This window comes from Telmatherina bonti (assembly GCF_933228915.1).
Source record: "Telmatherina bonti genome assembly, chromosome: 3".
In the NCBI taxonomy this organism is placed as follows: domain Eukaryota; kingdom Metazoa; phylum Chordata; class Actinopteri; order Atheriniformes; family Telmatherinidae; genus Telmatherina; species Telmatherina bonti.
The window spans coordinates 44,525,327-44,596,421 of NC_136621.1; the positions used below are offsets into that span (position 1 = coordinate 44,525,327).

General features: G+C 53.9%; 3 protein-coding genes across 4 annotated transcripts in view; 1 reads left to right on the top strand and 2 right to left on the bottom strand.

Annotated features, from left to right (window-relative positions):
* Positions 1 to 23,075: 23,075 nt before the first annotated feature.
* On the top strand, positions 23,076 to 59,916 carry alg13 (ALG13 UDP-N-acetylglucosaminyltransferase subunit; the record flags this gene model as incomplete). Its single annotated transcript, XM_079264293.1, has 26 exons — positions 23,076 to 23,195; positions 23,716 to 23,799; positions 23,979 to 24,029; positions 24,099 to 24,145; positions 24,218 to 24,290; positions 24,360 to 24,441; positions 24,514 to 24,679; positions 24,744 to 24,807; positions 36,970 to 37,087; positions 37,226 to 37,290; positions 37,450 to 37,550; positions 37,637 to 37,722; positions 37,798 to 38,065; positions 38,149 to 38,256; positions 38,462 to 38,612; positions 38,788 to 38,959; positions 40,545 to 40,577; positions 40,652 to 40,707; positions 41,533 to 41,601; positions 42,187 to 42,313; positions 53,343 to 53,453; positions 53,557 to 53,597; positions 53,684 to 53,801; positions 53,875 to 54,001; positions 54,093 to 54,262; positions 59,304 to 59,916. 26 exons carry the CDS (start codon positions 23,076 to 23,078, stop codon positions 59,675 to 59,677), a joined length of 2,982 nt encoding a protein of 993 aa, XP_079120419.1. The 3' UTR covers positions 59,678 to 59,916.
* A 2,082-nt stretch (positions 59,917 to 61,998) lies between these two features.
* Positions 61,999 to 64,418, bottom strand: LOC306774583 (protein EOLA1). Of its 2 annotated transcripts, XM_079264682.1 has the most exons (3): positions 64,337 to 64,418; positions 62,907 to 63,216; positions 61,999 to 62,844 (listed from the first exon to the last, which is right to left on the bottom strand). In XM_079264682.1, the coding sequence occupies exons 2-3, from the start codon at positions 63,163 to 63,165 to the stop codon at positions 62,636 to 62,638; spliced, it is 468 nt and encodes a 155-aa protein (XP_079120808.1). In that variant the 5' UTR covers positions 63,166 to 63,216; positions 64,337 to 64,418; the 3' UTR covers positions 61,999 to 62,635. The 2 variants fall into 2 exon arrangements, with proteins under 2 accessions (XP_079120808.1, XP_079120809.1); XM_079264683.1 differs by lacking the exon at positions 64,337 to 64,418 and having other exon boundaries at positions 62,907 to 63,450.
* A 945-nt stretch (positions 64,419 to 65,363) lies between these two features.
* Positions 65,364 to 71,095, bottom strand: part of LOC306774294 (actin-binding protein WASF3-like) — a gene marked incomplete at both ends in the record, with an annotated part of 120,405 nt that continues 114,673 nt past the window's right edge. The window contains one exon of the mRNA XM_079264294.1: positions 65,364 to 65,527. Coding sequence (XP_079120420.1) covers positions 65,364 to 65,527 — 164 coding nt within the window. The remainder of the gene's footprint in view (positions 65,528 to 71,095) is intronic.

The window sequence follows — 71,095 nt, forward strand, 5'->3', positions numbered from 1 at the left end:
GGCCAGACTTTACCCAGTTCCCAGACTACGACCAAACTTTACCCAGTTCCCAGACTACGACCAGACTTTACCCAGTTCCCAGACTACGACCAGACTTTACCCAGTTCCCAGAATACGACCAGACTTTACCCAGTTCCCAGACTACGACCAGACTTTACCCAGTTCCCAGCCTACGACCAGACTTTACCCAGTTCCCAGACTACGACCAGACTTTACCGCGGTCCCAGACTACGACCAGACTTTACCCAGTTCCCAGACTACGACCAGACTTTACCGCGGTCCCAGACTACGGCCAGACTTTACCGCGGTCCCAGACTACGGCCAGACTTTACCGCGGTCCCAGACTACGACCAGACTTTACCGCGGTCCCAGACTACGGCCAGACTTTACCCAGTTCCCAGACTACGGCCAGACTTTACCCAGTTCCCAGATTACGGCCAGACTTTACCGCGGTCCCAGACTACGACCAGACTTTACCGCGGTCCCAGACTACGGCCAGACTTGACCGCGGTCCCAGACTACGGCCAGACTTTACCCAGTTCCCAGACTACGGCCAGACTTTACCCAGTTCCCACACTACGACCAGACTTTACCGCGGTCCCAGACTACGGCCAGACTTTACCCAGTTCCCAGACTACGGCCAGACTTTACCCAGTTCCCAGATTACGGCCAGACTTTACCGCGGTCCCAGACTATGGCCAGACTTTACCCAGTTCCCAGACTACGGCCAGACTTTACCCAGTTCCCACACTACGACCAGACTTTACCGCGGTCTCAGACTACGGCCAGACTTTACCCAGTTCCCAGACTACGACCAGACTTTACCCAGTTCCCAGACTACGGCCAGACTTTACCCAGTTCCCAGACTACGGCCAGACTTTACCCAGTTCCCAGACTACGGCCAGACTTTACCCAGTTCCCAGACTACGACCAGACTTTACCCAGTTCCCAGACTACGACCAGACTTTACCCAGTTCCCAGACTACGACCAGACTTTACCCAGTTCCCAGACTACGACCAGACTTTACCCAGTTCCCAGACTACGACCAGACTTTACCGCGGTCCCAGACTACGACCAGACTTTACCCAGTTCCCAGACTACGACCAGACTTTACCGCGGTCCCAGACTACGACCAGACTTTACCCAGTTCCCAGACTACGACCAGACTTTACCCAGTTCCCAGACTACGACCAGACTTTACCCAGTTCCCAGACTACGACCAGACTTTACCGCGGTCCCAGACTACGACCAGACTTTACCGCGGTCCCAGACTACGACCAGACTTTACCCAGTTCCCAGACTACGACCAGACTTTACCGCGGTCCCAGACTACGGCCAGATATTACCCAGTTCCCAGACTACGGCCAGACTTTACCCAGTTCCCACACTACGACCAGACTTTACCGCGGTCTCAGACTACGGCCAGACTTTACCCAGTTCCCAGACTACGGCCAGACTTTACCCAGTTCCCAGACTACGGCCAGACTTTACCCAGTTCCCAGACTACGACCAGACTTTACCCAGTTCCCAGACTACGACCAGACTTTACCGCGGTCCCAGACTACGACCAGACTTTACCGCGGTCCCAGACTACGACCAGACTTTACCGCGGTCCCAGACTACGACCAGACTTTACCCAGTTCCCAGACTACGACCAGACTTTACCGCGGTCCCAGACTACGGCCAGACATTACCCAGTTCCCAGACTACGGCCAGACTTTACCCAGTTCCCACACTACGACCAGACTTTACCGCGGTCTCAGACTACGGCCAGACTTTACCCAGTTCCCAGACTACGGCCAGACTTTACCCAGTTCCCAGACTACGACCAGACTTTACCCAGTTCCCAGACTACGACCAGACTTTACCCAGTTCCCAGACTACGACCAGACTTTACCCAGTTCCCAGACTACGACCAGACTTTACCGCGGTCCAAGACTACGACCAGACTTTACCCAGTTCCCAGACTACGACCAGACTTTACCGCGGTCCCAGACTACGGCCAGACTTTACCGCGGTCCCAGACTACGGCCAGACTTTACCGCGGTCCCAGACTACGGCCAGACTTTACCGCGGTCCCAGACTACGGCCAGACTTTACCGCGGTCCCAGACTACGGCCAGACTTGACCGCGGTCCCAGACTACGGCCAGACTTTACCCAGTTCCCAGACTACGGCCAGACTTTACCGCGGTCTCAGACTACGGCCAGACTTTACCCAGTTCCCAGATTACGACCAGACTTTACCCAGTTCCCAGACTACGACCAGACTTTACCCAGTTCCCAGACTACGACCAGACTTTACCCAGTTCCCAGACTACGACCAGACTTTACCGCGGTCCAAGACTACGACCAGACTTTACCCAGTTCCCAGACTACGACCAGACTTTACCGCGGTCCCAGACTACGGCCAGACTTTACCGCGGTCCCAGACTACGGCCAGACTTTACCGCGGTCCCAGACTACGACCAGACTTTACCGCGGTCCCAGACTACGGCCAGACTTGACCGCGGTCCCAGACTACGGCCAGACTTTACCCAGTTCCCAGACTACGGCCAGACTTTACCCAGTTCCCAGACTACGGCCAGACTTTACCCAGTTCCCAGACTACGGCCAGACTTTACCCAGTTCCCAGATTACGGCCAGACTTTACCGCGGTCCCAGACTACGGCCAGACTTTACCCAGTTCCCACACTACGGCCAGACTTTACCCAGTTCCCACACTACGACCAGACTTTACCGCGGTCTCAGACTACGGCCAGACTTTACCCAGTTCCCAGACCACGACCAGACTTTACCCAGTTCCCAGACTACGACCAGACATTACCCAGTTCCCAGACTACGGCCAGACTTTACCCAGTTCCCAGACTACGGCCAGACTTTACCCAGTTCCCAGACTACGACCAGACTTTACCCAGTTCCCAGACTACAACCAGACTTTACCCAGTTCCCAGACTACGACCAGACTTTACCCAGTTCCCAGACTACGACCAGACTTTACCCAGTTCCCAGACTATGACCAGACTTTACCCAGTTCCCAGACTACGACCAGACTTTACCGCGGTCCCAGACTACGACCAGACTTTACCCAGTTCCCAGACTACGACCAGACTTTACCGCGGTCCCAGACTACGACCAGACTTTACCCAGTTCCCAGACTACGGCCAGACTTTACCCAGTTCCCACACTACGACCAGACTTTACCGCGGTCCCAGACTACGGCCAGACTTTACCCAGTTCCCACACTACGACCAGACTTTACCGCGGTCCCAGACTACGGCCAGACTTTACCGCGGTCCCAGACTACGGCCAGACTTTACCGCGGTCCCAGACTACGGCCAGACTTTACCGCGGTCCCAGACTACGGCCAGACTTGACCGCGGTCCCAGACTACGGCCAGACTTTACCCAGTTCCCAGACTACGGCCAGACTTTACCGCGGTCTCAGACTACGGCCAGACTTTACCCAGTTCCCAGATTACGACCAGACTTTACCCAGTTCCCAGACTACGACCAGACTTTACCCAGTTCCCAGACTACGACCAGACTTTACCCAGTTCCCAGACTACGACCAGACTTTACCGCGGTCCAAGACTACGACCAGACTTTACCCAGTTCCCAGACTACGACCAGACTTTACCCAGTTCCCAGACTACGGCCAGACTTTACCCAGTTCCCAGACTACGGCCAGACTTTACCCAGTTCCCAGATTACGGCCAGACTTTACCGCGGTCCCAGACTACGGCCAGACTTTACCCAGTTCCCACACTACGGCCAGACTTTACCCAGTTCCCACACTACGACCAGACTTTACCGCGGTCTCAGACTACGGCCAGACTTTACCCAGTTCCCAGACCACGACCAGACTTTACCCAGTTCCCAGACTACGACCAGACATTACCCAGTTCCCAGACTACGGCCAGACTTTACCCAGTTCCCAGACTACGGCCAGACTTTACCCAGTTCCCAGACTACGACCAGACTTTACCCAGTTCCCAGACTACGACCAGACTTTACCCAGTTCCCAGACTACGACCAGACTTTACCCAGTTCCCAGACTACGACCAGACTTTACCCAGTTCCCAGACTATGACCAGACTTTACCCAGTTCCCAGACTACGACCAGACTTTACCGCGGTCCCAGACTACGACCAGACTTTACCCAGTTCCCAGACTACGACCAGACTTTACCGCGGTCCCAGACTACGACCAGACTTTACCCAGTTCCCAGACTACGGCCAGACTTTACCCAGTTCCCACACTACGACCAGACTTTACCGCGGTCCCAGACTACGGCCAGACTTTACCCAGTTCCCAGACTACGGCCAGACTTTACCCAGTTCCCAGATTACGGCCAGACTTTACCGCGGTCCCAGACTATGGCCAGACTTTACCCAGTTCCCAGACTACGACCAGACTTTACCCAGTTCCCAGACTACGACCAGACTTTACCCAGTTCCCAGACTACGACCAGACTTTACCCAGTTCCCAGACTACGGCCAGACTTTACCCAGTTCCCAGACTACGACCAGACTTTACCGCGGTCCCAGACTACGACCAGACTTTACCCAGTTCCCAGACTACGACCAGACTTTACCGCGGTCCCAGACTACGACCAGACTTTACCCAGTTCCCAGACTACGACCAGACTTTACCCAGTTCCCAGACTACGACCAGACTTTACCCAGTTCCCAGACTACGACCAGACTTTACCGCGGTCCCAGACTACGACCAGACTTTACCGCGGTCCCAGACTACGACCAGACTTTACCCAGTTCCCAGACTACGACCAGACTTTACCGCGGTCCCAGACTACGGCCAGATATTACCCAGTTCCCAGACTACGGCCAGACTTTACCCAGTTCCCACACTACGACCAGACTTTACCGCGGTCTCAGACTACGGCCAGACTTTACCCAGTTCCCAGACTACGGCCAGACTTTACCCAGTTCCCAGACTACGGCCAGACTTTACCCAGTTCCCAGACTACGGCCAGACTTTACCCAGTTCCCAGACTACGACCAGACTTTACCGCGGTCCCAGACTACGACCAGACTTTACCGCGGTCCCAGACTACGACCAGACTTTACCGCGGTCCCAGACTACGACCAGACTTTACCCAGTTCCCAGACTACGACCAGACTTTACCGCGGTCCCAGACTACGGCCAGACATTACCCAGTTCCCAGACTACGGCCAGACTTTACCCAGTTCCCACACTACGACCAGACTTTACCGCGGTCTCAGACTACGGCCAGACTTTACCCAGTTCCCAGACTACGGCCAGACTTTACCCAGTTCCCAGACTACGACCAGACTTTACCCAGTTCCCAGACTACGACCAGACTTTACCCAGTTCCCAGACTACGACCAGACTTTACCCAGTTCCCAGACTACGACCAGACTTTACCGCGGTCCAAGACTACGACCAGACTTTACCCAGTTCCCAGACTACGACCAGACTTTACCGCGGTCCCAGACTACGGCCAGACTTTACCGCGGTCCCAGACTACGGCCAGACTTTACCGCGGTCCCAGACTACGGCCAGACTTTACCGCGGTCCCAGACTACGGCCAGACTTGACCGCGGTCCCAGACTACGGCCAGACTTTACCCAGTTCCCAGACTACGGCCAGACTTTACCGCGGTCTCAGACTACGGCCAGACTTTACCCAGTTCCCAGATTACGACCAGACTTTACCCAGTTCCCAGACTACGACCAGACTTTACCCAGTTCCCAGACTACGACCAGACTTTACCCAGTTCCCAGACTACGACCAGACTTTACCGCGGTCCAAGACTACGACCAGACTTTACCCAGTTCCCAGACTACGACCAGACTTTACCGCGGTCCCAGACTACGACCAGACTTTACCGCGGTCCCAGACTACGACCAGACTTTACCCAGTTCCCAGACTACGACCAGACTTTACCGCGGTCCCAGACTACGACCAGACTTTACCCAGTTCCCAGACTACGACCAGACTTTACCCAGTTCCCAGACTACGACCAGACTTTACCCAGTTCCCAGACTACGACCAGACTTTACCGCGGTCCCAGACTACGACCAGACTTTACCGCGGTCCCAGACTACGACCAGACTTTACCCAGTTCCCAGACTACGACCAGACTTTACCGCGGTCCCAGACTACGGCCAGATATTACCCAGTTCCCAGACTACGGCCAGACTTTACCCAGTTCCCACACTACGACCAGACTTTACCGCGGTCTCAGACTACGGCCAGACTTTACCCAGTTCCCAGACTACGGCCAGACTTTACCCAGTTCCCAGACTACGGCCAGACTTTACCCAGTTCCCAGACTACGACCAGACTTTACCGCGGTCCCAGACTACGACCAGACTTTACCGCGGTCCCAGACTACGACCAGACTTTACCGCGGTCCCAGACTACGACCAGACTTTACCCAGTTCCCAGACTACGACCAGACTTTACCGCGGTCCCAGACTACGGCCAGACATTACCCAGTTCCCAGACTACGGCCAGACTTTACCCAGTTCCCACACTACGACCAGACTTTACCGCGGTCTCAGACTACGGCCAGACTTTACCCAGTTCCCAGACTACGGCCAGACTTTACCCAGTTCCCAGACTACGACCAGACTTTACCCAGTTCCCAGACTACGACCAGACTTTACCCAGTTCCCAGACTACGACCAGACTTTACCCAGTTCCCAGACTACGACCAGACTTTACCGCGGTCCAAGACTACGACCAGACTTTACCCAGTTCCCAGACTACGACCAGACTTTACCCAGTTCCCAGACTACGACCAGACTTTACCGCGGTCCCAGACTACGGCCAGACTTTACCGCGGTCCCAGACTACGGCCAGACTTTACCGCGGTCCCAGACTACGGCCAGACTTTACCGCGGTCCCAGACTACGGCCAGACTTGACCGCGGTCCCAGACTACGGCCAGACTTTACCCAGTTCCCAGACTACGGCCAGACTTTACCGCGGTCTCAGACTACGGCCAGACTTTACCCAGTTCCCAGATTACGACCAGACTTTACCCAGTTCCCAGACTACGACCAGACTTTACCCAGTTCCCAGACTACGACCAGACTTTACCCAGTTCCCAGACTACGACCAGACTTTACCGCGGTCCAAGACTACGACCAGACTTTACCGCGGTCCAAGACTACGGCCAGACTTTACCGCGGTCCCAGACTACGGCCAGACTTTACCGCGGTCCCAGACTACGGCCAGACTTTACCGCGGTCCCAGACTACGGCCAGACTTGACCGCGGTCCCAGACTACGGCCAGACTTGACCGCGGTCCCAGACTACGGCCAGACTTGACCGCGGTCCCAGACTACGGCCAGACTTGACCGCGGTCCCAGACTACGGCCAGACTTTACCCAGTTCCCAGACTACGGCCAGACTTTACCCAGTTCCCAGACTACGGCCAGACTTTACCCAGTTCCCAGATTACGGCCAGACTTTACCGCGGTCCCAGATTACGGCCAGACTTTACCGCGGTCCCAGACTACGGCCAGACTTTACCCAGTTCCCACACTACGGCCAGACTTTACCCAGTTCCCACACTACGGCCAGACTTTACCGCGGTCTCAGACTACGGCCAGACTTTACCCAGTTCCCAGACTACGGCCAGACTTTACCCAGTTCCCAGACTACGGCCAGACTTTACCCAGTTCCCAGACTACGGCCAGACTTTACCCAGTTCCCAGACTACGGCCAGACTTTACCCAGTTCCCAGACTACGGCCAGACTTTACCCAGTTCCCAGACTACGGCCAGACTTTACCCAGTTCCCAGACTACGGCCAGACTTTACCCAGTTCCCAGACTACGACCAGACTTTACCCAGTTCCCAGACTACGACCAGACTTTACCCAGTTCCCAGACTACGACCAGACTTTACCCAGTTCCCAGACTACGACCAGACTTTACCCAGTTCCCAGACTACGACCAGACTTTACCCAGTTCCCAGACTACGACCAGACTTTACCCAGTTCCCAGACTACGACCAGACTTTACCCAGTTCCCAGACTACGACCAGACTTTACCCAGTTCCCAGACTACGACCAGACTTTACCCAGTTCCCAGACTACGACCAGACTTTACCGCGGTCCCAGACTACGGCCAGACTTTACCGCGGTCCCAGACTACGGCCAGACTTTACCGCGGTCCCAGACTACGGCCAGACTTTACCCAGTTCCCAGACTACGACCAGACTTTACCGCGGTCCCAGACTACGACCAGACTTTACCCAGTTCCCAGATTACGGCCAGACTTTACCGCGGTCCCAGACTACGGCCAGACTTTACCGCGGTCCCAGACTACGGCCAGACTTTACCCAGTTCCCACACTACGGCCAGACTTTACCGCGGTCTCAGACTACGACCAGACTTTACCCAGTTCCCAGACTACGGCCAGACTTTACCCAGTTCCCAGACTACGGCCAGACTTTACCCAGTTCCCAGACTACGGCCAGACTTTACCCAGTTCCCAGACTACGGCCAGACTTTACCGCGGCCCCCAGGCTACGGCCAGACTTTACCGCGGCCCCCAGGCTACGGCCAGACTTTACCGCGGCCCCCAGGCTACGGCCAGACTTTACCGCGGCCCCCAGGCTACGGCCAGACTTTACCGCGGCCCCCAGGCTACGGCCAGACTTTACCGCGGCCCCCAGGCTACGGCCAGACTTTACCGCGGCCCCCAGGCTACGGCCAGACTTTACCGCGGCCCCCAGGCTACGGCCAGACTTTACCGCGGCCCCCAGGCTACGGCCAGACTTTACCGCGGCCCCCAGGCTACGGCCAGACTTTACCGCGGCCCCCAGGCTACGGCCAGACTTTACCGCGGCCCCCAGGCTACGGCCAGACTTTACCGCGGTCCCAGACTACGGCCAGACTTTACCCAGTTCGACGAGCTGTTGGAAGAGTTTGGTTCAATGGTTATTTAGCGCATCATACCAATCACGCTGTCGCCAGCTTTTGTTCTCGCCTTTAGTCAAGGATTCAGCTCAGTCGATGAGGAACTCTTAATGATGTTATTTAACAGATTTATTTCAGGACCTGAGCAGGAGCTGAAAAAGCTCTACAAGGTAAGATGGATGAAACCACTGAAGAAGACTTACTTGAGCTTTTTTCAAGAATGGGCGCACACTGCCGGCCCTCCAAAGACCATTTACAGGCTTCCCTTTTAACAACAGCACAGACAGTTTTTCTTCAAGAGCCAAAGTTTGTGATAAACTGTTTCAACTACACTATTCCAAATGCTGTGCCATCACTCCCAAACAAAGATCGTATCATGAAACTTTATGACTCCAAGAGGCCGACAAACAAGAAAGTGGCCCAAATGATAAAGCCAACAAGTGAAAGTAAATCCACAAGAGCAGTCAACTCTTATGCATCTGCTTCGGTACGTGAGAAGCACTGACAGGAGAAAGCTGGAGAGTCCACAAGTCGAAGGTTAGTGGCGCACACATGTGGAGCAGTCCTTGGGTTGCCATGAGGTTCATACACAGAGTTTCGTACAGAACTGGACATCATCCTGTCAGACGACTGCTTTACAGTGGATGTTTTGTAATATCCAGGTAGGATCTTGGATATTTTTCTTCTGTTACATATTTGGTTTTACATTATGTGTGAGGCACACCCAAGTTTATTTGTTTAGCATAAAAATGCTTTAATTGCTTTTATTTTCTTTAAAAAAGTTTTATTTCATCTCAGATTGCTCACAATGAGACTACAGCAATGCTGATTTATTTTTTTAATTTAGCCATTTTATTCAAAAGTCTGTTCTCTGTATTCTGGTTTCATTATGTACACTAAAATTACAAAACTTGGACAATCCTTCTTTATTCTTGGTATATGCAGACAGTGATAAACAAACTAAATGTGGCTTTAGAAAAGACAACTGAAATGTTCATATCAAAAGAACTGAGTGATCAGTGATCTAGGGTTTTGTTTTTTCTTGCTAATTTGTGAGAAAATTAAAAACTTTTTAACAGCTTGAGCCCCAAAGTAAGGTTTAGGTTAACTATTCCTATCAACAATCTGTTCTACCTCTTTCTAAGTATTCCCTGATAATGTTGTGGAAATGATGTGAAGGAGCCGTCATTCAGCCCACTGCGGCCGACATGCAATAACTTCCAATAGCCTCTGCTTCTCGGACACTCTGGGCGGCAGAGAAAAATTACTTGCAGATTGAAAAAGAAGTGCTGCCTGGTGTATGGGGTAAAAAAGTTCAATCAGTATCTGTGGATGCAGAAATTCAGCTTGATCACCGACCACAAGCCACTGGAGAGCATAAAGGGCTTCCAAGAATGGCAGCAGCAAGCATCCAGAGGTGGGTCATCATTCTGTCTGCATACGATTACTGCATAACTTACCGCCAGTCAGAGGACCACAGCAATGCAGATGGGCTGTCTCGCGTCCCACTGCCTGAGACTACAGACCAGGGTACAGGATCAGTAACAGCTTGTATAAATGTGCCGTTACGGGAACACCTTGGAGAGGCGCTACTGAGTGCAAAACAAGTTACTGAAGAAACCTGAAAAGATGACGAGCTCTTGTGGTGGCGCGGCACATCACGGAGGGATGGCCAAGAGTCATACCTGAAGAACTACCACATAAAGACAGAGGAGCTGTCTGTTGAACAGGGGTGTGTTCTGTGAGGAACTAGGGTTCATTCATTCATTATCCAAACCGCTTAGTCCAATGAAGGGTTGCGGGAGGCTGGAGCCTATCCCAGCAGTCTTTTGGCGAAAGGCAGGGTACACCCTGGACAGCTCACCAGTCCATCACAGGGGAAACTGGGGTAGTTATACCGACAAAGCTTACAGGATCAGTGCTAAAGGAGATCCACAGCAGACACCCTGGCATTGTCAAGATGAAAACAGTCACACGGAAATATGTCTGGTGGCCAAATGTGGACATGGACGTAGAGACGGTCTGCAAGCAGTGCGCCACATGCCAGCTGGAGCAGCGCATGCCACGCCAGGTCCCCCTACACCCATGGGGATTTCCTGGAAAGGTGTGGAGAAGGCTTCACACTGACTTTGCAGGGCCGTTTATGGGTGTTTGTGATGCATACTCAAAGTGGCTGGAGGTTTTCGAGATGTCACACATAACATCCTCCATGACCATTTCAAAGCTTAAAAAGCTTTTTGCGACAAATGGAATACCAGAGCAAATTCTAGGGACAATGCAACAACGTTCACGTCAAGTGTGATAAGAAATGGCATCCTACACACAGCGGGGCACCAAGGCATCCGGCTACGAATGTCTGGGCTGAGAGGTGTGTTGCCATGTTCAAAGCCGGCATGAAAAAGTTTGCTGGAGAGGAAATGAGTGTAGAGGACACAATCTCACACTTCCTTCTGCAATGTTGCACATGTCCCAGCAGTGCAACTGGAGAGTCACCAGCAGATTTGCACCTGAAGAGGCATGTGCGTACCGGCTGGACTTCCTGAAGCCAAGCATCGCTGGGAGAGTACGGCGGCGGCAGCATCAGCAGAAGGAGGAGCATGACAGGCGGGCTGCTGAGAGACAGTTCGATGTAGATGACTCTGTGTACTTTCGCAACACGGCGGGAGAAACCCAGATGGATTCCTGGGGTGGTAACACACCGGGCTGGTTCTGTCTCATATCAAGTGCAAGGAGAGACAACAGACCAGGTGTACAGGTGTCACGGAGACCAGCTGAGACCTCGCTACGCTCAGGGCATTTCAGATCCAGAACCTGAATGTGGAACACCACCAGCTGAGCAGGAGAGTGACTTTTGTGAGCCAGGGTCTGCAGCACCTGCTGAGCTAGACCAGTCTGAGCCGTCAACCCTGAATCTGTGACTAAGGTTGCACACAGGAAGGCTGCAGTTGCGTTACAGGGAATAAATGTGATACTGAGTAGTTTTCTTGTTAAAAAGCGAATTGAGTTAATTGTTTCAGCGATTTCAGTCATTATGAGGCAGGTGAAAGTAGTTCCGTTGGACAGAGTTTCATTTCTTGAAGAAAAGCCACATCAACATCAGGGAGGCTATTTCTGATTAGACTGTGTCTGCAGGGACCTTGTTCAGTTGCAAAAGTCTGCAGGTCTGCAGAACTTTGTATGCATGTTCATGTGTGTGGTACGAAGCTAGGCAGAAATAGTGAGAAAATGTTTGGTCTTTGGTCTAAATGTGTGGCCTGGTCATGTGGATATAAGGCCAGGAATATATGGAGGTGTGTATAATCATTCAGCTCGGACCACTCGGTCTGCTCAGGAATCAGATCCACTACAGTCACCACACCCCCCCCACCAATCAGCATACAAGCAGAAATTTATGCCAGGAAGTGCCCAACACATGTCTATTAAAGCTTCCTGGTTGATAAATCAGGTTCATATGTGTAATTAATAAAGACTGACATGTAAAGGATCAGAGAGGGGGGCCAAAGGTTCAAGGAAGCAGATCCAGGTTTTCCACAGAGAACAGTGAACACAACAGTCTTTCTGACAGAATCAGGGTGCAGCTTATTCCAGAAAACATCCTCTGACTCTGTAGTCGGGGTGGGACTCGTGCTGCCTGCCGGCCACATCCGTTAGTCTCTTACTTCCAGAAAATCCCACAACCAGTCTGAGGACAAGGAGGATCCATCACCTCCAGAGGTCTAAGGTGAAAACCGTGCATATATGTCCACCATAAAATCCATATCCACACTGTTCAGTCACAACCAGCAGGGCTCTGCCAGACCCTCTGGTTCTGGGATCCCCGGGCCCATCAGCAGCGGCCGGGTCCATGCAGTCACATCTGCATATCAGGTCCTGCTCCAGGACTCAGAGCTGACACAGGAGGAAGGTGGAGTGTTGCATGTTGTAGGGACCGTTTCTGCGCCAGTGTCCTGACAGCATGTGTGACAAACAGAACTCTGCAGTGGTCCAGACCAAAACTTTCCCTTCCCCAGTCCACCCCCTGAATCCCCCTCGGGCATGTTAACACGTTGGGGTCCCTGTGGAGACCATGGTGCATGCTGACAAGGGTTAAAGGAGCGGTGAGCTGCCGTGGTCGACGCCGTGCAGCAGACGAGCCTCTGCTGCATCTGAATCATTTAGTCATGGGATTATAGTCTCATAATTATAATATTCTTCTGTTGAATACTGTTAAACATATCATGTGGACCATGTTCTGTGCTGTGAAAATCATGGACTTTGGATCATAACTGTATCTGTGTGAGACTATAGTGGCAGTGGATCCATAAGTCAGTGTTTCCCTGGGAAAGCTGAACATGACCTCGCCAAGAAGATAACGCAGCTTTAACACATGATGATGTTGGTGTGCCGTTCCTGTTTTAAAGCTTGAAATAAATAAATCAACTGTTTTCTGTTCAATTTATTGGGGATGTACAGATGTTGTGGGCGAGAGGTCTCGACAGCTCTGCCCCTGCTCAGAGTGCTACAGTGTTCTTTAGGCAGACACAAACAACCTTTGCCTGACAGCACTAGTCAGAACAACTGCTAGCTTGGAGACAACAGTCGAAGCGGAAACAGGCCTTGAACAGAACACTTAGTTTTATGCATGAACCTACTAAAGCAAGCTTACTGAACTACTCTGTGTGGCGAGTGTAGAGAGGATGACAAGTAAGATGACGCCAGCTAGGGGTGACTCCGTAGCAATTGGCCAGCATGGCCACAAGTTTGATAAAAGCCTGGACAGTGATTGTGGGTTTCACAATAAAAGCAAAGTTTTGTGAATCCACAGCCTGGAGATGAGCACAGGAGTGGGCCTGCAGAAGAGAGCAACCTGCCAACTGAAATAAACATGCAGAACAGCAAAACAAAAATCAAAATCAAATATGAAAACTTAATACAAAATGATGGCAGGTTGCGTCCGTACTGATGAGTCCCAGCCGTGCCCAACAACACTCAGATATGGGAGGGCCGAAATGGTTCGTCTTCAGAAACCACAGCCGCTAGGAGAGGTCTCTCCCCAGGGTGAAGCAGGTCCACTCCAATGGTTGTGAGCCAGACAAGACAGTGTCCAAGGGACCTGGAGCAATGGCATGTGGTGCACACCTCCCCAGTATGCCTAAAGAGAAGGTTTACTTTCTGTATTGAGCAAAACCCTGTGGACGTGTAGATACCCTACCTGTAAGGCAAGTGCAGCCTACCCACAGACAGAGTTATGGCCAACTGATGCTGGAGAAGTAGATGGTTCAGCTCACCCGGCAGCCACAGCTGGCAAACTCCCACGCTACAGGGAATCACAGTGAGTAACCCAGAGACAGAATCACCAAACAGTCATGAACAGATTTTACTTACAATTTGTCAATGGGTAGCACTGACCACGCTCGCTGCTATGCTGTAGCAGTATAGAACCAGGAGACAGACTGATGAGCTGCACACCTGCCCACCTATAAAGGCCCCCTGATTGGCCTCAATGGCTTGCACCTGAGCAGTGCAGATTGGTGTGGGAAGGGGAAGCCTTCCTCACCACATATGCATAATTTATATTTTGTACTACTTAGAAGAAACTTAATAAAGGAGTAACATATTGAAACTGCACTATATGCATAAATTCCACCACATAGGGTGAGGAGCTCGGTCATCCGGGAGGAGATCAGAGTAGAGCCGCTGCTCCTCCGCATCGAGAGGAACCAGTTGAGGTGGCTCGGGCATCTGGTCAGGATGCCTCCTGGACCTCCCTGGTGAGGTGTTCCAGGCACGTCCCTCTGGGAGGAGACCCCGGGGAAGACCCAGGACACGCTGGAGGGATTATATCTCTCAGCTGGCCTGGGAACGCCTCGGGATCCCCCCCGCAGAGTTGGCAAATGTGGCTGGGGAGAGGGAAGTCTGGCAGCCATCTGCCTCGACTGGTTGGGGTGGAGACGACAGGAAAGACAGATCAACATGTACAACTGCACTTATTCAGGAAGACCTGCGGAAAAAAGGAGAAATAAGTTTGAGACGGCAATAATGGCATATATTTATACATTAATATATTAGAGAAATAGAGCGAGGTACTTCTCAGTGCATCAGGTAACATCCCCATTGCTACATAAGTAATGGATGGCTAGACTACCCATAACTATAAGAGCAATGAGCAGAACCTGGACAGTTGGGTCCCGTACATGCAGACTCCAACTCAGGAGATGCTCATATCCTAACTATAAGAATCATGGAAAAGGAAGGTTTTCAGCTCCATCTTAAAGGTGTGGAGGGAGTCTGCCTCCTGAACCCACGGTTGGAGCTGGTTCCATAAGAGAGGAGCCTGATAGCTAAAGGCCCTTCCTCCCATAGTACTCTTTGAGACTCTGGGAACCACCAGTAAACCTGCAGTCTGAGAGCCAAGTGCTCTATTTGGAATATATGGAACTATAAGATCTTTTATGTACAATGGAGCTTGGTCATGGAGAGCTTTATATGTGAGGAGAAGAATTTTAAACTTGATCCTGGATTTAACAGGGAGCCAGTGTAGAGAGGCTAAAACTGGTGAAACATGATCTCTCCTGCTAGTCCTCATCAGAACCCTCGCTGCAGCATTTTGGATCAGATGGAGACTTTTCAGGGCATATTTGGGACAATCCATAAATAAGGAATTGCAGTAATCCAGTCTGGAAGTAATAAAGCCATGGACTCATTTTACTGCATCTTTCTGAGACAAGATGCTCCTAATTTTTACAATATTACGCAGGTGGAAGAAGGCGGTTCTAGAAACCTGTTTTACATGCGAGCTAAAAGACAAGTCCTGATCAATAATGACTCCAAGATTTCTCACAGTGGTACTGGAGGCCAGATTAATGCCATCCAGATTAATTACATAACTGGATGATTTTGTTCTAAGTTTTTCAGCCTGAAGATAACGACCTCTGTCTTGTCTGAGTTTAAAAGGAGAAAATTCAGAGTCATCCAGATCTTGATGTCTGTAAGACGTCTTTGTAATCTAAGAAACTGATTGGTTTCATCTGGCTTCATGGAAAGGTAGATCTGAGTGTCATCCGCATGGCAATGAACATTTATACCATGCTGCCTGATGATATTTCCTAAGGGAAGCATGTATAATGTGAAAAGTATTGGTCCAAGTACAGAACCCTGAGGAACTCCATGACTTACCCTGGTGTGTGAGGAAGACTCATCATTTACATTTACAAACTGAAATCTATCAGATAAATATGACTGGAACCAGTCTAATGCGGTCCCTTTAATCCCAATAACATGTTCCAGCCTCTATAGCAGAATATTGTGATCAATAGTGTCGAATGCAGAACTGAGATCTAAAAGAATGAGTCCAGACAGAAGTCCTTTATCTGAGGCCATGAGAAGATCATTAGACTTTCACCAGTGCTGTCTCTGTGCTATGATGAGCTCTAAATCCTGACTGGAACTCTTCAGATTGTTTCTGCTCAGATAGGAACATAGTTGGGTTGAAACTGTTTTCTCCAGAATTTTTTATTTTATTTTTAAAATAAGTTACTGAGGTTGAAAGGAATAGATGGCTCAACGGCACTATGGCTCTTAGTCAGTCTGGTTCCAGTGCTGAAGAGAAACCTGGGGTTGTTCTTCTTCTCCTCTATCAATGATGAATAATAAGCTGTTCTAGCCACACGCAAGGCTTTTTATACACTATTAAACTTTCTTTCCAGACTATGCGACACTCTTCTAAGCCAGATGAACGCCATTTTCTTTCCAAACGTCTTGATGTCTGTTTTAAAGCTTGAAGCTGGGAATTAAACCACCGGGCCGCTTCTTCTGACTGGTCCTCTTCTTCTTTAGAGGAGCAACATTATCTAGTGTTATACGCATTAAAGCTGTCATTCTAGCCACACATTCATGGACCTGTGTTGGAGTAAAGCTCGGATGGGTGTTTCCTGTCAGGTTAACACATGGTGTTGGAGGAAATACTGCTGAAATAGACTTCTTACATTTGTTAACAACACTATCTGACAAACATCGACTGTGTAGCAATGAGAATTGCATGTTTGTTTATTGTTCCTACCCGGACGGAATTAAGGGATGCACACAGATGAATAATGTGCGTGCCGTGTTGTGAAGACAGTCTGTTAATAAAAGTTCCCCGTGAGCAGGGGTAATGCTCAACCGTACAGTTTGTAGAGTCATTGAGAGACAGAACGAACTGAAACATGGTGGCAGCGGTTTGTTTTGGAGCGATCTGAACGGCGCAGGTACCGCAAAGCGAATGAATGAAGCTACAAGAAGCTAAGCGCTGCTAGCATAACATTGCTCCACCGGCATGAGCACTGAGCAAGAGGACAGTACGAGCATTAGAGGTACAAGAATGTTTGGGCTAAAACCGCCTCAACAGTGGTGTATGGACTCAGTTAATCTTGCCAAGTCATGGAAAACCTGGAAGGAAGAATTTCAGCTGTACATCGAGCTAGCAATGCCGGATGCGGAGGAAAAGGCGCGTGTAAAACTTTTCTACTACCTCATCGGCGAGCGGGGCAGAGAGCTCTGTGGGACGTTAATAGGCTCAGAAGCAAGAGTGACTATTAACAGTTTGGTGTCCAAGCTTGATCAACATTGTAACCCGAAGGTGAATAAAACAGTCGAAAGATACAGATTTTTTGCACGCAATCAAGCACTTGGAGAATCTATCGCCAAGTACGTGACCGACTTGAGGATGCTGGCAACCACCTGTAATTTTGGGCAGCTGAAAGATTCGCTGATAAGAGACAGGATTATTTGTGGTGCATACAGTTCAAGTTGGAGAGAAAGACTTCTCAGAGAAGACAATCTTGACCTGGACAAATGTTTACAAATCTGTAGGTCAATGGAGATTTCACGTGAGTACAGCAAAACAATAGAAGGACATGGCGCAGAGGACGTTCATGCATTTAAACATACAACAAGGAAATACAAGAGCAATGAGATATCTTGAAAATACTAGGGAAAAACACATGAAAGATTCAAGCAAAAGTGCCCAGCTTTTGGAAAAAGTGGCATGCAGAAGCAAAACAGCAGTGAAAGAGCATAAGAAAACAGTCCATACAGTGGCAGAGACAGAATCAGATTCATGTGAGGAGATAATGATAGTTACAGCAGTCACAACAACAGCGGCAGAAGTAAACCAGATCGGAGAGAAACAAAAAGGTAAAACTGAACAACTGTTTGCTGGGATGATGATAAATGAGAACGTTGTGAACTTTCAGATTGACTGCGATGCAACCTGCAGTGTCATCCCAATCAACCTGCTGAATCCAGATGTGAAATTGGAGCACACAGACAAGGTACTTGTGATGTACAATAAGTCAAAGTTGTGTCCATTAGGCAAATGCAAAGTTAAGATGAAAAATCCAAGAAATCAGAAAAAGTACAGAGTTGAGTTTCAAGTTGTTGGAGAAGAATGTAAAACACCTCTACTTGGCCGCAGCGCAAGTGAAGCGATGAAACTCATTCAGGTCCAATACGACAACATCTATGCACTCGACAGTATTGTGACAAAAGAACCAGTGACTAAAGACATTTGGCAGTTAGAAGAAATAAAGACTGAGTTTCAGGACGTGTTTATTGGTGACGGCTGCTTGCAAGGTGAATATAAACTGGAAATAGACACAACAGTGCAGCCTGTCAAACTTCCTAAACGTAGAGTCCCTGTGTCAATGATGAAACCACTCAAAGAGGAACTCGCAAGTCTTGTGGAGACAGAGATAATAGCGCCTGTAGAAAGCAGCACCGAGTGGATCAGTGCCATGGTGTCTGTACAGAAACCCAGTGGCAGACCAAGAATTTGTATTGACCCGAGACCACTCAACAAAGCTTTAAAGAGAAGCCACTTTCCACTTCCGACAATAGACGACATTCTACCAGACCTGGCAGAGGCAAAAGTCTTCACTGTGTGTGACGTAAAGCATGGCTTCTGGCATGTGAAACTAGATGATGAGTCGACCTACCTCACAACATTCGCAACTCCCTTTGGTTGATTTCGGTGGCTGAGAATGCCAATGGGCATCAGTCCAGCGCCTGAAGTTTTTCAACGGAAACTAACACAGGCCCTAGAGAACTTGCCAGGCACCTACATTATTGCGGATGACATCCTGATCACAGGAGAAGGTGACACAAAAGAGGATGCAATCAGAGATCATGACAAGAACTTGAGATTTTTTCTGAAAAGATGCAGAGAAAGAAACATTAAGCTAAACGCAGACAAACTAAAGCTCAGGAAACAAGAGTTCCCATACATTGGCCATTTACTCACTGCAGAAGGTCTTAAAGTTGACCCAGAGAAAGTGCGTGCAGTCACTGAAATGCCTGCACCTACAAACGTGAAAGGTGTTCAAAGACTAGTAGGACTGGTGAACTATTTGTCCAAGTTTTACGAGCACCTGTCAGATGATTGTGAGACACTAAGACAGCTCACACACAAAGAGAGTCTCTGGGAATGGACAGATGTGCAAGAAAAAGCATTCCAAAGAATCAAAGACAAAATAACACAAGTGCCAGTATTGAGATACTACAGCCCAGAACAAGAGTTGACATTACAGTGTGATGCAAGTGAAACGGGGCTAGGAGCAGCTCTGACACAAGAAGGCAAACCAGTAGCATATGCCAGTCGAGCTTTGACAATGACAGAAAGAGGCTATGCACAAATCGAAAAAGAATGTTTGGCTATAGTCTTTGGCATGGAAAAGTTTCACCAATATACCTATGGCCGACCAGTCAGAGTTCAGTCAGACCACAAGCCTTTGGAGAACATCATCAAGAAACCACTGATAAATGCTCCTAAGAGGCTTCAACGCATGTTACTGAGATTACAGAAGTATGATTTAAACATCATTTATGTTCCTGGACGTGACATGCTACTCGCGGATACGTTGAGTAGAGCCTACCTACAAAACGCCAACAAAAGTCAGACTGAGTTGGAGACTGAATGTGTCAACATGGTGGACTATGTACCCATCTCGGCTGAAAGAATGGACAATATCTGTAGAGCAACAAAAGCAGACCCAAAACTACAGACTCTGATCAAAACTATCCAACAAGGGTGGCCAAAAGATAAAAAAGATATACCTGTTGAAATAACGAACTTTTTCTCTTTACAGGATGAACTGAGTACCCAAAATGGACTGGTCTTCAGAGGCGAGAGAGTTGTGATCCCAGACTCACTCCAAAAGGATATAACACAGCGGATTCACTCTTCTCACCTAGGCTGCTACAGAGGGATGCCTCAGGAGGGCCAGAGACTGTGTTTATTGGCACGGGATGAACGACCATATCAAAAAGCATGTTGCTAAATGTGACACCTGTCGTTCTGTGGACACAAAACAACAAAAAGAGACACTACAACCACATGAGATCACTACGAGACCGTGGGCTAAAGTCGGAACAGACTTGTTCACGTTTGACAACAAAGAGTACTTAGTGACGGTGGATTACTACTCCAATTTCTGGGAGGTGGACTACTTGTCAGATACAAGGTCAGTCACAGTTATTCGGAAATTAAAAGCTCACTTTGCACGCCAGGGTATTCCGGACATTGTCATTTCAGACAACGGACCCCAGTTCAGTTCTGCTGAATTTTCAAATTTCAGTCGCAAATGGGAATTCAAGCACAAAACTTCCTCGCCTGGCTATCCGCAAAGTAATGGCAAGGCGGAATCAGCTGTTAAGACTGCCAAACGGCTGATGAGGAAGGCAAAACTGGCTGGAGAGGACCCATATCTAGCCATTCTGGATCATCGCAACACCCCAACTCAAGGTTTGGACACAAGTCCTGCACAAAGACTCTTAAGCAGGAGAACAAGGACCCTTCTACCAGTCAGAGACAGTCTACTTGAGCCCAAAGTGACCAACAATAGGTCAGGACTCATAAAGAACCGAGAGAGACAATCTAAATACTACAACCAAACAGCAAAGGACATGGACTCACTACAGCCAGGTGATGATGTGTGTGTGCAGCCTTTTGGTACAAACACCTTATGGAGTAAGGTTACAGTGAGTACTCCACTTGGTAACAGATCCTATGCTGTTGAGCTGGACTCAGGCAGTGTTCTCAGACGGAATCGCCGCCATCTGAGAAAAGCCGTGGGAACTCAACCGGACATGTCAGAACAATCCAAAACAGAGACAAAGCGCAATCCAGTGTCCCAAAACACTGAGAGCCCAGTAACTACAACGAGGTCGGGACGTGTGGTACAGCGTCCAAAACACTTGAATGACTTTGTTTGTACTTAGCTTCAGAAGGAGAAAAAAATAAAAAGAAAAGAGAGAGAGAAAAGTGGACTGAAGTTTAAGTAACATTTATTTTTGACAAAGGATAATATGGTTATGTTCAGAAAAATAAGCTAAAGCTATATTTGTGTTTACATTGTTTAGAAAAAAAATGCATTGTGAAAATGTATTGAATCTTTGTTTGCACTAGGAGCTATAGAAGCAGCTTTTGGGAAAAAAAAGAAAAAAAAAGTACTGTTTTAAAAGAAAATGTTAATTTGAAATTTTGATTTAGTATAACAAAGAATACTTTTTGTTTAAAAGAAAAGGGATGTAGCAATGAGAATTGCATGTTTGTTTATTGTTCCTACCCGGACGGAATTAAGGGATGCACACAGATGAATAATGTGCGTGCCGTGTTGTGAAGACAGCCTGTTAATAAAAGTTCCCCGTGAGCAGGGGTAATGCTCAACCGTACAGTTTGTAGAGTCATTGAGAGACAGAACGAACTGAAACAGACTGTAATGAATTTTCTTCTCAGCCCTTGTGTAGTCAAGTAAAATAACTCAAAAGTTATTAAATGATCAGACAGAACAGGGTTATGAGGAAAAACTGTTAGTTGATCACTTCTGATGCCACATGTCAGAAGAAGATGAAGAAGATGAGGATGAGTCGGTCTGTAGACATTTTGTGAAAATCTATAGAGTTACAATCCATGTTTAAGCTGTCATGTTCTTCATATGGGCGGCACGGAGGCATAGTGGTTGGTCTCACAGCAAGAAGGTCGCTGGTTCGATCCTTGAGGGCGGGGCTTGGACAGTGGCCTTTCTGTGTGGAGTTTGCATGTTCTCCCTGTGTATGCTGGGTTCTCTCCAGGTTCCTCCCACCATCCAAAGACATGATGTTGGGTTAACTGGTTACTGGTGGTGTGTCTCTGTGATGGACTGGCAGGATGTCCAGGGTGTACCCCGCCTTTCACCCTGGGCTCCAGCCTACCTTCATCAGACTAAGTGGTTAGGATGATGAATGAATGATCATTATGGGTGGTGGTGGGGGGCATGATTGTTATGGGTGTAGGGGGGGCAGGTATAATATTCAGGCGGGGGGCAGATACAATCATTGTGGTTTGGAGGGAGCGACAGGGTGAGACAAAATAAATTAATTCATGTTCCGAGAAATGAAAATGAAACAATCATTAAAAATCAGCGGCTGAACTCATCCATAGTTGTTTCAGGACTTGCTTCGGGGTTTGAGCTCCTGCCCACAATGCATTGCGGTCTGGTCGGGCGTCCCTCCCCGTGTTTCTGTACAGGTGCAGCTGATGTCTTCCTGCCTCCACTTTGTCTGTTTTCCTTTTCCTTTCTGTTATCTTCACATCCTTTTATATCTGTAAATCTCCTCTTGACAAAACCAATTTGCTCAAAACAACCAGCAGCCTGACCGTCATTTTCTAATGCTGAGCAAGAGAAGTTGAAGAATAAGAAAAATAAATGAATAAATAAATAAATAAAACCAGGTAATGAACCATTGAGTGCAGCTGCCACTGCGCTTTAATCGCGTTGCTATGACAACCCTGTCTGACATGTTCCACGTCTTGTCAGTCGAGTCAGGTTTCGGCGTCTCTGGTCCTGCTTGGAGAAAATAAAACCTAAATCACATATTTTTCAGGCAGCAACAAGGTTGTCATGACAACATCACCGCTTGAACTTGATCAATAGACCTGATCAGGTCTCAGTGATCAGGTTTTATAGGTTTGGACTCTAAAGTTCCGAAAAAACGCGGTGACTATTAATGAACATGTGACTTAGATATTTCCGAGCCTCGATGGGTCAGTGAACGCCGCAGCCGCGGTTCGAGGCCTCGCGCCCTTCAGGCCTGATTAGTTTCAGCTGGTGGCTCGCGCTGCTTCTGACTGAGGGGGCACGTGGCGCGGAGCTCGTGGCGGGATGATGCAGAAAGGGCTGAAGAAGTACTTCGTCAACATGGACGAGTTCCTGTCCAGTCTGGGTCTGTACCGCAAGATGGTCGCGCGCGACGCGTCCAGTCTGTTCCGAGCCGTGTCTGAGCAGGTGAGCCGGGGTCAGGTGTGCAAGTCTGCAGTCCTGCGGGTTCTAGGAGCGTCCTGGTCCAGCTGGATGGACCGGGCCGCTGGAGTTCTGGACCACCTGCAGGACCGCGAACTCCCTGAACCGAGTTTGAAAAGCCAGGAAGGTACTGGTCGTGTTCGCCAGTTCAGACGGACCTGTGCAGGTGTGGAGGAGGATCCATCATGGATTGGTTCGGGTTAGAATGGGCCTTAACAGCTCAGAACCAGTAAAGTTAGTTTGGGTTGTGAACCCATCCAGAACCTCCGAAATAAACCAAAAAAAAAAACCTTTTGGGTAAAAAAAAGACTGCTGGGTTTTTTGGGTTTTTTTTGGTTCGGGAAGTCGGAACCGAAGTCACGTTTTTGGACCACCAGAGCCTGTTCTCACTCTCCTGACCAAATTAATAGGTCGTTACTGGGCCGACTGGATCAATAGGAATCCCAGAACTACATGTGGTGGACCCAATCCGATGGGTCCGGTTCTGACTGTGTTGTGTGTTCAGCTCTATTTCTCTCAGAACTTCCACCAGAAGATCCGACAGGAATGCGCCGACTTCATGAGAGCCAACAGGGGGGCCTTCGAGCCGGTGAGTGGGGGGCGGGGTGGGCGGGGCATATCTTCCTTTGACGTGTTGTAGCGATGTTGTGGTGGGCGTGTCTTGGGGGGGGGGGGGGGGGGTGTGAAGGCTTGGTGGGCGTGTCTTGGGGGGGGGGGTGAAGGCTTGGTGGGCGTGTCCTCCTCTGATGTGTGCTCTGGTTGTCTCAGTTTGTCGAAGGGTCCTTTGAGAAGTACCTGGAGCGTCTGGAAGATCCCAAGGTGAGCAGCAGTAACCTTTGACCTGAGTGGTCCTCAGGTCAGGTGACGTCATGCTGTGTTGTGTTTCAGGAGACGGTGGGCCAGGTGGAGATCAAGGCTCTGTCTCAGCTCTACAGGTGATTCCGCACACCTGATTTTAACCGGTTCCGTCTGCCTATTGCCATGGTAACCACCCTTCCTGTCGGCAGACGCTGTTTCCTGATCTATCGCTACCCCGGGAAACCAGCCACTGTCATCTCAGAAGACGACTTTGTGGACAAGGTGTGTGTGTCAGCAGGTCACATGACTCTGATGTGATTGGTGTTCCTGTCAGCTTTCTTTGTTGCCTAGGTAACGCTTTGTTGCTCCATCAACGGGCACTATGACATCGTTTATCCGAGGAGTTACCCTGTCTCCGCCGCCCTCTGCCAGTGTGAGTGACAGATACATGCTACCTTCTGATTGGTTCTGGTTCCAGTACCTGCTCAGGTGTGTGTGTTTGTAGCTCTGCTATACGAGCTACTCTACACGCAGGTGTTTGGTCTGGAGGAGGCGGAGCTTTGTCATGCCATGGAGGCCTTCAGGGTGGGAGGCCGTCGTTATAGAAACAGTCCATCAGTCTGCAGCGATGTTGACGTCGGCTATGACACACCTGAGGACCGCGGACACAGGTAAGCATGCATACAAGCACACTCCTATCAGTCTCGCGCACTGGGTCACCTGATGTTCATTAACCTGCAGAGAGGAGGTGGAGGTGGGCGGAGCCACTAAAGACAAGCCTCGAACCGATGATATTAAGGTAAGAATTCTTCCTCTGAGGCTCCGCCTACATGGTCACATGATCAGAGTAAAAAGGCAGCCATCTGGTCCGCCCGTCCCTGACGGGGGGGGGGACCTGGGTCGGTCCGCCCGTCCCTGACGGGGGGGGGGACCTGGGTCGGTCCGCCCGTCCCTGACGGGGGGCCCTGACGGGGGGGAGGTGCCATGGTGCTGGTGGAGGACAGGTGGAGGTGCCATAGTGCTGGTGGAGGACAGGTGGAGGTGCCATAGTGCTGGTGGAGGACAGGTGGAGGTGCCATGGTGCTGGTGGAGGACAGGTGGAGGTGCCATAGTGCTGGTGGAGGACAGGTGGAGGTGCCATAGTGCTGGTGGAGGACATGTGGAGGTGCCATGGTGCTGGTGGAGGACAGGTGGAGGTGCCATAGTGCTGGTGGAGGACAGGTGGAGGTGCCATAGTGCTGGTGGAGGACAGGTGGAGGTGCCATAGTGCTGGTGGAGGACAGGTGGAGGTGCCATAGTGCTGGTGGAGGACAGGTGGAGGTGCTGGTGGTGGACAGGTGGAGGTGCCATGGTGCTGGTGGAGGACAGGTGGAGGTGCCATGGTGCTGGTGGAGGACAGGTGGAGGTGCCATAGTGCTGGTGGTGGACAGGTGGAGGTGCTGGTGGAGGACAGGTGGAGGTGCTGGTGGAGGACAGGTGGAGGTGCCATAGTGCTGGTGGTGGACAGGTGGAGGTGCTGGTGGAGGACAGGTGGAGGTGCTGGTGGTGGACAGGTGGAGGTGCCATGGTGCTGGTGGAGGTGCTGGTGGAGGTGCTGGTGGAGGACAGGTGGAGGACAGGTGGAGGACAGGTGGAGGTGCTGGTGTAGGACAGGTGGAGGTGCCATAGTGCTGGTGGAGGACAGGTGGAGGTGCCATGGTGTTGGTGGTGGACAGGTGGAGGTGCCATGGTGCTGGTGGAGGACAGGTGGAGGTGCCATGGTGCTGGTGGTGGACAGGTGGAGGTGCTGGTGGAGGACAGGTGGAGGTGCCATAGTGCTGGTGGAGGACAGGTGGAGGTGCTGGTGGAGGACAGGTGGAGGTGCTGGTGGAGGACAGGTGGAGGTGCTGGTGGAGGACGTGGAGGTGCTGGTGTAGGACAGGTGGAGGTGCTGGTGGAGGTGCTGGTGGAGGACAGGTGGACAGGTGGAGGTGCCATAGTGCTGGTGGAGGACAGGTGGAGGTGCCATGGTGCTGGTGGAGGACAGGTGGAGGTGCCATGGTGCTGGTGGAGGACAGGTGGAGGTGCTGGTGGTGGACAGGTGGAGGTGCCATAGTGCTGGTGTAGGACAGGTGGAGGTGCCATGGTGCTGGTGGAGGACAGGTGGAGGTGCCATGGTGCTGGTGGAGGACAGGTGGAGGTGCCATGGTGCTGGTGGAGGACAGGTGGAGGTGCTGGTGGAGGACAGGTGGAGGTGCCATGGTGCTGGTGGTGGACAGGTGGAGGTGCTGGTGGAGGACAGGTGGAGGTGCTGGTGGTGGACAGGTGGAGGTGCTGGTGGAGGACAGGTGGAGGACAGGTGGAGGTGCTGGTGGTGGACAGGTGGAGGTGCCATGGTGCTGGTGGTGGACAGGTGGAGGTGCCATGGTGCTGGTGGAGGACAGGTGGAGGTGCCATGGTGCTGGTGGACAGGTGGAGGTGCTGGTGGAGGACAGGTGGAGGTGCCATAGTGCTGGTGTAGGACAGGTGGAGGTGCCATGGTGCTGGTGGACAGGTGGAGGTGCCATGGTGCTGGTGGAGGACAGGTGGAGGTGCCATGGTGCTGGTGGACAGGTGGAGGTGCCATGGTGCTGGTGGACAGGTGGAGGTGCTGGTGGAGGACAGGTGGAGGTGTTGGTGGAGGACAGGTGGAGGTGCCATGGTGCTGGTGGAGGACAGGTGGAGGTGCCATGGTGCTGGTGGAGGACAGGTGGAGGTGCCATGGTGCTGGTGGAGGACGGGTGGAGGTGCCATGGTGCTGGTGGAGGACGGGTGGAGGTGCCATAGTGCTGGTGGAGGACGGGTGGAGGTGCCATAGTGCTGGTGGACAGGTGGAGGTGCCATGGTGGTGGAGGACAGGTGGAGGTGCCATGGTGCTGGTGGAGGACAGGTGGAGGTGCCATGGTGCTGGTGGAGGACAGGTGGAGGTGCCATGGTGCTGGTGGAGGACAGGTGGAGGTGCCATGGTGCTGGTGGAGGACAGGTGGAGGTGCCATGGTGCTGGTGGAGGACAGGTGGAGGTGCCATGGTGCTGGTGGAGGACAGGTGGAGGTGCCATAGTGCTGGTGGAGGACAGGTGGAGGTGCTGGTGGAGGACAGGTGGAGGAGCTGGTGGAGGACAGGTGGAGGAGCTGGTGGAGGACAGGTGGAGGTGCTGGTGGAGGACAGGTGGAGGTGTTGTTGGAGGACAGGTGGAGGTGCCATAGTGCTGGTGGAGGACAGGTGGAGGTGCCATGGTGCTGGTGGAGGACAGGTGGAGGTGCTGGTGGAGGACAGGTGGAGGTGCCATGGTGCTGGTGGAGGACAGGTGGAGGTGCTGGTGGAGGACGGGTGGAGGTGCCATGGTGCTGGTGGACAGGTGGAGGTGCTGGTGGACAGGTGGAGGTGCCATGGTGCTGGTGGAGGACAGGTGGAGGTGCCATAGTGCTGGTGGAGGACAGGTGGAGGTGCCATAGTGCTGGTGGACAGGTGGAGGTGCCATAGTGCTGGTGTAGGACAGGTGGAGGACAGGTGGAGGTGCTGGTGGACAGGTGGAGGTGCTGGTGGAGGACAGGTGGAGGTGCCATAGTGCTGGTGTAGGACAGGTGGAGGTGCCATAGTGCTGGTGGACAGGTGGAGGTGCTGGTGGAGGACATGTGGAGGTGCCATAGTGCTGGTGTAGGACAGGTGGAGGTGCCATAGTGCTGGTGTAGGACAGGTGGAGGTGCCATAGTGCTGGTGGAGGACATGTGGAGGTACCATAGTGCTGGTGTAGGACAGGTGGAGGTGCCATAGTGCTGGTGGAGGACATGTGGAGGTGCCATAGTGCTGGTGTAGGACATGTGGAGGTGCCATAGTGCTGGTGGAGGACATGTGGAGGTGCCATAGTGCTGGTGGAGGACATGTGGAGGTACCATAGTGCTGGTGGAGGACATGTGGAGGTACCATAGTGCTGGTGGAGGACATGTGGAGGTACCATAGTGCTGGTGGAGGACAGGTGGAGGTGCCATAGTGCTGGTGGAGGACAGGTGGAGGTGCCATAGTGCTGGTGTAGGACATGTGGAGGTGCCATAGTGCTGGTGGAGGACAGGTGGAGGTGCCATAGTGCTGGTGGAGGACAGGTGGAGGTGCCATAGTGCTGGTGGAGGACATGTGGAGGTACCATAGTGCTGGTGGAGGACATGTGGAGGTACCATAGTGCTGGTGGAGGACAGGTGGAGGTGCCATAGTGCTGGTGGAGGACAGGTGGAGGTGCCATAGTGCTGGTGGAGGACATGTGGAGGTGCCATCGTGCTGGTGGAGGACATATGGAGGTGCCATGGTGCTGGTGGAGGACATGTGGAGGTGCCATAGTGCTGGTGTAGGACAGGTGGAGGTGCCATAGTGCTGGTGGAGGACAGGTGGAGGTGCCATAGTGCTGGTGGAGGACAGGTGGAGGTGCCATAGTGCTGGTGGAGGACAGGTGGAGGTGCCATAGTGCTGGTGGAGGACAGGTGGAGGTGCCATGGTGCTGGTGGAGGACAGGTGGAGGTGCCATGGTGCTGGTGGAGGACAGGTGGAGGTGCCATGGTGCTGGTGGAGGACAGGTGGAGGTGCCATAGTGCTGGTGGAGGACAGGTGGAGGTGCCATAGTGCTGGTGTAGGACAGGTGGAGGTGCCATAGTGCTGGTGGAGGACAGGTGGAGGTGCCATAGTGCTGGTGGAGGACAGGTGGAGGTGCCATGGTGCTGGTGGAGGACAGGTGGAGGTGCCATGGTGCTGGTGTAGGACATGTGGAGGTGCCATGGTGCTGGTGGAGGACAGGTGGAGGTGCCATGGTGCTGGTGGAGGACAGGTGGAGGTGCCATGGTGCTGGTGTAGGACAGGTGGAGGTGCCATGGTGCTGGTGTAGGACAGGTGGAGGTGCCATGGTGCTGGTGTAGGACAGGTGGAGGTGCCATGGTGCTGGTGGAGGACAGGTGGAGGTGCCATGGTGCTGGTGGAGGACAGGTGGAGGTGCCATAGTGCTGGTGGAGGACAGGTGGAGGTGCTGGTGGAGGACAGGTGGAGGTGCCATGGTGCTGGTGGACAGGTGGAGGTGCCATAGTGCTGGTGTAGGACAGGTGGAGGTGCTGGTGGAGGACAGGTGGAGGTGCTGGTGGAGGACAGGTGGAGGTGCCATAGTGCTGGTGGACAGGTGGAGGTGCTGGTGTAGGACAGGTGGAGGTGCTGGTGTAGGACAGGTGGAGGTGCCATAGTGCTGGTGTAGGACAGGTGGAGGTGCCATAGTGCTGGTGGAGGACAGGTGGAGGTGCTGGTGTAGGACAGGTGGAGGTGCCATAGTGCTGGTGTAGGACAGGTGGAGGTGCCATAGTGCTGGTGGAGGACAGGTGGAGGTGCTGGTGTAGGACAGGTGGAGGTGCCATAGTGCTGGTGTAGGACAGGTGGAGGTGCTGGTGGAGGACAGGTGGAGGTGCCATAGTGCTGGTGGAGGACAGGTGGAGGTGCTGGTGGAGGACAGGTGGAGGTGCTGGTGGAGGACAGGTGGAGGTGCTGGTGGAGGACATGTGGAGGTGCCATAGTGCTGGTGGAGGACAGGTGGAGGTGCCATAGTGCTGGTGGAGGACAGATGGAGGTGCTGGTGGAGGACAGGTGGAGGTGCTGGTGGAGGACAGGTGGAGGTGCTGGTGGACAGGTGGAGGTGCCATAGTGCTGGTGGAGGACAGGTGGAGGTGCCATAGTGCTGGTGGAGGACAGGTGGAGGTGCTGGTGGAGGACAGGTGGAGGTGCTGGTGGAGGACAGGTGGAGGTGCTGGTGGAGGACAGGTGGAGGTGCCATAGTGCTGGTGGAGGACAGGTGGAGGTGCCATAGTGCTGGTGGAGGACAGGTGGAGGTGCCATAGTGCTGGTGGAGGACAGGTGGAGGTGCCATAGTGCTGGTGGAGGACAGGTGGAGGTGCTGGTGGAGGACAGGTGGAGGTGCTGGTGGAGGACAGGTGGAGGTGCCATAGTGCTGGTGGAGGACAGATGGAGGTGCTGGTGGACAGGTGGAGGTGCCATAGTGCTGGTGGACAGGTGGAGGTGCCATAGTGCTGGTGGAGGACAGGTGGAGGTGCCATAGTGCTGGTGGAGGACAGGTGGAGGTGCCATAGTGCTGGTGGACATGTGGAGGTGCCATAGTGCTGGTGGACAGGTGGAGGTGCTGGTGGAGGACAGGTGGAGGTGCCATAGTGCTGGTGGTGGACAGGTGGAGGTGCCATAGTGCTGGTGGAGGACAGGTGGAGGTGCTGGTGGAGGACAGGTGGAGGTGCCATAGTGCTGGTGGAGGACAGGTGGAGGTGCTGGTGGAGGACAGGTGGAGGTGCCATAGTGCTGGTGGAGGACAGGTGGAGGTGCCATAGTGCTGGTGGAGGACAGGTGGAGGTGCCATAGTGCTGGTGGAGGACATGTGGAGGTGCCATAGTGCTGGTGGAGGACATGTGGAGGTGCCATAGTGCTGGTGTAGGACAGGTGGAGGACAGGTGGAGGTGCCATAGTGCTGGTGGAGGACATGTGGAGGTGCCATAGTGCTGGTGGAGGACAGGTGGAGGTGCCATAGTGCTGGTGTAGGACAGGTGGAGGTGCCATAGTGCTGGTGGAGGACAGGTGGAGGTGCCATGGTGCTGGTGGAGGACAGGTGGAGGTGCCATAGTGCTGGTGGAGGACAGGTGGAGGTGCCATAGTGCTGGTGGAGGACAGGTGGAGGTGCCATAGTGCTGGTGGAGGACAGGTGGAGGTGCTGGTGGTGGACAGGTGGAGGTGCCATGGTGCTGGTGGAGGACAGGTGGAGGTGCCATAGTGCTGGTGGTGGACAGGTGGAGGTGCTGGTGGAGGACAGGTGGAGGTGCTGGTGGTGGACAGGTGGAGGTGCCATGGTGCTGGTGGAGGTGCTGGTGGAGGTGCTGGTGGAGGACAGGTGGAGGACAGGTGGAGGACAGGTGGAGGTGCTGGTGTAGGACAGGTGGAGGTGCCATAGTGCTGGTGGAGGACAGGTGGAGGTGCCATGGTGTTGGTGGTGGACAGGTGGAGGTGCCATGGTGCTGGTGGACAGGTGGAGGTGCCATGGTGCTGGTGGTGGACAGGTGGAGGTGCTGGTGGAGGACAGGTGGAGGTGCTGGTGGAGGACAGGTGGAGGTGCCATAGTGCTGGTGGACAGGTGGAGGTGCTGGTGGAGGACAGGTGGAGGTGCTGGTGGAGGACAGGTGGAGGTGCTGGTGGAGGACAGGTGGAGGTGCTGGTGGAGGTGCTGGTGGAGGACAGGTGGACAGGTGGAGGTGCCATAGTGCTGGTGTAGGACAGGTGGAGGTGCCATAGTGCTGGTGGAGGACAGGTGGAGGTGCCATGGTGCTGGTGGAGGACAGGTGGAGGTGCCATGGTGCTGGTGGAGGACAGGTGGAGGTGCTGGTGGTGGACAGGTGGAGGTGCCATAGTGCTGGTGTAGGACAGGTGGAGGTGCCATGGTGCTGGTGGAGGACAGGTGGAGGTGCCATGGTGCTGGTGGAGGACAGGTGGAGGTGCCATGGTGCTGGTGGAGGACAGGTGGAGGTGCTGGTGGAGGACAGGTGGAGGTGCCATGGTGCTGGTGGTGGACAGGTGGAGGTGCTGGTGGAGGACAGGTGGAGGTGCTGGTGGTGGACAGGTGGAGGTGCCATGGTGCTGGTGGTGGACAGGTGGAGGTGCCATGGTGCTGGTGGAGGACAGGTGGAGGTGCCATGGTGCTGGTGGAGGACAGGTGGAGGTGCTGGTGGAGGACAGGTGGAGGTGCCATAGTGCTGGTGTAGGACAGGTGGAGGTGCCATGGTGCTGGTGGAGGACAGGTGGAGGTGCCATGGTGCTGGTGGAGGACAGGTGGAGGTGCCATGGTGCTGGTGGACAGGTGGAGGTGCCATGGTGCTGGTGGACAGGTGGAGGTGCTGGTGGAGGACAGGTGGAGGTGTTGGTGGAGGACAGGTGGAGGTGCCATGGTGCTGGTGGAGGACAGGTGGAGGTGCCATGGTGCTGGTGGAGGACAGGTGGAGGTGCCATGGTGCTGGTGGAGGACAGGTGGAGGTGCCATGGTGCTGGTGGAGGACGGGTGGAGGTGCCATGGTGCTGGTGGAGGACGGGTGGAGGTGCCATAGTGCTGGTGGAGGACGGGTGGAGGTGCCATAGTGCTGGTGGAGGACGGGTGGAGGTGCCATAGTGCTGGTGGACAGGTGGAGGTGCCATGTTGGTGGAGGACAGGTGGAGGTGCCATGGTGCTGGTGGAGGACAGGTGGAGGTGCCATGGTGCTGGTGGAGGACAGGTGGAGGTGCCATGGTGCTGGTGGAGGACAGGTGGAGGTGCTGGTGGAGGACGTGGAGGTGCCATGGTGCTGGTGGAGGACAGGTGGAGGTGCCATGGTGCTGGTGGAGGACATGTGGAGGTGCCATGGTGCTGGTGGAGGACAGGTGGAGGTTCCATGGTGCTGGTGGAGGACAGGTGGAGGTGCCATGGTGCTGGTGGAGGACGTGGAGGTGCCATGGTGCTGGTGGAGGACAGGTGGAGGTGCCATGGTGCTGGTGGAGGACAGGTGGAGGTGCCATGGTGCTGGTGGAGGACAGGTGGAGGTGCCATAGTGCTGGTGGAGGACAGGTGGAGGTGCTGGTGGAGGACGTGGAGGTGCCATGGTGCTGTTGGAGGACAGGTGGAGGAGCTGGTGGAGGACAGGTGGAGGTGCTGGTGGAGGACAGGTGGAGGTGTTGTTGGAGGACAGGTGGAGGTGCCATAGTGCTGGTGGAGGACAGGTGGAGGTGCCATGGTGCTGGTGGAGGACAGGTGGAGTTGCCATGGTGCTGGTGGAGGAGAGGTGGAGGTGCCATGGTGCTGGTGGAGGACAGGTGGAGGTGCTGGTGGAGGACGGGTGGAGGTGCCATGGTGCTGGTGGACAGGTGGAGGTGCTGGTGGACAGGTGGAGGTGCCATGGTGCTGGTGGAGGACAGGTGGAGGTGCCATAGTGCTGGTGGAGGACAGGTGGAGGTGCCATAGTGCTGGTGGACAGGTGGAGGTGCCATAGTGCTGGTGTAGGACAGGTGGAGGACAGGTGGAGGTGCTGGTGGACAGGTGGAGGTGCTGGTGGAGGACAGGTGGAGGTGCCATAGTGCTGGTGTAGGACAGGTGGAGGTGCCATAGTGCTGGTGGACAGGTGGAGGTGCTGGTGGAGGACATGTGGAGGTGCCATAGTGCTGGTGTAGGACAGGTGGAGGTGCCATAGTGCTGGTGTAGGACAGGTGGAGGTGCCATAGTGCTGGTGGAGGACATGTGGAGGTGCCATAGTGCTGGTGTAGGACAGGTGGAGGTGCCATAGTGCTGGTGGAGGACATGTGGAGGTACCATAGTGCTGGTGGAGGACATGTGGAGGTACCATAGTGCTGGTGGAGGACATGTGGAGGTGCCATAGTGCTGGTGGAGGACATGTGGAGGTGCCATAGTGCTGGTGGAGGACATGTGGAGGTACCATAGTGCTGGTGGAGGACATGTGGAGGTACCATAGTGCTGGTGGAGGACAGGTGGAGGTGCCATAGTGCTGGTGGAGGACAGGTGGAGGTGCCATAGTGCTGGTGTAGGACATGTGGAGGTGCCATAGTGCTGGTGGAGGACAGGTGGAGGTGCCATAGTGCTGGTGGAGGACAGGTGGAGGTGCCATAGTGCTGGTGGAGGACATGTGGAGGTACCATAGTGCTGGTGGAGGACATGTGGAGGTACCATAGTGCTGGTGGAGGACAGGTGGAGGTGCCATAGTGCTGGTGGAGGACAGGTGGAGGTGCCATAGTGCTGGTGGAGGACATGTGGAGGTGCCATCGTGCTGGTGGAGGACATGTGGAGGTGCCATAGTGCTGGTGGAGGACATATGGAGGTGCCATGGTGCTGGTGGAGGACATGTGGAGGTGCCATAGTGCTGGTGGAGGACAGGTGGAGGTGCCATAGTGCTGGTGGAGGACAGGTGGAGGTGCCATAGTGCTGGTGGAGGACAGGTGGAGGTGCCATGGTGCTGGTGGAGGACAGGTGGAGGTGCCATGGTGCTGGTGGAGGACAGGTGGAGGTGCCATGGTGCTGGTGGACAGGTCGAGGTGCCATGGTGCTGGTGTAGGACAGGTGGAGGTGCCATGGTGCTGGTGTAGGACAGGTGGAGGTGCCATGGTGCTGGTGGACAGGTGGAGGTGCCATGGTGCTGGTGGAGGACAGGTGGAGGTGCCATGGTGCTGGTGGAGGACAGGTGGAGGTGCCATAGTGCTGGTGGAGGACAGGTGGAGGTGCCATAGTGCTGGTGGAGGACAGGTGGAGGTGCTGGTGGAGGACAGGTGGAGGTGCCATGGTGCTGGTGGACAGGTGGAGGTGCCATAGTGCTGGTGTAGGACAGGTGGAGGTGCTGGTGGAGGACAGGTGGAGGTGCTGGTGGAGGACAGGTGGAGGTGCCATAGTGCTGGTGGACAGGTGGAGGTGCTGGTGTAGGACAGGTGGAGGTGCCATGGTGCTGGTGGAGGACAGGTGGAGGTGCTGGTGTAGGACAGGTGGAGGTGCCATAGTGCTGGTGTAGGACAGGTGGAGGTGCCATAGTGCTGGTGGAGGACAGGTGGAGGTGCTGGTGTAGGACAGGTGGAGGTGCCATAGTGCTGGTGTAGGACAGGTGGAGGTGCTGGTGGAGGACAGGTGGAGGTGCTGGTGGAGGACAGGTGGAGGTGCTGGTGGAGGACATGTGGAGGTGCCATAGTGCTGGTGGAGGACAGGTGGAGGTGCCATAGTGTTGGTGGAGGACAGGTGGAGGTGCCATAGTGCTGGTGGAGGACAGATGGAGGTGCTGGTGGAGGACAGGTGGAGGTGCTGGTGGAGGACAGGTGGAGGTGCTGGTGGACAGGTGGAGGTGCCATAGTGCTGGTGGAGGACAGGTGGAGGTGCCATAGTGCTGGTGGAGGACAGGTGGAGGTGCTGGTGGAGGACAGGTGGAGGTGCTGGTGGAGGACAGGTGGAGGTGCCATAGTGCTGGTGGAGGACAGGTGGAGGTGCCATAGTGCTGGTGGAGGACAGGTGGAGGTGCCATAGTGCTGGTGGAGGACAGGTGGAGGTGCCATAGTGCTGGTGGACAGGTGGAGGTGCCATAGTGCTGGTGGAGGACAGGTGGAGGTGCCATAGTGCTGGTGGAGGACAGGTGGAGGTGCCATAGTGCTGGTGGAGGACAGGTGGAGGTGCCATAGTGCTGGTGGAGGACATGTGGAGGTGCCATAGTGCTGGTGGAGGACAGGTGGAGGTGCCATAGTGCTGGTGGAGGACAGGTGGAGGTGCTGGTGGAGGACAGGTGGAGGTGCCATAGTGCTGGTGGAGGACAGATGGAGGTGCTGGTGGACAGGTGGAGGTGCCATAGTGCTGGTGGACAGGTGGAGGTGCCATAGTGCTGGTGGAGGACAGGTGGAGGTGCCATAGTGCTGGTGGACATGTGGAGGTGCCATAGTGCTGGTGGAGGACAGGTGGAGGTGCTGGTGGAGGACAGGTGGAGGTGCCATAGTGCTGGTGGTGGACAGGTGGAGGTGCCATAGTGCTGGTGGACAGGTGGAGGTGCCATAGTGCTGGTGGAGGACAGGTGGAGGTGCTGGTGGAGGACAGGTGGAGGTGCCATAGTGCTGGTGGAGGACAGGTGGAGGTGCTGGTGGAGGACAGGTGGAGGTGCCATAGTGCTGGTGGAGGACATGTGGAGGTGCCATAGTGCTGGTGGAGGACAGGTGGAGGTGCCATAGTGCTGGTGGAGGACAGGTGAAGGTGCCATAGTGCTGGTGGAGGACATGTGGAGGTGCCATAGTGCTGGTGGAGGACATGTGGAGGTGCCATAGTGCTGGTGGAGGACATGTGGAGGTGCCATAGTGCTGGTGGAGGACAGGTGGAGGTGCCATAGTGCTGGTGGAGGACATGTGGAGGTGCCATAGTGCTGGTGGAGGACAGGTGGAGGTGCCATAGTGCTGGTGGAGGACAGGTGGAGGTGCCATAGTGCTGGTGGAGGACAGGTGGAGGTGCCATAGTGCTGGTGGAGGACAGGTGGAGGTGCCATAGTGTTGGTGGAGGACAGGTGGAGGTGCCATAGTGCTGGTGGAGGACAGGTGGAGGTGCCATAGTGCTGGTGGAGGACAGGTGGAGGTGCCATAGTGCTGGTGGAGGACATGTGGAGGTGCCATAGTGCTGGTGGAGGACAGGTGGAGGTGCCATAGTGCTGGTGGAGGACATGTGGAGGTGCCATAGTGCTGGTGGAGGACAGGTGGAGGTGCCATAGTGCTGGTGGAGGACAGGTGGAGGTGCCATAGTGCTGGTGGAGGACATGTGGAGGTGCCATAGTGCTGGTGGAGGACATGTGGAGGTGCCATAGTGCTGGTGGAGGACATGTGGAGGTGCCATAGTGCTGGTGGAGGACAGGTGGAGGTGCCATAGTGCTGGTGGAGGACAGGTGGAGGTGCCATAGTGCTGGTGGAGGACAGGTGGAGGTGCCATAGTGCTGGTGGAGGACATGTGGAGGTGCCATAGTGCTGGTGGAGGACATGTGGAGGTGCCATAGTGCTGGTGGAGGACAGGTGGAGGTGCCATAGTGCTGGTGGAGGACAGGTGGAGGTGCCATAGTGCTGGTGGAGGACAGGTGGAGGTGCCATAGTGCTGGTGGAGGACAGGTGGAGGTGCCATAGTGCTGGTGGAGGACATGTGGAGGTGCCATAGTGCTGGTGGAGGACAGGTGGAGGTGCCATAGTGCTGGTGGAGGACATGTGGAGGTGCCATAGTGCTGGTGGAGGACAGGTGGAGGTGCCATAGTGCTGGTGGAGGACAGGTGGAGGTGCCATAGTGCTGGTGGAGGACAGGTGGAGGTGCCATAGTGGACCCTTCATTGGACAAGCCTATGGACTTAATGATGATTGACAGGTTGTTTCGCTCTACATTGATGATGTCATTGTTTAGCTCCTAGCAGAAGCCCCGCCCACCTCTAAGCTGTCTCTGCCTTACAAAGTCATGAAGTCTTTGGATGGAGATGTCTACAGGAACCTGGAGTTTGACGTCTGGCAGGACACCTGCAAAGGTAACAGAGTCCTCCGGACTCGTGGCTCTGGATCAGTCTGCTGTGATGCTGGGCTTGTTTACTGATTCTCCTTCCAGTTTGTCACCTGAGCACAGGTAAAAACAAACACCTGACTGTTGGTCGTCTGATCACTGACAGAGATGCAGAAGATGGACTACATGGTGTTTGCAGGGAGACAATACTTCCTGGGGGACAAGTGTCAGGTAATGTTGTCCTTCCTCTGGAGGCGGCGGCCTCCTTCCTCTTTACGAGGTATTTTTTTGTCGGTCGGAAGCGGTTTTCCGAGGGACAAACGGTCCTTGCTCATGTCGGACTCCTTTAGGAACCCGTGAACCGGTGCAAATCCAGCATTATGCTTTCAGGTGCGCCTGGAGCCGAAGGGAAAGTTCTACAACGCCTTCATCCAGGAAGTGGGAACACATTCGGCCGCCGTAACGGTCTTCATCGAGGAGCTTGGAGAGAAGTAACACAAACCAGAACCAGGCCATGTGCTCTGTAGACCCTGTCCTGGACCAGAATTTGGAACAAGTCTGTGTTACTGTCCCTCAGACACCTGGTACCTCTTACCGACCTGAAACCTGTGAACCCAGTTCCGGCATGGAATGTGGCGGCTCCCACCAGGAAAGGAGATCTAGGTAGGTTCAGGTTTTCTGTGTATCTGAGGTTCTGTTCTAGCTTTGCCCACTAAAGTCTGAGTTTGTCCTTTTCAGACCCAGACCCTCGCAGTCAGCGCCATCACCGCCATCGCTACTTCAGGAAGTCCCGCGGCAGCAATGGGGTGAAGGGGGCGGAGCTACTGATACCACAGCCTTCATCTTATGGAGGCCCTGCCCCCTCGGCTTTGCCTCCTCGTTTCCAGCCAGCAGGTCATCCCCGTCCCCCCACATCTCCATCACCTGGACCCATGACCTATGACCCTTACGCCCCTCACCACCATCACCCCCCCACAGCCAGACCTCCACGTTATGGAGCTTCAAGGTGAGGATATCTTGACCCCCCTTTAAACTGACAGAGAAGACACTGGTAATGGCGTGTGTCTGTGATGTGTATGTTCTTGTCAGAAGCTCTGCCCGGTTCCTGAACCGTCACCTGATTGGTCCTCAGCTGACCTATTACCACACAGGGAGGCGGTATTACCACGACTACGAAAACTACGCCTTCAGGTCACGGTAAGATACACAGACTGACCCGGTTCTGATGTAGGAAACAGGATAAAGAACCAGTTGTAGATATCAAACAGAACATGGTGAACGAAATATTCCCATTTTCTGGTACATCAGGAATCTTGCTATGCTTGTACTGCTGAAGGGTGGAACTTGATCCGTGGATTCATCAGGTCACAAGATGCGGCTATTTTTGGTTTCTTGTGTTCAGTCGCAGTCGGCGGCAGCTGGTGGCGGCTCTGAATAAAGACTGTCAGTTCGGCTTTGCAGCGGAGGCCGTGGATGATCCTGCTGATCTGGAAGCAGGACTTGCCTTCTACCAGCTGGATGATGGCAATGAAGCAGTCTTCCCCCCACTACCGGTAAGAGAACTGTACTGGCTTCCTGGTCCTCAACTGGGTTTAAATTTTATGACAGCGCCACATCCAAGTGCTGGACGATAATCATCATCAGTTACCATAGCAATGCTGACTTGTTCGTTTACATGAGTGGACCAGAACCATGGTTGGTTCTGCTGAGATCTGGTTTTGCCCACAGAGCGCAGCGGGAGCTCCTCCCCCCACCATAGGAGCACCACCTGCTCCTTCTGGCTCCACCTACCGGTCTCAGAGGGCCTCTGGGACCCTTCCTACTGCACCTCCTCCAGGAAACACCCCCGTCTGCTCCTCAGAGGAGGAGCAGGAGGACACGAGCACCATAGAGGACCAGGGTGAGACCATGTTTAGCTGTGGAATGTGGCGTGCGTTGCGTCCGGAGCGTGGCGCGCGTGGCGTCCGGAGCGTGGCGTCCGGAGCGTGGCGTCCGGAGCGTGGCGTCCGGAGCGTGGCGTCCCGAGCGTGGCGTCCGGAGCGTGGCGTCCGGAGCGTGGCGTCCGGAGCGTGGCGTCCGGAGCGTGGCGTCCGGAGCGTGGCGTCCGGAGCGTGGCGTCCGGAGCGTGGCGTCCGGAGCGTGGCGTCCCGAGCGTGGCGTCCGGAGCGTGGCGTGCGTTGCGTCCGGAGCGTGGCGTGCGTTGCGTCCGGAGAGTGGCGTGCGTTGCGTCCGGAGAGTGGCGTGCGTTGCGTCCGGAGCGTGGCGTGCGTTACGACCGGAGCGTGGCGTGCGTTGCGTCCGGAGCGTGGCGTGCGTTGCGTCCGGAGCGTGGCGTGCGTTGCGTCCGGAGCGTGGCGTGCGTTGCGTCCGGAGCGTGGCGTGCGTTGCGTCCGGAGCGTGGCGTGCGTTGCGTCCGGAGCGTGTCGCGCGTTACGTGTCGCGCGTTACGTGTCGTGCGTTATTACTGGAACGTGTCGCGCGTTATTACTGGAACGTGTTTTGATTTGTTTGGAACGTGTCGTGCGTTACGACCGGAGCGTGTCGCGCGTTGCGACCGGAGCGTGTCGCGCGTTGCGACCGGAGCGTGTCGCGCGTTGCGACCGGAGCGTGTCGTGCGTTGCGTCCGGAGCGTGTCGCGCGTTACGTGTCGCGCGTTACGTGTCGCGCGTTACGTGTCGTGCGTTATTACTGGAACGTGTCGCGCGTTATTACTGGAACGTGTTTTGATTTGTTTGGAGCGTGTCGTGCGTTACGTGTCGCGCGTTACGACCGGAACGTGTTTTGATTTGTTTGGAACGTGTCGCGCGTTACCGGAACGTGTTTTGATTTGTTTGGAACGTGTCGCGCGTTGCGTCCGGAGCGTGTCGCGCGTTGCGTCCGGAGCGTGTTTTGATTTGTTTGGAACGTGGCGTGCGTTACGACCGGAGCGTGGCGTGCGTTGCGTCCGGAGCGTGGCGTGCGTTGCGTCCGGAGCGTGGCGTGCGTTGCGTCCGGAGCGTGTCGCGCGTTGCGACCGGAACGTGTTTTGATTTGTTTGGAACGTGGCGTGCGTTACGACCGGAGCGTGGCGTGCGTTGCGTCCGGAGCGTGGCGTGCGTTGCGTCCGGAGCGTGGCGTGCGTTGCGTCCGGAGCGTGTCGCGCGTTACGACCGGAACGTGTTTTGATTTGTTTGGAACGTGTCGCGCGTTACCGGAACGTGTTTTGATTTGTTTGGAACGTGTCGCGCGTTGCGTCCGGAGCGTGTCGCGCGTTGCGTCCGGAGCGTGTCGCGCGTTGCGTCCGGAGCGTGTCGCGCGTTGCGTCCGGAGCGTGTCGCGCGTTGCGACCGGAACGTGTTTTGATTTGTTTGGAACGTGTCGCGCGTTACCGGAACGTGTTTTGATTTGTTTGGAACGTGTCGCACGTTACGACCGGAACTTGTCGCACGTTACGACTGGAACGTGTTTTGATTTGTTTGGAATGTGTCGTGTGATCTTTCTGTCAGCTGACTACTCGGAGTTCATATTCGGATCCCAGGGTGAGTACTCTGCTCAACCATCGTCGCAGCAACCAGGTCGAAGCAGGAAGTGATGTCCTGTTCAACCATTTCAGATGAGGGTTTCCAGGCAACAGGGGTGTTTTCTGCTGCTGACGCTCCGCCCACTCAGGTAATTATCCCACGCATGGCCCCTCCCTTTTTCTAAAGTCACCCAGAGCAACGCAGCTCTGCGTCATGTCGCTGGACCATCCCAGTCGACGCATTGCTTTGTCTGTTGTCATGGAAAACCTGTGTTCCACAGTGGATGGGTGCTTTCTTCCTCTTCGCAACAAAGGTTTTTTGAAACAGGTTTTATTTGGTCAGGTCCAGTTTTACCATGTAAAAGGAATAGAACCTTCCTGATCTGCACAGAAGACCACTTTCCCACCGGCTCGTTCTGGATCAATCAGAATCTTTCTTTTTAGGTCTACTACTTGGTATACCTACTTATTTCCCTTTTCCTGCTTACAGTATGCTTGTACTATAGCTGCTACTTTTAGGTTGGACTGTGGTTTCCCTCCATGCCAACGTCTGTTCATTTGTCTGCATCGTTTTTAACTCATTGGCTGCCAAACTCGTCTTTTGACACCTTTCTGAATCCAAACGTTCACTCCCAAAGATGTGAAGAGACATCATGCATGGTTTCTGTGTAGGAGCGTTAATTTGGCCAAAACCTACTTTAGTGTGTCCCCTAAAGACGCCCTGACGTCAACACCCAGCCAAATGGTCCCCCCAGCATCTGCTGTCCCAGAACTCAACATTATCCAGTCCTGCAAGATGAGCCAATATGCTCCAAATCGCCAGGGCCTTCTGCTACAGCGAGGGTTGGCAGCCAATGAGTTAACGTTCATGTGACATGGATCAGTTGGTCAGCCTCCTGTTGTCCTCCACAGTCCCTGGGTTGGTTACCCTGGTGATACGAGCGGCAGTGTTTGTGCTTCTCTCATTGTGGTAGGATGAGCAGGAAGGAGTCGTGGCCGAGTCTCCTGGCAGAGCCGACATGAACTACAGCTACACGCCCCAGGTGCATGCAAACACAAACATGGAACAAAGACAGGCGGACATGAAAACTGACGCCACAATGTCCGGACAGATGTTACAACATGAAACTAGAGCGTAAACCACAGTTCTAAAAAGTTCCTGGACCCAAACGGTGATCTGGATCAGCACCAAAATGAAGTCAGTTTCCAACAAGTCCTGGAAATTTCATGGAAATCCGTCCAGAACTTTGAGTTATGTTGAAGACGGGTAATAAGGTAACGTCCGTGGCGAGGTAGACGGAGTCTCACCAACCGGTCCTCAGGTCTGTTTTCATTTAGAAATTCTCCTTTAACTAGCCTGGACACAGCTTAGTTAACTAGTTAACCAGCCGGTCTGGAGGTGGACAACCGGTATAAAATGGGTAAAAGGAGCAGATGTGATTCTGGATGAACTAACCCTGAAAATGGATCGCAGCCCCAGATCTCAGCTGGCGGTCCAGGTCTCAGTCCAGATGGCGGACGGTAGGACAGGATGGAGTCAGATCGGATAAAAACAGAGCTTAAGAACTTGATGAGATTCTTGCAGAAGCTGATGAGTTCTGATCCGAAGCACTCCTCGTGTCTTTCAGGTGGTGAAATCGATGGCTGTCATCTGCTCATCACCTTCTTCCTCGTCCTCTTCGCCTTCCTCCCCCTCATCACGGGTACCTGCAGCTGCTCACCTGCCGCCACCTGCACATGCTCAGACACGCTCAGGTAAAAAAAACACGCAGGTATTGGAGCATTGGCCTTCAGACAGACCTTTAAAACATGAACACCAACTTCTGTTTTGTCCGTCGAAGCAGCTGGGATGTTCCGGCTCAGCGGTCTCATCCATAAAACGCTGCGTAGCAGCAACACAACTGTTTGTTCCAGATGTATAAAACCATGCACGGCCCTCCTACAATCACACCTGCGCCTCCTTTGCTGCAAAGCTCCGCCTCCTGTTCCGCCCTGGACACGCCCACATTCAGCCGTAAATGGTCGATGCAAAGCAGCTCATGAATAGTAATGTGTATGTAAATGAGCAGCTGGTAGATCTTATTTCATGTTTATGATGACAGAGAAACGAGCAAAGAAACGCAGTTTGACCAAGGCGACAAGTTGATAAATATTTACAGATTATTATGAAAAAGTTCAATATTTTTCATCCCTCATTTCGGAATGTGAAACCTGGATATGATATAGATTTATTACACATAGAGTGCAATATTTTAAACATTAATTCCTTGAAATTGTGATAATTTCAGCTTGAAAACTCAACATGTCTCAGAAAATTAGAATATTGTGAAGAACTTCAATCTTAGAAAGTCATGGTGTCATCCTGATGCACTGACCACAAGGTCTCCTGGACCTTTAAATGGTCTCAGTCTGGGTCAGACGGCGACACAACCATGGGGACGACTGCTGAGCTGACAGAAGACCATCATTGACCCTCCACAAGGAGGGAAAGCCAGAAAGGTCATTTCTAAAGAAGCTGCTTGTCCACAGAGAGCTGGATCCCAGCATGTTAATGGAAACCTGAGAGGAAGGAAAAGCTGCACCAGCAGAAGGCAGAACCGCCTGGAGAGGATCGGTAGGAATCTGGGGACTTCACAAGGAGTGGACTGAAGCTGGACTCATCAAGAGCCGCTCCGGATCCTAGACATGGACTACAGACGTCCCATTCCTCGTGTCGCGCCTCTCCTGGACCAGAGACACCGACAGAAGCGTCTCACCTGGGCTACGGAGGAACAGGACTGGATCTCAGATGGAAGCAGATTCTGTATTTCATGAGGAAACCAAGGTCCCAGAGTCTGGAGGAAGAGTGGAGAGGCCCAGAATCCATGTTGCTGGAAGTCCAGAGTGAAGTTTCCACAGTCAGGGATGGTTTGGGAGCCATGTCATCTGCTGGTGTTGCTCCACGGTGTTTTCTGAAGGTCACAGTCATCACAGCATCTAGCAGGACATTTTAGAGACATTCCTTCTGCTGACAAGCTTTATGGAGATGCAGATTTCATTTCCCAGCAGGACTTGGTTCCTGCCTACACTGCCAAAGGTACCAAAAGCTGCTCCAATGACCACGGTGTTACTGTGCTGGATCTGAACCTGATCTGAACCCCGTAGAGGATCTGAGGGGTCAGGAGGAAGATGAGACACCAGACCCGACCATGTAGACGACCTGAAGGCTGCTATCAGGGCAACCTGGGTTTCCATTAGACCTGAACAGCGCCGCACGCTGGTGGTTTCCATTAGACCTGAACAGCGCCTCACGCTGGTGGTTTCCATTAGACCTGAACAGCGCCACACGCTGGTGGTTTCCATTAGACCTGAACAGCGCCGCACGCTGGTGGTTTCCATTAGACCTGAACAGCGCCACACGCTGGTGGTTTCCATTAGACCTGAACAGCGCCTCACGCTGGTGGTTTCCATTAGACCTGAACAGCGCCACACGCTGGTGGCTTCCATTAGACCTGAACAGCGCCGCACGCTGGTGGTTTCCATTAGACCTGAACAGCGCCTCACGCTGGTGGCTTCCATTAGACCTGAACAGCGCCGCACGCTGGTGGTTTCCATTAGACCTGAACAGCGCCTCACGCTGGTGGTTTCCATTAGACCTGAACAGCGCCTCACGCTGGTGGCTTCCATTAGACCTGAACAGCGCCACACGCTGGTGGTTTCCATTAGACCTGAACAGCGCCTCACGCTGGTGGTTTCCATTAGACCTGAACAGCGCCTCACGCTGGTGGTTTCCATTAGACCTGAACAGCGCCTCACGCTGGTGGTTTCCATTAGACCTGAACAGCGCCTCACGCTGGTGGTTTCCATTAGACCTGAACAGCGCCTCACGCTGGTGGCTTCCATTAGACCTGAACAGCGCCGCACGCTGGTGGTTTCCATTAGACCTGAACAGCGCCACACGCTGGTGGTTTCCATTAGACCTGAACAGCGCCACACGCTGGTGGTTTCCATTAGACCTGAACAGCGCCTCACGCTGGTGGCTTCCATTAGACCTGAACAGCGCCACACGCTGGTGGTTTCCATTAGACCTGAACAGCGCCGCACGCTGGTGGTTTCCATTAGACCTGAACAGCGCCACACGCTGGTGGCTTCCATTAGACCTGAACAGCGCCTCACGCTGGTGGTTTCCATTAGACCTGAACAGCGCCACACACTGGTGGCTTCTATTAGACCTGAACAGCGCCACACGCTGGTGGTTTCCATTAGACCTGAACAGCGCCACACGCTGGTGGTTTCCATTAGACCTGAACAGCGCCTCACGCTGGTGGCTTCCATTAGACCTGAACAGCGCCACACGCTGGTGGTTTCCATTAGACCTGAACAGCGCCTCACGCTGGTGGCTTCCATTAGACCTGAACAGCGCCGCACGCTGGTGGTTTCCATTAGACCTGAACAGCGCCTCACGCTGGTGGCTTCCATTAGACCTGAACAGCGCCTCACGCTGGTGGTTTCCATTAGACCTGAACAGCGCCACACGCTGGTGGTTTCCATTAGACCTGAACAGCGCCGCACGCTGGTGGTTTCCATTAGACCTGAACAGCGCCACACGCTGGTGGCTTCCATTAGACCTGAACAGCGCCGCACGCTGGTGGTTTCCATTAGACCTGAACAGCGCCTCACGCTGGTGGCTTCCATTAGACCTGAACAGCGCCGCACGCTGGTGGTTTCCATTAGACCTGAACAGCGCCACACGCTGGTGGCTTCCATTAGACCTGAACAGCGCCTCACGCTGGTGGTTTCCATTAGACCTGAACAGCGCCACACGCTGGTGGTTTCCATTAGACCTGAACAGCGCCACACGCTGGTGGTTTCCATTAGACCTGAACAGCGCCTCACGCTGGTGGCTTCCATTAGACCTGAACAGCGCCGCACGCTGGTGGTTTCCATTAGACCTGAACAGCGCCACACGCTGGTGGCTTCCATTAGACCTGAACAGCGCCTCACGCTGGTGGTTTCCATTAGACCTGAACAGCGCCACACGCTGGTGGTTTCCATTAGACCTGAACAGCGCCGCACGCTGGTGGTTTCCATTAGACCTGAACAGCGCCTCACGCTGGTGGCTTCCATTAGACCTGAACAGCGCCGCACGCTGGTGGTTTCCATTAGACCTGAACAGCGCCACACGCTGGTGGTTTCCATTAGACCTGAACAGCGCCGCACGCTGGTGGTTTCCATTAGACCTGAACAGCGCCACACGCTGGTGGCTTCCATTAGACCTGAACAGCGCCACACGCTGGTGGTTTCCATTAGACCTGAACAGCGCCACACGCTGGTGGCTTCCATTAGACCTGAACAGCGCCACACGCTGGTGGCTTCCATTAGACCTGAACAGCGCCTCACGCTGGTGGTTTCCATTAGACCTGAACAGCGCCACACGCTGGTGGCTTCCATTAGACCTGAACAGCGCCTCACGCTGGTGGTTTCCATTAGACCTGAACAGCGCCGCACGCTGGTGGTTTCCATTAGACCTGAACAGCGCCGCACGCTGGTGGTTTCCATTAGACCTGAACAGCGCCTCACGCTGGTGGCTTCCATTAGACCTGAACAGCGCCGCACGCTGGTGGTTTCCATTAGACCTGAACAGCGCCGCACGCTGGTGGTTTCCATTAGACCTGAACAGCGCCGCACGCTGGTGGCTTCCATTAGACCTGAACAGCGCCACACGCTGGTGGTTTCCATTAGACCTGAACAGCGCCGCACGCTGGTGGTTTCCATTAGACCTGAACAGCGCCTCACGCTGGTGGTTTCCATTAGACCTGAACAGCGCCACACGCTGGTGGTTTCCATTAGACCTGAACAGCGCCACACGCTGGTGGTTTCCATTAGACCTGAACAGCGCCACACGCTGGTGGTTTCCATTAGACCTGAACAGCGCCTCACGCTGGTGGTTTCCATTAGACCTGAACAGCGCCACACGCTGGTGGTTTCCATTAGACCTGAACAGCGCCACACGCTGGTGGTTTCCATTAGACCTGAACAGCGCCGCACGCTGGTGGTTTCCATTAGACCTGAACAGCGCCACACGCTGGTGGTTTCCATTAGACCTGAACAGCGCCGCACGCTGGTGGTTTCCATTAGACCTGAACAGCGCCACACGCTGGTGGTTTCCATTAGACCTGAACAGCGCCTCACGCTGGTGGTTTCCATTAGACCTGAACAGCGCCACACGCTGGTGGCTTCCATTAGACCTGAACAGCGCCTCACGCTGGTGGTTTCCATTAGACCTGAACAGCGCCGCACGCTGGTGGTTTCCATTAGACCTGAACAGCGCCACACGCTGGTGGTTTCCATTAGACCTGAACAGCGCCGCACGCTGGTGGTTTCCATTAGACCTGAACAGCGCCACACGCTGGTGGTTTCCATTAGACCTGAACAGCGCCTCACGCTGGTGGTTTCCATTAGACCTGAACAGCGCCACACGCTGGTGGCTTCCATTAGACCTGAACAGCGCCACACGCTGGTGGCTTCCATTAGACCTGAACAGCGCCACACGCTGGTGGCTTCCATTAGACCTGAACAGCGCCTCACGCTGGTGGTTTCCATTAGACCTGAACAGCGCCACACGCTGGTGGCTTCCATTAGACCTGAACAGCGCCACACGCTGGTGGTTTCCATTAGACCTGAACAGCGCCACACGCTGGTGGTTTCCATTAGACCTGAACAGCGCCGCACGCTGGTGGTTTCCATTAGACCTGAACAGCGCCACACGCTGGTGGTTTACATTAGACCTGAACAGCGCCGCACGCTGGTGGTTTCCATTAGACCTGAACAGCGCCTCACGCTGGTGGTTTCCATTAGACCTGAACAGCGCCACACGCTGGTGGTTTCCATTAGACCTGAACAGCGCCGCACGCTGGTGGCTTCCATTAGACCTGAACAGCGCCACACGCTGGTGGTTTCCATTAGACCTGAACAGCGCCACACGCTGGTGGTTTCCATTAGACCTGAACAGCGCCACACGCTGGTGGTTTCCATTAGACCTGAACAGCGCCACACGCTGGTGGTTTCCATTAGACCTGAACAGCGCCACACGCTGGTGGTTTCCATTAGACCTGAACAGCGCCGCACGCTGGTGGTTTCCATTAGACCTGAACAGCGCCACACGCTGGTGGTTTCCATTAGACCTGAACAGCGCCACACGCTGGTGGTTTCCATTAGACCTGAACAGCGCCACACGCTGGTGGTTTCCATTAGACCTGAACAGCGCCTCACGCTGGTGGTTTCCACTAGACCTGAACAGCGCCACACGCTGGTGGTTTCCATTAGACCTGAACAGCGCCTCACGCTGGTGGTTTCCATTAGACCTGAACAGCGCCTCACGCTGGTGGTTTCCATTAGACCTGAACAGCGCCTCACGCTGGTGGTTTCCATTAGACCTGAACAGCGCCGCACGCTGGTGGCTTCCATTAGACCTGAACAGCGCCGCACGCTGGTGGCTTCCATTAGACCTGAACAGCGCCACACGCTGGTGGTTTCCATTAGACCTGAACAGCGCCACACGCTGGTGGTTTCCATTAGACCTGAACAGCGCCTCACGCTGGTGGTTTCCATTAGACCTGAACAGCGCCACACGCTGGTGGTTTCCATTAGACCTGAACAGCGCCACACGCTGGTGGTTTCCATTAGACCTGAACAGCGCCACACGCTGGTGGTTTCCATTAGACCTGAACAGCGCCGCACGCTGGTGGCTTCCATTAGACCTGAACAGCGCCACACGCTGGTGGTTTCCATTAGACCTGAACAGCGCCTCACGCTGGTGGTTTCCATTAGACCTGAACAGCGCCACACGCTGGTGGTTTCCATTAGACCTGAACAGCGCCGCACGCTGGTGGTTTCCATTAGACCTGAACAGCGCCTCACGCTGGTGGCTTCCATTAGACCTGAACAGCGCCGCACGCTGGTGGTTTCCATTAGACCTGAACAGCGCCACACGCTGGTGGTTTCCATTAGACCTGAACAGCGCCTCACGCTGGTGGCTTCCATTAGACCTGAACAGCGCCTCACGCTGGTGGTTTCCATTAGACCTGAACAGCGCCACACGCTGGTGGTTTCCATTAGACCTGAACAGCGCCACACGCTGGTGGTTTCCATTAGACCTGAACAGCGCCACACGCTGGTGGTTTCCATTAGACCTGAACAGCGCCACACGCTGGTGGTTTCCATTAGACCTGAACAGCGCCACACGCTGGTGGTTTCCATTAGACCTGAACAGCGCCACACGCTGGTGGTTTCCATTAGACCTGAACAGCGCCTCACGCTGGTGGCTTCCATTAGACCTGAACAGCGCCGCACGCTGGTGGTTTCCATTAGACCTGAACAGCGCCACACGCTGGTGGTTTCCATTAGACCTGAACAGCGCCACACGCTGGTGGTTTCCATTAGACCTGAACAGCGCCTCACGCTGGTGGTTTCCATTAGACCTGAACAGCGCCGCACGCTGGTGGTTTCCATTAGACCTGAACAGCGCCGCACGCTGGTGGTTTCCATTAGACCTGAACAGCGCCGCACGCTGGTGGCTTCCATTAGACCTGAACAGCGCCACACGCTGGTGGTTTCCATTAGACCTGAACAGCGCCGCACGCTGGTGGTTTCCATTAGACCTGAACAGCGCCGCACGCTGGTGGTTTCCATTAGACCTGAACAGCGCCACACGCTGGTGGTTTCCATTAGACCTGAACAGCGCCTCACGCTGGTGGCTTCCATTAGACCTGAACAGCGCCTCACGCTGGTGGTTTCCATTAGACCTGAACAGCGCCGCACGCTGGTGGCTTCCATTAGACCTGAACAGCGCCTCACGCTGGTGGTTTCCATTAGACCTGAACAGCGCCACACGCTGGTGGTTTCCATTAGACCTGAACAGCGCCTCACGCTGGTGGCTTCCATTAGACCTGAACAGCGCCGCACGCTGGTGGTTTCCATTAGACCTGAACAGCGCCACACGCTGGTGGTTTCCATTAGACCTGAACAGCGCCGCACGCTGGTGGTTTCCATTAGACCTGAACAGCGCCACACGCTGGTGGCTTCCATTAGACCTGAACAGCGCCTCACGCTGGTGGTTTCCATTAGACCTGAACAGCGCCGCACGCTGGTGGTTTCCATTAGACCTGAACAGCGCCGCACGCTGGTGGTTTCCATTAGACCTGAACAGCGCCTCACGCTGGTGGTTTCCATTAGACCTGAACAGCGCCGCACGCTGGTGGTTTCCATTAGACCTGAACAGCGCCACACGCTGGTGGCTTCCATTAGACCTGAACAGCGCCTCACGCTGGTGGTTTCCATTAGACCTGAACAGCGCCGCACGCTGGTGGTTTCCATTAGACCTGAACAGCGCCACACACTGGTGGCTTCCATTAGACCTGAACAGCGCCACACGCTGGTGGCTTCCATTAGACCTGAACAGCGCCACACGCTGGTGGTTTCCATTAGACCTGAACAGCGCCACACGCTGGTGGTTTCCATTAGACCTGAACAGCGCCGCACGCTGGTGGCTTCCATTAGACCTGAACAGCGCCACACGCTGGTGGTTTCCATTAGACCTGAACAGCGCCGCACGCTGGTGGTTTCCATTAGACCTGAACAGCGCCGCACGCTGGTGGTTTCCATTAGACCTGAACAGCGCCACACGCTGGTGGTTTCCACTAGACCTGAACAGCGCCTCACGCTGGTGGTTTCCATTAGACCTGAACAGCGCCGCACGCTGGTGGCTTCCATTAGACCTGAACAGCGCCACACGCTGGTGGCTTCCATTAGACCTGAACAGCGCCACACGCTGGTGGTTTCCATTAGACCTGAACAGCGCCACACGCTGGTGGTTTCCATTAGACCTGAACAGCGCCGCACGCTGGTGGTTTCCATTAGACCTGAACAGCGCCACACGCTGGTGGTTTCCATTAGACCTGAACAGCGCCACACGCTGGTGGTTTCCATTAGACCTGAACAGCGCCTCACGCTGGTGGTTTCCATTAGACCTGAACAGCGCCGCACGCTGGTGGTTTCCACTAGACCTGAACAGCGCCACACGCTGGTGGTTTCCATTAGACCTGAACAGCGCCTCACGCTGGTGGTTTCCATTAGACCTGAACAGCGCCTCACGCTGGTGGTTTCCATTAGACCTGAACAGCGCCTCACGCTGGTGGTTTCCATTAGACCTGAACAGCGCCACACGCTGGTGGTTTCCATTAGACCTGAACAGCGCCTCACGCTGGTGGTTTCCATTAGACCTGAACAGCGCCACACGCTGGTGGTTTCCATTAGACCTGAACAGCGCCACACGCTGGTGGTTTCCATTAGACCTGAACAGCGCCACACGCTGGTGGTTTCCATTAGACCTGAACAGCGCCACACGCTGGTGGTTTCCATTAGACCTGAACAGCGCCACACGCTGGTGGTTTCCATTAGACCTGAACAGCGCCTCACGCTGGTGGTTTCCATTAGACCTGAACAGCGCCACACGCTGGTGGTTTCCACTAGACCTGAACAGCGCCACACGCTGGTGGTTTCCATTAGACCTGAACAGCGCCACACGCTGGTGGTTTCCATTAGACCTGAACAGCGCCGCACGCTGGTGGTTTCCATTAGACCTGAACAGCGCCGCACGCTGGTGGTTTCCATTAGACCTGAACAGCGCCACACGCTGGTGGTTTCCATTAGACCTGAACAGCGCCACACGCTGGTGGTTTCCATTAGACCTGAACAGCGCCTCACGCTGGTGGTTTCCATTAGACCTGAACAGCGCCGCACGCTGGTGGTTTCCATTAGACCTGAACAGCGCCGCACGCTGGTGGTTTCCATTAGACCTGAACAGCGCCGCACGCTGGTGGCTTCCATTAGACCTGAACAGCGCCACACGCTGGTGGTTTCCATTAGACCTGAACAGCGCCACACGCTGGTGGCTTCCATTAGACCTGAACAGCGCCACACGCTGGTGGTTTCCATTAGACCTGAACAGCGCCTCACGCTGGTGGTTTCCATTAGACCTGAACAGCGCCTCACGCTGGTGGTTTCCATTAGACCTGAACAGCGCCTCACGCTGGTGGTTTCCATTAGACCTGAACAGCGCCTCACGCTGGTGGTTTCCATTAGACCTGAACAGCGCCACACGCTGGTGGTTTCCATTAGACCTGAACAGCGCCTCACGCTGGTGGCTTCCATTAGACCTGAACAGCGCCTCACGCTGGTGGTTTCCATTAGACCTGAACAGCGCCACACGCTGGTGGTTTCCATTAGACCTGAACAGCGCCGCACGCTGGTGGTTTCCATTAGACCTGAACAGCGCCTCACGCTGGTGGTTTCCATTAGACCTGAACAGCGCCGCACGCTGGTGGTTTCCATTAGACCTGAACAGCGCCTCACGCTGGTGGTTTCCATTAGACCTGAACAGCGCCTCACGCTGGTGGTTTCCATTAGACCTGAACAGCGCCTCACGCTGGTGGTTTCCACTAGACCTGAACAGCGCCACACGCTGGTGGTTTCCATTAGACCTGAACAGCGCCTCACGCTGGTGGTTTCCATTAGACCTGAACAGCGCCACACGCTGGTGGTTTCCATTAGACCTGAACAGCGCCGCACGCTGGTGGTTTCCATTAGACCTGAACAGCGCCGCACGCTGGTGGTTTCCACTAGACCTGAACAGCGCCGCACGCTGGTGGTTTCCATTAGACCTGAACAGCGCCTCACGCTGGTGGTTTCCATTAGACCTGAACAGCGCCACACGCTGGTGGTTTCCATTAGACCTGAACAGCGCCGCACGCTGGTGGCTTCCATTAGACCTGAACAGCGCCTCACGCTGGTGGTTTCCATTAGACCTGAACAGCGCCACACGCTGGTGGCTTCCATTAGACCTGAACAGCGCCTCACGCTGGTGGTTTCCATTAGACCTGAACAGCGCCACACGCTGGTGGTTTCCATTAGACCTGAACAGCGCCGCACGCTGGTGGTTTCCATTAGACCTGAACAGCGCCACACGCTGGTGGTTTCCATTAGACCTGAACAGCGCCACACGCTGGTGGTTTCCATTAGACCTGAACAGCGCCTCACGCTGGTGGTTTCCATTAGACCTGAACAGCGCCACACGCTGGTGGCTTCCATTAGACCTGAACAGCGCCACACGCTGGTGGTTTCCATTAGACCTGAACAGCGCCACACGCTGGTGGTTTCCATTAGACCTGAACAGCGCCTCACGCTGGTGGTTTCCATTAGACCTGAACAGCGCCTCACGCTGGTGGTTTCCATTAGACCTGAACAGCGCCTCACGCTGGTGGTTTCCATTAGACCTGAACAGCGCCACACGCTGGTGGCTTCCATTAGACCTGAACAGCGCCTCACGCTGGTGGTTTCCATTAGACCTGAACAGCGCCACACGCTGGTGGTTTCCATTGCCACGCCGTGTTGATGCAGTAATTCATGCAGGAGACCAACCAGGTACTGAGTGCACAAGATTCATTCTATCATATGTAATATTCTAATTTCCTGAGACATTTAGGCTTTTTATTATCTACAAGCCACAGTCATCATGTCACTCTGTGTAATAAATCTATAACATATAGCTTTCACACTCTGACATGAGCGACTATAAATACAGAACTTTTTCATAATAATCATTTTCTGAGCCTTACCTGTAGGGAACGGGGTTCTCCGGCTCAGGTTTAGTTACAGCTCGGTTCTGGTTCAGGTCCGGTTCAGGTTTAGTAACACCTCGGTTCTGGTTCCTTCCGGAATGTAGAAAAAAAATCTTTTCTGTCCTCAGTTACCATGGCGATGCCAGCTTCTGCTCCCTGGTTGGTTAACGAGCTCGGCGAGCCTCTTTGCTCGGCGCCGCCGTACTCCTACGACCCCAACGGCAGCGATCTCCCCAGAGGTCAGAGGTCACTGCACTTTGTTTCAGTGTGACGCCACGCAGGTGGCCCAGGTGACTGTGTGTGTGTGTGTGTGTGTGTGTGTGTGTGTGTGTGTGTGTGTAGACTGCAGAATGCTCCAGTACTACTACAACCTTGGTGTTCAGGTAAGAGCTGATGTTTTAGGCTGAGGTTTCCATGGCAACAGCAGGTACATCCCGTCGCCATGGAAACTGCTTTTGTCTCATTGCAGTGGTACCATCAGAGCTGCTGGCAGCAGCAGCAGGTGTTGCCCCCCCCTGCCTCGACGGACCCCCCCTACACCTACCAGCACTACCACGCCTATGTGAGCCAGGAACTCCCCCTGCACGGTAAGCCCCTCCCCCATGGCGTTACAGATCAGCTGCTGGTTGGTTAATCCATGTTGGCGTCTTGTTCCCCCAGCTGGACCCCCCTCCTTTTCTGAGACCGGCCGCGGCGCCCACCCCCCCTCTTACCCAGAATCCTCCAGGACAGCAGATGGACAGACGGACGGACTAGGTACTGATCACACTATGATGGGGGCGGGGAGGTATGTTGTTCAGGTGTTCACCTCGGCCAGTTCCACCTGGTTCTAACTGGTTCCCACCACAAAGCGGTTCCATACCACTGGTTCCCGTTAGAACTCTTATGGTTCCCAACGTCCGTCTAAACGCTGCGTGTGCCGAGCAGGGAGACACCTGTGGGGCGGCTCGTTTTCCTACACGGTGTCGGTTGGAGCCTTGTCTGCAGCCAGGTGATGGCGACGGCCTGCGGGAGCTGGACGGGTCTCTGGGTCGGGGCGGGTCTCTGGGTCTGGGCGGGTCTCTGGGTCTGGACGGGTCTCTGGGTCGGGGCGGGTCTCTGGGTCGGGGCGGGTCTCTGGGTCTGGACGGGTCTCTGGGTCTGGACGGGTCTCTGGGTCGGGGCGGGTCTCTGGGTCTGGACGGGTCTCTGGGTCGGGGCGGGTCTCTGGGTCGGGGCGGGTCTCTGGGTCGGGGCGGGTCTCTGGGTCGGGACGGGTCTCTGGGTCTGGGCGGGTCTCTGGGTCTGGACGGGTCTCTGGGTCTGGACGGGTCTCTGGGTCTGGACGGGTCTCTGGGTCTGGACGGGTCTCTGGGTCTGGACGGGTCTCTGGGTCTGGGCGGGTCTCTGGGTCGGGGCGGGTCTCTGGGTCGGGGCGGGTCTCTGGGTCTGGGCGGGTCTCTGGGTCGGGGCGGGTCTCTGGGTCGGGGCGGGTCTCTGGGTCGGGGCGGGTCTCTGGGTCGGGGCGGGTCTCTGGGTCGGGGCGGGTCTCTGGGTCTGGGCGGGTCTCTGGGTCTGGACGGGTCTCTGGGTCGGGACGGGTCTCTGGGTCGGGGCGGGTCTCTGGGTCTGGACGGGTCTCTGGGTCGGGGCGGGTCTCTGGGTCGGGGCGGGTCTCTGGGTCGGGGCGGGTCTCTGGGTCGGGGCGGGTCTCTGGGTCTGGGCGGGTCTCTGGGTCGGGGCGGGTCTCTGGGTCGGGGCGGGTCTCTGGGTCGGGGCGGGTCTCTGGGTCGGGGCGGGTCTCTGGGTCGGGGCGGGTCTCTGGGTCTGGGCGGGTCTCTGGGTCTGGACGGGTCTCTGGGTCGGGACGGGTCTCTGGGTCGGGGCGGGTCTCTGGGTCTGGACGGGTCTCTGGGTCGGGGCGGGTCTCTGGGTCGGGGCGGGTCTCTGGGTCGGGGCGGGTCTCTGGGTCGGGGCGGGTCTCTGGGTCTGGGCGGGTCTCTGGGTCGGGGCGGGTCTCTGGGTCGGGGCGGGTCTCTGGGTCTGGGCGGGTCTCTGGGTCGGGGCGGGTCTCTGGGTCGGGGCGGGTCTCTGGGTCGGGGCGGGTCTCTGGGTCGGGGCGGGTCTCTGGGTCGGGGCGGGTCTCTGGGTCGGGGCGGGTCTCTGGGTCGGGGCGGGTCTCTGGGTCGGGGCGGGTCTCTGGGTCGGGGCGGGTCTCTGGGTCTGGGCGGGTCTCTGGGTCGGGGCGGGTCTCTGGGTCGGGGCGGGTCTCTGGGTCGGGGCGGGTCTCTGGGTCGGGGCGGGTCTCTGGGTCTGGGCGGGTCTCTGGGTCGGGGCGGGTCTCTGGGTCGGGGCGGGTCTCTGGGTCGGGGCGGGTCTCTGGGTCTGGGCGGGTCTCTGGGTCTGGGCGGGTCTCTGGGTCTGGGCGGGTCTCTGGGTCGGGGCGGGTCTCTGGGTCGGGGCGGGTCTCTGGGTCGGGGCGGGTCTCTGGGTCTGGACGGGTCTCTGGGTCGGGACGGGTCTCTGGGTCGGGGCGGGTCTCTGGGTCGGGGCGGGTCTCTGGGTCGGGACGGGTCTCTGGGTCGGGACGGGTCTCTGGGTCTGGACGGGTCTCTGGGTCGGGACGGGTCTCTGGGTCGGGGCGGGTCTCTGGGTCGGGGCGGGTCTCTGGGTCGGGGCGGGTCTCTGGGTCGGGGCGGGTCTCTGGGTCGGGGCGGGTCTCTGGGTCGGGGCGGGTCTCTGGGTCTGGACGGGTCTCTGGGTCGGGGCGGGTCTCTGGGTCGGGGCGGGTCTCTGGGTCGGGACGGGTCTCTGGGTCTGGACGGGTCTCTGGGTCGGGGCGGGTCTCTGGGTCTGGACGGGTCTCTGGGTCTGGACGGGTCTCTGGGTCTGGACGGGTCTCTGGGTCGGGGCGGGTCTCTGGGTCGGGGCGGGTCTCTGGGTCGGGGCGGGTCTCTGGGTCTGGACGGGTCTCTGGGTCTGGACGGGTCTCTGGGTCGGGGCGGGTCTCTGGGTCGGGGCGGGTCTCTGGGTCGGGGCGGGTCTCTGGGTCTGGGCGGGTCTCTGGGTCGGGGCGGGTCTCTGGGTCGGGGCGGGTCTCTGGGTCGGGGCGGGTCTCTGGGTCGGGGCGGGTCTCTGGGTCGGGGCGGGTCTCTGGGTCGGGGCGGGTCTCTGGGTCTGGGCGGGTCTCTGGGTCGGGGCGGGTCTCTGGGTCGGGGCGGGTCTCTGGGTCTGGACGGGTCTCTGGGTCGGGGCGGGTCTCTGGGTCGGGGCGGGTCTCTGGGTCGGGGCGGGTCTCTGGGTCGGGGCGGGTCTCTGGGTCGGGGCGGGTCTCTGGGTCTGGGCGGGTCTCTGGGTCGGGACGGGTCTCTGGGTCGGGGCGGGTCTCTGGGTCGGGGCGGGTCTCTGGGTCGGGGCGGGTCTCTGGGTCGGGGCGGGTCTCTGGGTCTGGAGAAGCATCAGGTTCCTGAACCCGGGAGGCTTTTCTCCCGTCGGCCTTGGCAGCTTGGCCAGACTTTATGGAGATGTTTAAACTGGTTTCCCGAGCAGCCGGCGTCTGCGTCACGTGGTGGAAGAGGGAGCGCTTGTTTTCCTGCAGGCGACGTCCCAGTTAAAAATGCGGAACAATCGTGGTCTTTTTTTTTTTTTTTTGTTTTTTTTTAATGATGTGAAAATGAGATGAACGGAGATTGGATGTTTTTTATGATTAACTGTGCAGCCCTAACTTTCAGCAGGTGATGCATGAACACACTATAAGGCTTATTTTTCTACTGTGCATTATAAGAGTCAGAATAGTTTTATAACCATTTTCATATTTGTAAACAGAATGTAATAAAAACACCAGAACACAATAGAATTGACATATTTACATTAGATTAAAACTATTGTCTGATAAAGAGTGTTTGTAAAAGTAAAGTAAAAAGCAGGAGAGCAGAATATGCAGCTGTTATGATGAGCAGGGGTCCTGGTGGTCTGAAGGGCAGGAATGTAGTCTTCCTCTGGAAGGAGCTGGTCCTTCTTCATCTGGAGAGCTGCTGGGTTTCCATCACAATCACATGACAGACTAATAAAGACAAACAAGAAGTTTTTATCCCACATTAGTCCTGCAACTGTAATAAGTGTATGTTCTAACAAACACGCATCGCTGCACGCATGCACACACAGAGTATGGAAGCGGTCCACACACACTCGGACTGAATGACCCCCCCCCCCCCCCCCAAACAACAGAGTTACTCATCTAAACAGCTTATAAAGACGCCGCAGCTGCAGATAGAAGTTCTTAGTTTCATGTTCTTCTCCTTCAGGAACCACATCATCTTCTGCAGTCAGAGACGTCTTCCTCTGTAAACATCACTGTTCCTCCGTGTAAACGACTCCTCCACCTCTCCGTCTGGTTCTTCCCGGGTCCCTTGGACCCGTCCCATCTGGTTCCCTCTGTCTGGTTCTACCCGGGTCACTCAGACCGGTCCCATCTGGTTCTCTTCGTCTGGTTCTTCCCGGGTCACTCAGACCGGTCCCATCTGGTTCCCTTCGTCTGGTTCTTCCCGGGTCACTCAGACCGGTCCCATCTGGTTCCCTTCGTCTGGTTCTTCCCGGGTCCTTTGGACCCTTCCTATCTGGTTCTCTCCCATCTGGTTCTCTTCGTCTGGTTCTTCCCGGGTCCCTTGGACCCTTCCTATCTGGTTCTCTCCCATCTGGTTCCCTTCGTCTGGTTCTTCCCGGGTCCCTTGGACCCTTCCTATCTGGTTCTCTCCCATCTGGTTCTCTTCGTCTGGTTCTTCCCGGGTCCCTTGGACCCTTCCTATCTGGTTCTCTCCCATCTGGTTCCCTTCGTCTGGTTCTTCCCGGGTCCCTTGGACCCTTCCTATCTGGTTCTCTCCCATCTGGTTCTCTTCGTCTGGTTCTTCCCGGGTCCTTTGGACCCTTCCTATCTGGTTCTCTCCCATCTGGTTCCCTTCGTCTGGTTCTTCCCGGGTCCCTTGGACCCTTCCTATCTGGTTCTCTCCCATCTGGTTCTCTTCGTCTGGTTCTTCCCGGGTCCCTTGGACCCTTCCTATCTGGTTCTCTCCCATCTGGTTCCCTTCGTCTGGTTCTTCCCGGGTCCCTTGGACCCTTCCTATCTGGTTCTCTCCCATCTGGTTCTCTTCGTCTGGTTCTTCCCGGGTCCTTTGGACCCTTCCTATCTGGTTCTCTCCCATCTGGTTCCCTTCGTCTGGTTCTTCCCGGGTCCCTTGGACCCTTCCTATCTGGTTCTCTCCCATCTGGTTCTCTTCGTCTGGTTCTTCCCGGGTCCCTTGGACCCTTCCTATCTGGTTCTCTCCCATCTGGTTCCCTTCGTCTGGTTCTTCCCGGGTCCTTTGGACCCTTCCTATCTGGTTCTCTCCCATCTGGTTCTCTTCGTCTGGTTCTTCCCGGGTCCCTTGGACCCTTCCTATCTGGTTCTCTCCCATCTGGTTCTCTTCGTCTGGTTCTTCCCGGGTCCCTTGGACCCTTCCTATCTGGTTCTCTCCCATCTGGTTCTCTTCGTCTGGTTCTTCCCGGGTCCCTTGGACCCTTCCTATCTGGTTCTCTCCCATCTGGTTCCCTTCGTCTGGTTCTTCCCGGGTCCCTTGGACCCTTCCTATCTGGTTCTCTCCCATCTGGTTCTCTTCGTCTGGTTCTTCCCGGGTCCCTTGGACCCTTCCTATCTGGTTCTCTCCCATCTGGTTCTCTTCGTCTGGTTCTTCCCGGGTCCTTTGGACCCTTCCTATCTGGTTCTCTCCCATCTGGTTCCCTTCGTCTGGTTCTACCCGGGTCCTTTGGACCCGTCCTATCTGGTTCCCTCCGTCCGGTTCTACCCGGGTCCTCGGACCCGTCCCGTCTGGTTCTACCCGGTTCCTTTTGACCCGTCCCATCTGGTATTCTGGGCCTCGGGAACACCTGCTGCTTCCTGTCTATTTCTTAAGAACGACCCAAAACCATCTGATCCAAACTGCCCCGTGGTCCTCGGCTTGTGTGAACTGGTTTTCGTACTGGTCTGGTTACATTGTTCCGTTAAACACCTGGATGTCATAATCACCTGATGATGAAACTGTTTAACTTCTTGTAACTGTTGTCTTTTTCTTTTCCAGGCCCCACCCCCTCAATGGAAGGCTCTTCCCCTTCAATCAGCCCCGCCCCTCCAGGAACCGCCCCCCCGCCTGCTGTTCTGTACTCAGACCAGACTCTCCTTCCACCTGCTCCACTGCTGCACCTGCCATATGAACCTCCACCCTCATCAGCTTACCTCACTGCTGCCCCGCCTCCTCTTAGTCACCCCACCCACTTACCTCACCACTCCTACCATCCCTGCCTCCCCCCTTCCCCCCACTGGGGTACACTTTCCACGGCAGGCCACACCCCACGGTTATACTGCCCTGCCCCTACCCCCACCCATGTGGTTGGTTACGTCTCTGCCCCTCCCCCTCACCACACAGCAACACACTACATCCCCCCGTCTCTGTAAGGCGCCCATTAGCTCGAAACTAATGATGCTGAAAACATGTCAACTGTTAGCATGACACTAACATGTGAACTGTCTCCTCTTAGAAAGTAGTTTTGAGTTATTCCGTTGCCGTGGCAACAAGCAAGCCTAAGTTAGCTTAAAGATGAGGATGACCTCTGCTCGTTTTTGTTCTTGGTTAACTGGACTTGATTTTGTAAAGGCAAAACAGCCAATCAGGAGACGTTGAGCTGCATGGAGGGCGTGGTCAGTTTTTTTTTTTCATGTTTTTGTTTTGGAGACAATAAAGATTTTCACCAGCATATCAATTTTTATTCATCTGGTTTGACTCAATCCAGACTTGTGCTGTCAAGACGCCAGTAGCTAGCTGCGGCCGGCCGCAGACGCCAGTAGCTAGCTGCGGCTAGCTAGCCCATCCAGGTTCATTACAAAACTGGAAAAGTTAGCTGAGTTTTTCAGATCCAAAGAGAATTACTTCAGTCTTATCTGAGTTTAAGAGGAGAAAATTTCTAGACATCCAAGTCTTAGGCTACAAAATTATCTCATAGACAATCGGGCTGATTTGTTTAATCTGGTTTAAAGGATAAGTATATCTGAGTATCATCTGCATAACATTGAAAGTTTATTCCATGTTTAATAATTTTGCCGAAAAGGAGCATATATAGTGTGAAGAGTACTGGTCCAAGTACAGAACCTTGAGGAACTCCATGACTTACTGTAGTTTGTGAGGAGGACTTGTCATTTACATGAGAAAGGAATATGTGGCTCCACAGCGCTCCGGCTCCTAGTAAGCCTAGCTACAGTGCTGAAAAGAAACCGAGGGTTGTTTTTGTTTTCCTCTATCAATGATGAATAATAAGCTGTTCTTGCCGTTCGTAAGGCTTTTTTGTATACGATTAAACTTTCTTTCCAGGTTAAGTGAGACTCCTCTAGTCCTGATGAACGCCATCTGTTTTCCAAACGCCTTGATGCCTGTTTTAGAGCTCGAAGCTGGGAATTAAACCAGGGAGCCTTCATAATCTTACCTAATTTCTTCTTCTTTAGGGGAGCAACATTATCCAAGGTTGTACGCATTGAAGCTGTTATAGTATCAGCATGTTGATCAATCTGAGCAGGAGTAAGGCTTAAAGGGGGACTCTCAGTCATGCTAACACATGGTAGAGGTGAAAAAATTGATTCAGTTGATTAAATTTTGTAATGTCTGATAAACATCTACTATAGTAGAATTTATTTTTGGTCAGTGAGTAATCAAATAAAGTGAATTCAAAGGTTAATAAGAAGTGATCGGACAAGACAGGGTTTTGAGGAAATACTTTGAGCTTATCAGTCTCAATACCAGATGTTAGAACCAGATCAAGAGTATGACCATGAGAGTGAGTGGCTCCATGGACATTTTGTGAAAACCCAATTGAGTTTAGAATAGAGCTAAAGGAAATGTTTAAACTATCATTTTCAACGTCAACATGAATATTAAAATCACCTAGTACAATGACCTTATCAGTAGTCAGCACTAACTCAGACAAGAGATCAGAGAATTCGGTCAGAAACTCGGAGTAAGGTCCAGGTGGGCGATACACTAATGCTAAAAGGAGCGGTTTCTCTCAATTCCATTTTGGATGAGATAAATTTAATGTCAGGAATTCAAAGGATTTATAGTTAGTTTTGTGCTTAGGATTAATTAATAATTCTGACTGAAAACTAGCTGCAACACCTCCTCCTCTGCCTGTAGTTCTAGGAATGTGAAAGTTTAAATAGTTAGCTGGCGTAGCTTCATTAATACTAACACAATCCTCTTGCTGTAACCAGGTTTCCGTAAGACAGAATAAATCAATGTGGTGATCACCTATCAAGTCATTGACTAATAAAGACTTATTTGGGAGGGATCTAATATTCAGTAGGCCACACTTTATTGTCTTATTTTCAGATTTTATTAGATCCATTGTTTTTATTTTTATGAGGTTTTCACGATTAACCCCAGAAGTGTTTTTGTGTTGTTTAATTCTTACTGCTGGGGAGTTGTATAAGGTCGGAATGGGGTTTTGGGTGGGCGGCGGCAGGTGGGAAGCTGCAGAAAAGTGTGTAGGACTACAATTCTGCCTCCTGGTCCCAACCCTGAGTTGTCAATTTAGCTGACTAATAAAAGAGTCCATATTGCTAGATAAGAGAGCGGCTCCATCCAACGTGGGATGGATGCCATCTCTCCTAATAAGACCAGGCTTTCCCCAAAAAGCGCTCCAATTATCTATAAAACCCACGTTGTTATCGGGACACCACCTAGACAACCAGCGGTTGAAGGATGACATGCGGCTTTTTTGGTTTTTATTTTCAGGCTTTAGTAGATCAATGACTGTTTCAAAATCAAGAAAAACATTTAGTGTACTTTGTGATAGATATTGATAAATGTCTGATAGTACATTGTGTCCAACAGGGGGCAGAAGAGACATCAGCGTTTAAAGTTTTATCATAAAATGTTGAAAAAAGTCGAAAAGGGTTTAATGCAAACTTATATTTTAATAACTGAAATATAACAAATTTAGGCCGGGTCACGGAGGCGATCTGCCGGGTCACGGAGGCGTTCTGCCGGGTCACGGAGGCGTTCTGCCGGGTCACGGAGGCGTTCTGCCGGGTCACGGAGGCGATCTGCCGGGTCACGGACACACAGCAGACTGGTGCAGAGCTTAAAAACACCAGTCTGCTGATTAAGTCTGATGAGTATCAGGTGCGTTGGAGCAGGGAAACTCTTACGACATGAACCGGCGTTGCCCATCCCTGATCTACGGTGTCATGTGGTCAACACATCCAGAACCCAGGGCCTTTTGTCCCTCGGAGAGACCCGTAGTTTGTCTTTTGCTGCTCACCACAAGCAAGGCGATCGATGAAATCCTCAGTACCAATAAAATATCAGATCAATAGTCGCAGATGGTCCAGGTGGACTGTGTAACGTCGTCCGCCTAGTGGTTGTCATGGTAACAGCTCAGCTGGTATTTCTACCGTCCACAGATCTCGCCCCCCCCTCATCCTCAGCGGTTCCTTCAGCCAGCGAGGGTTGTACAGGTGAGTCAGGTGTTTATCCTGTAGACCAGTCAGAACGGCCGCTTGCTCCAGACCCTGTAGCTCCGCCCCCTGCAGAGAGGCGGGGCAGATCCACGTCCGGCCCACCTCCACCAATCCTGAAAGAGATTTACAGATGTCTTCAGGGACACCGTGGAAATTCCAGAATTTATCTTCTCACCTGCCACCACGCCACGGCCGAACCGTTCACCAGAGTCCAGGACCGCCTGGACCTGGACTTCGTTCATCCTCAGCAGGTTGCTCATCACCATCCGCCACTCCTCACCGACCCAGTCCTGCACTGCAATGTGGACCGCCAGGGTCCGGTTCTCCAGAGGGGCCAATACGGGCCTCCACCGGCTCTCCAGCGTCTTCACCCCATCCAGAACCAGACCAGCATATGGCTGCCTGAAGGACAGACACCACAGCTGGACGGACATGTCTGCTGGACCAGGACCTCAGGATGCAGTAGGTAGAACCGGGTCAGCATCCTTCCCGAGATACAAAAAAACAATTGTGTGAGAGAAAACCCAGAACCCCAAGGGCAAACCACCTGGACCAGAACCAGGAGGGAAAACCTCCACCTGGACCAGGACCAGAACCGGGAGGGAAAACCTCCACCAGGACTGGGAAGGAAAACCTCCACCAGGACCAGAACCGGGAGGGAAAACCTCCACCAGGACCAGAACCCCGAGGGAAAACCTCCACCTGGACCAGGACCAGAACCGGGAGGGAAAACCTCCACCTGGACCAGGACCAGAACCGGGAGGGAAAACCTCCACCTCCACCAGAACCGGGAAGGAAAACCTCCACCAGAACCGGGAGGGAAAACCTCCACCAGGACCAGAACCGGGAGGGAAAACCTCCACCAGGACCAGAACCGGGAAGGAAAACCTCCACCAGGACCAGAACCCCGAGGGAAAACCTCCACCAGGACCAGAACCCCGAGGGAAAACCTCCACCAGGACCAGAACCCCGAGGGAAAACCTCCACCAGGACTGGGAAGGAAAACCTCCACCAGAACCCCGAGGGAAAACCTCCACCAGGACCAGAACCCCGAGGGAAAACCTCCACCAGGACCAGAACCCCGAGGGAAAACCTCCACCAGGACCAGAACCCCGAGGGAAAACCTCCACCAGGACTGGGAAGGAAAACCTCCACCAGAACCGGGAGGGAAAACCTCCACCAGAACCGGGAGGGAAAACCTCCACCAGGACCAGAACCGGGAGGGAAAACCTCCACCAGAACCGGGAGGGAAAACCTCCACCAGAACCGGGAGGGAAAACCTCCACCAGGACCAGAACCGGGAAGGAAAACCTCCACCAGGACCAGAACCCCGAGGGAAAACCTCCACCAGGACCAGAACCCCGAGGGAAAACCTCCACCAGGACCAGAACCCCGAGGGAAAACCTCCACCAGAACCGGGAGGGAAAACCTCCACCAGGACTGGGAAGGAAAACCTCCACCAGGACCAGAACCCCGAGGGAAAACCTCCACCTGGACCAGGACCAGAACCGGGAGGGAAAACCTCCACCAGGACCAGAATCGGGAGAGAAAACCTCCACCAGGACCAGAACCTCGCCTGAAGTGCATCGGCCAGAACGCGTGTACCTGTGGCCTGTCCGTGTCGGTTCTTAAGAGTCCACCACGATCCAGAACCGGAACCAGTTCCCCTGTGTTGTCTGCCTTTTCTTCGTGGGAAATGAGCTGCGACGTCTCTGCTGCCCCCTGCTGGCCTGGTAGCCACGGTACCCTGGTTGTCATGGTTACCTGGTTGCCACGGTTATCAGAGGGACACGTTTAGTGAGGTAAAACATTTTGCTTATTTTATTTATTCACAAAAAGGTCAATAACTTCAACTTCATTTCAACATTTTTCTATATAAATAATTTTATTTTGTTCCTTTTTGCAGCTTCTGCTTCCTGTAAAACCTAACAGTTTCAGAGAAAACAATCAATAAACGTAACTGCAAACAGATCATAGCTAAAAAATATGAATCAAAGTAAATAAAGATCTAATCAGGTTTATCACCTGTTTAAACATTTAGACCAAATAAAAACAAGCTTTATCTATTTTCAGGTTTTAGTTCAAACCAGAAAAACCAGAATGACAAAAAAAAAAAAGAATTACAGCAAAACAATCGAAAACAAAGTTTTTGATCAAAGAATAGTCTGCTGATCAATATATCTAATCACAGCTGCTTTATATCTCAGGTCACAATTCAGGCTTCTTTTACCAATTAATTTTTCCTGTCACAGTTTCACCAACATGCAACATGTCACGCCAAAAACACGCCAACAAGAAATATCTACAGCCAATCACAGAGGAGCGAGCACAGGACACGCCCCTTTCTGAAGGCTGATGCCATAACTCCACATCCAGGTCTCGAGCCAGAGCCGGCCCAGACCCAGGCCCCGAGCCGGACCCAGGCCCAGAGCCAGATCCAGACCCAGGCCCAGAGATCTATCCAGGTCTTGATCCGGATCCAAACTGAGACTTAGATCCAGATTTTAACCCAGACCCAGATTCAGACTTTGAGATGAGGATCACAAACATCAAACGACGGTTCATCAGTTCTATATCAGACTGTGGTTCAGGTTCTGGTTCCCTTCCCAGGAAAGCGGTTTTGGACGGATCTTCAGTCAGACCACTCCTGATCTTCGGGCTCAGAGTCCTCCTCTGATTCGCTGTACTCCACGGCGATGCGACGAGACAAGATGGTGGCCACATCGTTTCCTGCCGGTTCTCGCTTCTTGGCTTCTTCCTGCTCGCGCTGCTCCTGGACCTTCCTGAGCTGGATCCCTGCAGACCGGGACAGATCAGCGGGACAAGTTAGACCAGTACAGACCAATACAAACCAGTAAACAAGGCTAGCTGAAAAAGTCGTCACTGGAATGCAGTACGTACTACGGTGTGTTAGCGCTGTCCCAAACGGAATATGGACGTTAACTAACCGGAAGTTACTCACATTTCACCGCAACTCTTCTGCCGCCAAAAGTAAAACAAAGCTAACATGCTAACATACCAGAAAGACTTTGCTGCTTCATGAAACTACATCCCATTAAAGTGACGAAGGATCCTCCTCCGATTGGATGAACATGAGTTGGTACGTATATTTATTTATTTTAACATGTATGACCCGCCTGCATACGTACCCAGAGTGCGAACCTGTTGCCAGCCTCGCTTCATTATTGGCTTATCGTTTCAGAGACGGTTCGTCCCACTAAATTCTGTTTCAGACGTTGTAATAAATAAACTTAACTTTATGGATCATATCATCATATATTATGGCCTACACTAGAGTGATCTATCTCAGTTGTTAACTATACAAAACATCAGACTGTCATGTGTCTCTGGACAGCCGGCGGCGAGACAGGGTCAGACCAGTAAGACCTGGACAGACCAGTCAGACCTGTACAGACCAATCAGACCAGTCAGACCCAGACAGACCAGTCAGACCACTAAGACTTGGACAGACCAGTCAGACCACTAAGACTTGGACAGACCAGTCAGACCTGGACAGACCAGACAGACCAGTCAGACCTGGACAGACCAGACAGACCAGTCAGACCTGGACAGACCAGTCAGACCAGTCAGACCTGGACAGACCAGACAGACCAGTCAGACCTGGACAGACCAGTCAGACCAGTCAGACCTGGACAGACCAGTAAGACCAATAAGACCTGGACAGACCAGACAGACCAATAAGACCTGTACAGACCAGACAGACCAGTCAGACCTGTACAGACCAATCAGACCAGTCAGACCCAGACAGACCAGTCAGACCAGTCAGACCTGGACAGACCAGACAGACCAGTCAGACCTGGACAGACCAGACAGACCAGTCAGACCTGGACAGACCTGGACAGACCAGTCAGACCTGGACAGACCAGTCAGACCAGACAGACCAGTCAGACCTGGACAGACCAGTCAGACCAGTCAGACCTGGACAGACCAGACAGACCAGTCAGACCTGGACAGACCAGTAAGACCAATAAGACCTGGACAGACCAGACAGACCAGTCAGACCAGTAAGACCTGGACAGACCAGTCAGACCTGGACAAGCCAGTAAGACTTGGACAGACCAGTCAGACCTGGACAAGCCAGTAAGACTTGGACAGACCAGTAAGACTTGGACAGACCAGTCAGATCAGTCAGACCAGACAGACCAGTCAGACCTGGACAGACCAGTAAGACCAATAAGACCTGGACAGACCAGACAGACCAGTCAGACCAGTAAGACCTGGACAGACCAGTCAGACCTGGACAAGCCAGTAAGACTTGGACAGACCAGTCAGACCTGGACAAGCCAGTAAGACTTGGACAGACCAGTAAGACTTGGACAGACCAGTCAGATCAGTCAGACCTGGACAGACCAGTCAGACCACTAAGACTTGGACAGACCACTAAGACTTGGACAGACCAGTCAGACCACTAAGACCTGGACAGACCAGTCAGACCTGGACAAACCAGTAAGACATGGACAGACCAGTAAGACTTGGACAGACCACTCAGATCAGTCAGACCTGGACAGACCAGTCAGACCACTAAGACTTGGACAGAGCACTAAGACTTGGACAGACCAGTCAGACCACTAAGACTTGGACAAACCACTAAGATTTGGACTGACCAGGAAGACTTGGACAGACCAGTCAGACCACTAAGATTTGGACAGACCACTAAGACTTGGACAGACCAGTCAGACCACTAAGACTTGGACAGACCAGTAAGACTTGGACAGACCAGTCAGACCAGTAAGACTTGGACAGACCAGTCAGACCTGGACAAACCACTAAGACTTGGAAAGACAAGTAAGACTTGGACAGACCAGTAAGACTTGGACAGACCAGTCAGACCAGTAAGACTTGGACAGACCACTAAGACTTGGACAAATCACTAAGACTTGTACAGACCAGTCAGACCACTAAGACTTGGACAGACCAGTAAGACCCAGACAGACCAGTCTGACCACTAAGACTTGGACAGACCACTAAGACCTGGACAGACCAGTCAGACCACTAAGTCTTGGACAGACCACTAAGACTTGGACAGACCAGTCATACCACTCAGACATGGACAGACCACTCAGACTTGGACAGACCAGTAAGACCCAGACAGACCAGTCTGACCACTAAGACTTGGACAGACCACTAAGACCTGGACAGACCAGTCAGACCTGGACAGACCAGTCAGACCACTAAGTCTTGGACAGACCAGTAAGACCCAGACAGACCAGTAAGACCCAGACAGACCAGTCAGACCACTAAGACTTGGAAAGACCACTCAGACTTGGACAGACCAGTAAGACCTGGACAGACCAGTCAGACCTGGACAAACCAGTAAGACTTGGACAGACCAGTCAGACCTGGACAGACCAGTCAGACCACTAAGACTTGGACAGACCACTAAGACTTGGACAGACCACTAAGACTTGGACAGACTATTCAGACCACTAAGACTTGGACAGACCAGTAAGACTTGGACAGACCAGTCAGTCCTGGACAGACGAGTCAGACCACTAAGACTTGGACAGACCAGTAAGACTTGGACAGACCAGTCAGTCCTGGACAGACGAGTCAGACCACTAAGACTTGGACAGACCACAAAGACTTGGACAGACCACAAAGACTTGGACAGACCACTCAGACTTGGACAGACCACTCAGACTTGGACAGACCACTCAGACTTGGACAGACCACTCAGATTTGGACAGACCACTCAGATTTGGACAGACCACTAAGACTTGGACAGACCAGTCAAACCAGTCAGACCTGGACAGACCAGTAAGACATGGACAGACCACAAAGACTTGGACAGACCACTCAGACCTGGACAGACCAGTCAAAGCTGGACAGACCAGTCAAAGCTGGACAGACCAGTCAGACCTGGACAGACCAGTAAGACCTGGACAGACCACTAAGACCAGTCTCACCTGGACAGACCAGTCAGACCTGGACAGACCAGTAAGACCTGGACAGACCAATCAGATCAGTAAGACCTGGACAGACCAGTCAGACCTGGACAGACCAGTCAGATCAGTCAGACCAGACAGACCAGTCAGACCAGTCAGACCTGGACAGACCAGACAGACCAGTCAGACCAGTCAGACCTGGAAAGACCAGTAAGACCAATAAGACCAATAAGACCTGGACAGACCAGACAGACCTGGACAGACCAGTCAGACCAGTAAGACCTGGACAGACCAGTCAGACCTGGACAAGCCAGTAAGACTTGGACAGACTTGTAAGAATTGGACAGACCAGTAAGACTTGTACAGACCAGTCAGACCTGGACAGACGAGTCAGACCACTAAGACTTGGACAGACCACTAAGACTTGGAAAGACCAGTCAGACCACTAAGACCTGGACAGACCAGTCAGATCTGGACAAACCAGTAAGACATGGACAGACCAGTAAGACCAGTCAGACCTGGACAGACCAGTCAGACCACTAAGACTTGGACAGACCACTAAGACTTGGACTGACCACTAAGACTTGGAACGACCAGTCAGACCACTAAAGACTTGGCCAGACCACTAAGACTTGGACAGACTATTCAGACCACTAAGACTTGGACAGACCAGTAAGACTTGGACAGACCAGTCAGTCCTGGACAGACGAGTCAGACCACTAAGACTTGGACAGACCACTAAGACTTGGACAGACCAGTCAGACCACTAAGACCTGGACAGACCAGTCAGACCTGGACAGACCAGTAAGACTTGGACAGACCAGTAAGACTTGGACAGACCAGTCAGATCAGTCAGACCTGGACAGACCAGTCAGACCACTAAGACTTGGACAGACCACTAAGATTTGGACAGACCAGTCAGACCACCAAGATTTGGACAGACCAGTCAGACCTGGACAGACCAGTCAGACCAGTCAGACCTGGACAGACCTGGAAAGACCAGTCAGACCTGGACAGACCAGTCAGACCAGTAAGACCTGGACAGACCACTAAGACCAGTCTCACCTGGACAGACCAGTCAGACCTGGACAGACCAGTAAGACCTGGACAGACCAGTCAGACCTGGACAGACCAGTCAGACCAGTCAGACCAGTTAGACCTGGACAGACCAGTCAGACCAGTAAGACCTGGACAGACCAGTCAGACCTGGACAAGCCAGTAAGACATGGACAGACCAGTAAGAATTGGACAGATCAGTAAGACTTGTACAGACCAGTCAGACCTGGACAGACCAGTCAGACCACTAAGACTTGGACAGACCACTAAGACTTGGAAAGACCAGTCAGACCACTAAGACCTGGACAGACCAGTCAGATCTGGACAAACCAGTAAGACATGGACAGACCAGTAAGACTTGGACAGGCCAGTCAGATCAGTCAGACCTGGACAGACCAGTCAGACCACTAAGACTTGGACAGACCAGTAAGACTTGTACAGACCAGTCAGACCTGGGCAGACGAGTCAGACCACTAAGACTTGGACAGACCAGTCAGACCACTAAGACCTGGACAGACCAGTCAGATCTGGACAAACCAGTAAGACTTGGACAGACCAGTCAGATCAGTCAGACCTGGACAGACCAGTCAGACCACTAAGACTTGGACAGACCACTAAGACTTGGACAGACCAGTCAGACCACTAAGACTTGGACAGACCACTAAGACTTGGATTGACCACTAAGACTTGGACTGACCAGTCAGACCACTAAGACCTGGCCAGACCACTAAGACTTGGACAGACTATTCAGACCACTAAGACTTGGACAGACCAGTAAGACTTGGACAGACCAGTAAGCCATGTACAGACCAGTCAGACCTGGACAGACGAGTCAGACCACTAAGACTTGGACAGAGCAGTCAGACCACTAAGACCTGGACAGACCAGTCAGACCTGGACAAACCAGTAAGACATGGACAGACCAGTAAGACTTGGACAGACCAGTCAGATCAGTCAGACCTGGACAGACCAGTCAGACCACTAAGACTTGGACAGACCACTAAGACTTGGACAGACCAGTCAGACCTGGGCAGACGAGTCAGACCACTAAGACTTGGACAGACCACTAAGACTTGGACAGACCAGTCAGACCACTAAGACCTGGACAGACCAGTCAGATCTGGACAAACCAGTAAGACTTGGACAGACCAGTCAGATCAGTCAGACCTGGACAGACCAGTCAGACCACTAAGACTTGGACAGACCACTAAGACTTGGACAGACCAGTCAGACCACTAAGACTTGGACAGACCACTAAGACTTGGATTGACCACTAAGACTTGGACTGACCAGTCAGACCACTAAGACCTGGCCAGACCACTAAGACTTGGACAGACTATTCAGACCACTAAGACTTGGACAGACCAGTAAGACTTGGACAGACCAGTAAGCCATGTACAGA

Excerpts from the sequence above, each read along its gene's own strand:
- LOC306774583 (XM_079264682.1), bottom strand. The coding sequence starts at position 63,165 with ATGTCCGTCCAGCTGTGGTGTCTGTCCTTCAGGCAGCCATATGCTGGT. Across the intron at positions 62,845-62,906 it reads CGGCCGTGGCGTGGTGGCAG|GATTGGTGGAGGTGGGCCGG; the intron begins GTGAGAAGATAA and ends AATCTCTTTCAG.